Genomic DNA, 72,089 nt, shown 5'->3' on the forward strand with positions numbered 1-72,089 from the left:
TAAATCCTAGCTAAGGATGAGTTAGGTGTATTTCCAGTTATCTTGGGAAAGCTATTGGAATGATCTTTCCAACGCTGCCGAGTTTGCTCGATTTCGAGTTCGTATGAGTGAGTTATGCCCTTTGGAAGTTGGGTTGTTGGCATAAGGCAGTTTAGTCCGAATTTGTAAGGGCATTTTGGTGTTTTCCCTAATCATTTCTTTTGGCTATATTAAGGTTCTAGATGGATTTTAATTCAGTTTTTCCCTTTTAAAAGTGAGAGTTAGGGTTGTTAGTGAAGAGAGAAAGAATTGGAGAAAGAGAAGAAACAGAAGAAAGAGCAAAGTTCATCAAGAACGTCGTGGTTTTTGCCGGGGATGATCCCTAATAAGGTATGTGAGATCATAGTGTTGGGTTGGTTCATTCCCCCACACGCCATACTTGTTTTAATTCTGAGAAAAGATTGGTTGTGGTTGTTGAATTCTTGTAGTTGTGTTGTTGAAATTTCTTGTTGGTTTGGTACGTTTTTCCGGGTGTGATTTCAAGTTGACGCTATTGTATATCAAGGGTTTTAATTATTCTAAGTGTTTTGGGGAAAGAACCTTTGTTGTTGAGAGGATTTAGAGTTGGAGAAACTATGGAAGAAAGTCGGTTTTTCGGGGAAAAAGGGTGGGGCGTCGTGCCTACCAGTGCACCCCAAAAGGGGTTCTGAAGTGCCCCCCTTGGGGCGGCGCGCCGTGCAGAGCGCCCCAGCAGCCCCTCTGAAACTTGAGGGCTGGCGCCCCACGCCTCTCAGACCGCCAAGGACTCCAGTTCTCCTCATGCCTTCCCCACTTTTTCATACATGTTCCTTGGTAATGTACCTATGTTTTCTAGTTGTTTTCAACACCCTTAGGTACATCTAAACATCATGAATTCATTCATAAACATGAGATAATTACCCTTGAATTTGTAATCCAATTCGAAGAAAGTTAGGATCAAAGTAAAGTGAAGTTAGAGTCAAGTCCAGAAGTTAAGAAGCAAGTCAAAACAAGTCTTTAAATTTTTTCAAGAGTCTTTATTGAACGTTTTAACTTCGTTTTAAGGCTCAAGTTTCAAGTTAAGCCAAGAGTATAGACTTGGGTAAATTTCTCAAAAGATATTAGAGGACTAACTATTCCCAAAAAAGTTTATAATGTTTTTACATTTGAGTAAGAAAGGAACTATGTGTTTCCAAGAGAGCTTGTGGGCTAAGCTTTGAGCAATTATCTCAATCTAAAGAAAGATGTGTTTAAAACACTTATGAGCTAAAGTATATTTTTGGGAGTAGTATTGAGCACCGAATTGGGGACACGAGTTCATATTAACTCAACTCTCCATAAGAACCATGTAGCCAAACATAGGATTTAATGGGCCATACTTTTTAGATGATCATGTAAGTTAACCTAGTGGATCCACTAAGTTAAGTAAGGTCCTATATCACGGCAAGGTATAGGATGGTCCTTGCGCAACGTGAGGTAAAACGTTGTATCATCACTAGGGCTTATAGTGGTGGTTGTCGGTTAAAGAATCTCCCACTAAATTTATATTACTCTTATATAAGTAAAGTTGAGTTTGTTATTGTTGTATCCTTAACGTACTCAGTTGTTTACACTATTTTATAACCTTTATATATATTGCATGTGTCTTATTGCTTTATATTAAGTTCGGTTATTCATGAGTCGAACAGTGCCAAGGTAAGAGTTCCTTTGTACTCCTTTCAAGCTTAACTTGTTGTTAGCTTTCCAGCCCACATACTCGTAGATTCAATGTACTCATGCTTGTTGGCCTGTATCTGATGGTGCTGCAGACGCAGGTACCCAGGATCAGCATCCAGCACGCCGTTGATCCAGCTGAGCACTCCAGAGTCATTTGTGAGCCTCATTGCCTTCTGGAGGACTGTGTTATTTTGTGTTCCTAGTTTTGCTTTATTAGGATGTTGCGGGATCTGTCCCAACATCCATCTCAGTGTTATAGAGGCTTTATAGACAGTTAGTCAGTTAGTACTGAGTCTCTCATCTATATATATATATAAATATTCTATTTTGAGACACGAGTTACCTTTTTGGCCAGTTTTCATCAATTAGGTGGTTTTATGACCTTTTATTACATGGAGTTATAACTCTGTTGAGTTAAGTTTTTCGCTGAGTTAAGTAAGCCAAGCCAAGGGTTCGGTTGGGGCCAGCAATGGTCTTCGAGTGTCGGTCCCGCCCACAATGTAGGCTTGGGGCGTGACAAACTTGGTATCAGAGCACAGATTTCAAGAGTTCTAGGGATTCTATCAGGTCGTGTCTATAGAGTCCTAGTTATCGGTGTGAAGTGCACCATATCTATAATTGGGAGGCTACAACACTTAGGAAGATTTCTCATTTTATTCACACTCATCTCATTCGTTAGAGTTTATCTCTAAAAAGTTTCTTTCTAATTCGTGCTTGCGCATGTTTTCAGATAATCATGCCTCCATGAAGAGTTGGCAGATGGTGTCCTGTTAGGCGTTATATTGAGGAACAAGAGTTACCTTATTCACCGGGAGTTCAACATCAAGGGGAAGTTACTAATGTTTAGATCAGAGAGGCAATTAGGATACTCAGTCAAGCTGTAACTAATCAGATTGGTCAGTAAAGTGGAGCTCGACATGAAGAAGCTGACACGTCAATGATCCGTGAGTTCTTTGGGATGAATGCTCCAGGTTTCATGGGTTCGAACACTACTGAGGATCCAGAGAACTTCATTGAGGAGCTGAAGAAGATTTTTGATGTGATGCATGTGGCAGATATTGAGCGTCTCGAACTAGCTACATATCAATCGAATGATGTTGCTAGAACTTTGTTCGACCTGTGGAAAGTGGGAAGAGCTGATAATACACCACTTGCGAGTTGGACCTATTTTGAAGAAGCTTTCTTGGGGCATTTCTGTCCTCGAGAATTGAAAGAGGCCAAGGTACATGAGTTCCTCACACTAAAGAAGGTTTCTTTGAGTGTTCATGAGTATGGGTTGAAGTTCACCCAACTATCCCGTTATGCTGCAGAGATAGTTGTGGACATGAGGAGTAGAATGAGCTTGTTTGTTCCTGGGTTGTCTCGTCTATCAAGTAAGGAAGGTAGGGCTGCAATGCTTATCGGGGACATGGACATATCAATGTTCATGGTTTATGTGCAGCAGTTTGAGAAAGAGAAGCTAAGGGATAAGGAAGAGTTCAGAAATAAGAGAGCTAAGACCGGTAATGAGTCCAGGCAGCAGAAAGGTAATGTGAACCGTTCGTCCTTTCAACAAAGGTAAAAGGGACCTGCTCCATCATCTGCTAGGGAACCTGCACCCAGATACAGAGGTGAACATAATGGCCAAAATTCAAAGGACTTCAAGACTAGACCAGCACAATCCTCAGGTAGTGTGGCACAAGGAGGTAGTTTGATTCCTGCATGTGCTAGGTATGGTAGAACCCACCCAAGGAAATGTCGTGATGGTCAGGCAAGTTGTTTTAAGTGTGGAAAAAAGGGTCACTTCATGAAGGAGTGCCCTAAGAGCAGGCAATGTAGTGGAAATCTGGGCAACAGGCCCAATCTTCATCATTTGCTCCCCTATACATGATGGCACCTAGAGGAGCTACCTCTAGTACATGCGGAGTAGCAAACCGCCTCTATGCAATCCCCAGTCGCAATGAGCAAGAGAATTCTCCAAATGTTGTCACTGGTATGATCAAAGTCTTTGCTTTTGATGTGTATGCTTTGCGAGACCCAGGAGCAAGTTTATCTTTTGTAACTCTTTATGTTGCAATAAGTTTGATGTTCTTCTTGAAAGAATTTGTGAACCCTTTTGTTTTTCTACACCTGTTGGGGAGTCTATCGTGATTGTCCCGTTTCCATCAATCACAACAGCACCATGGCTGATTTGGTTGTGTTAGACATGGTAGATTTTGATACGCTCAAATTACACCTCCTTTCAGAAGCATAAGCGATCGTTATCAAGTAAAGAACCCAACTTGTAGGTTGGGATTGATCCAACGAGGAAAATGGTTTAGACTTTACTTTTAACCAACAATTATATTCAATTAGTCAAATTATTTGCAAAAACAGGTAATAAAAAGGGGGGTTGTTCTTGTGTGAAACAAATAGTAAGAACTTAATAAGTAATCAATAATCAAACTCGACTTTGGTTGTTATCAAGATAAGAGAAATAACTAGGGTATACGTGTTCCCCACAATCTCATAACGCAGTAATCCTAGTAATAGTAATCTTTTTTTAGTGTATTACATGCAACGTGATAAGTTAGGTATCTCTAAATCCTTGGTCCGGCATCTAGAGAATTTCACCTCGCACCTTGGTCCGGCTAAGTGTGTATAATTTACTAACCCTTGCCTTTACCTCATATAAGACATCATAATCGATGTTTGGCTTAGTTATTACTTCGCACCAATCGACACTAGCCTATTAGATAGTATCACACTAAATCTATGTTGATAATTCTTTTCTTGTTAATTACCTGCTTGGTCCGGCAAATAGTAATAAGGAGAGTTCTAACGTTGGCCACCGTTAAAAAGACTTCTAAACAAAAAAATTATCAATGTATGCAAAATACTAGTCTAGAATTGCTTATTTACTATTCATACTTTGTTCATCGATCATGGTTCCCACAACCCTAGTTGTGGATTTAGTTACTCATATTGGCAAAGAACACAATTCATAATTGTAGATGAAGAAATCATGAACTTACGTAAAGAGAATAATAAACCCAGAAATTTAACTTGAATTGCAAAGCCAAAATCTTCAAAACGAACTTGGTAAATCAATAATTGCTAGAGTTGCAAATTAATCTCCAAAGTTGAAAAGCAAAAATAGAATAATAGTGTCTAACCCCCAAAAACGAGGTTTACATGTCCTATTTATAGAAAACAAATCCTAAATAAAAAAGGAAACAAATTGAGGAAAGTTTTGTTCAGGTACGCGTTTTCAATCCACGAGACTGACTTCCAAAAATTAGCTTCTCTGAAGCAAACGACGGACCAGCGGTACGGACCGTAGATCGACCTACGGTCCGTCAATCCCCTTCGTAGCTTCATACATAGAATCTTCAAAAATCAGGTACTGGAACCCTCGCAGTCTCACTCTACGGATCAACAGTACGGTCCGTAGATCAATCTACGGACCGTCAATGGGCACCGTGGTTCCATACTCGGTCAGATTTCCCTGATTTGTCCTCAATACCATGCCTGCTGATCTACGGTCATAACCTACGGACCGTGAATGGACCTACGGTCTGTAGATCAACTCTGTGAATGCCTTTTTTCTGCATTTCCTTCAGCTATCCCTAACTTCCGCTCCTGAACTCCTTTCCTGCAAAACATGATAAAAACACATAAAAACCAATATAAAAAGGCCCTAGACACACACAACTTGTAAGTGAAATGTATTAGAAATACCGAAAACTCACGGTATATCAGATTTCAATGTTATTTTAGGTATAGACTAGCTTCATGCCTATTATGCATCATTAGATTGTAGAACTCGAGTGGTCAAGTTTCAGTTTCTGAATGAGCCAGTGATAGAGTGGAGTAGTAGTTCAGCGGTGCCTAAGGGTCGTTTCATTTTGTTCCTTAAGGCTAGAATATTAGTTTTGAAGGGTTGTATCTATCACTTAGTCCGAGTTAATGACTATAGTGTTCAGATACCTCATATTCAATCACTTTCTATAGTAAGAGAGTTTGCAGAAGTTTTTCCTGATGACCTACCCGGAATTCCTCTTGAGAGAGAAATAGATTTCGGCATCGACCTCATTCCAGATACTCGTCCTATCTTTATTCCACCATATAGAATGGCACCAACAGAGTTGAAAGAGTTGAAAGTGCAGTTGAAAAATCTCCTAGATAAGGGTTTCATTTGACCAAGTGTCTCACCTTGGGCAGCTCCGGTCTTGTTTTTGAGAAAGAAAGATGGTTCCCTTAGGATATGTATAGATTACTGCCAGTTGAACAAGGTTACTATGAAGAATAATTGCCCTCTTCCGAGGATTGATGCTCTTTTCGATAAGCTTCAGGGTGCCACCTGTTTTTCGAAAATTGACCTCAGATCGGGCTATCATCAATTAAGAGTAAGGGAATGTGATATTCCAAAGACAACTTTCAGAACCACATACAGTCATTATGAGTTTTTGGTCATGTCCTTTGGTTTGACAAATGCACCTGCAACATTCATGGACCTTATGAATAGAGTCTTCAAACCTTATTTAGATATGTTTGTTATTGTCTTCATTGATGACATACTAATCTATTCATGGAATGAAGAAGATCGTGCTAGTCATATCAGAATAGTTCTTCAAACTTTTAAAGACAAGGAGTTGTATGCCAAGTTCTCTAAGTGTGAGTTTTGGCTTGACTCTGTGGCATTCCTAGGCCACATTGTATCTGATGATGGAATTAAGTTGATACTCAGAAAATTAAGGCTGTACAGAATTGGCCTAGACCCACATCTCCAACTGATATTAGGAGTTTATTTCGTTTAGCTGGCTATTATAGAAGGTTTGTAGAGGAATTCTCGTCTATTGCATCTCCTTTGACCGAGTTGACTCAGAAGAAAGTGAAATTTCAATGGTCTGAAGCTTGTGAGAAAAGCTTCCAGGAATTGAAAACGAGGTTGATTTCTGCTCCAGTTTTGACCTTACCAGAACGTACTCAAGGTTTTGTGGTGTATTGTCATGCATCTAGAGTTGGTTTGGGTTGTGTCTTAATGCAGAATGGAAAGGTTATAGCTTATACCTCCAGACAGTTGAAGGTTCATGAGAAGGACAACCCAACCCATGACTTAGAGTTGGCTGTTGTAGTATTCTCTTTGAAGTTATGGCGTCATTACTTGTGTGGTGTGCATGCTGATATATTCATTGATCACAAGAGTCTTCAATATGCACTTACTCAAAAAGAGCTTAATCTCAGACAGTGGAGGTGGTTAGAATTACTCAAGGATTATGACCTGAGTATTCTTTACTACCCAGGCAAGGCTAATGTTTCTGTTGATTGTTTAAGCATGTTGTCTATGGGTAGCACCACCCATATTGAAGAAGGGAAGAGAGAGTTAGCAAAAGATTGCACGCTTGGGAGTCATACAAATGGATTCCACAGAATAAGGAATAGCAGTGACAAACGGGGCCAAGTCATCATTAGTGTCAGAAGTGAAAGATAAACAAGACCAAAATCCCATTTTGCTTGAGTTGAAGGAAAATGTTCAAAAGCAAAAAGTATTAGCTTTTGAACAAGGGGGAGATGGTGTATTGAGATTTCAAGGTAGATTGTGTGTACCTATGGTGGATGGACTCCAAGAGAAGATTATGGAAGAAGCTCATAGCTCCAGATATTCCATTCATCCGGGTTCAACAAAGATGTATCGTGACTTGAGAGAAGTTTATTGGTGGAATAGCATGAAGAAAGGCATTGCTGAATTTGATGCTAAATGTCCAAATTGCCAGCAAGTGAAAGTTGAACACCAAAGGCCCGGTGGTTTGGCACAGAATATAGAACTTCTGGAATGGAAGTGGGAGATGATCAATATAGATTTCATCACAGGGTTGCCAAGGTCTCACAGACAACATGATTCTATTTTGGTAATTGTCTATAAAATGACAAAATCAGCCTATTTTCTACCGGTAAAGGCTACCCATTCAGCAAAAGATTATGCCAAGTTATATATTCGAGATGTGGTAAGACTTCATAGAGTCCCAGTCCCTATTATTTCAGATAGAGGTGCACAGTTTACTGCACAGTTCTTGAAATCTTTTCAAAAAGGCTTGGGTTCAAAGGTGAACTTAAGTACTGCATTTCATCCTCAGACTGATGGGCAACCAGAGCGCACTATTCAGACTTTATAAGATATGCTGAGGGCTTGTGTGATCGATTTCAAAGGGAGTTGGGATGATCACCTACCTCTCATTGAGTTTTCCTACAACAACAGTTATCACTCTAGCATCCAGATAGCTCCATTGAAGCTCTTTATGGGAGAAGATGTAGATCTCCTATTGGATGGTTTGAAGTTGGTGAAGCAGGGTTGATAGGACCAGATTTAGTTCACTAAGCTATGGAGAAGGTGAAAGTGATTTAAGAGCGGTTGAAAACGGTACAGAGTCGTCAACAATCCTACACTAATGTTAGGAGAAGGGCATTAGAGTTTGAAGTAGATAATTGGGTATATTTGAAAGTTTCACCCATGAAGGGGGTTATGAGGTTTGGTAAGAAGGGGAAACTTAGTCCCTGGTATATTGGACCTTACCGCATAGCCAAGAGGATTGACAATGTTGCTTATGAGTTGGAGCTACCATAGGAATTAGCAGCGGTTCATCCGGTATTTCACATCTCCATGTTGAAGAAGTGCATAGGCTATCCTTCATTGATCCTACCAACTGAAAGTATTAGGATCAATGATAGCTTATCTTAAGGGGAGATTCCTGTTCAGATTTTAGATCGCCAAATTTGCAAATTGAGAACAAAAGAGGTTGCCTCTGTCAAGGTCCTTTGGAGGAACCAATTTGTTGAGGAAGGTACTTGGGAAGCTGAAGCGGACATGAAAAAAATATATCCAAATCTCTTTGAATCTAGAGGAAATGCAGATCAAGGTACAATCTTCCTTCTTAGTGCTCTTTAAATTATAGTGAACATGTTATTGTTGTTATTTGCATGGTTGCTTGTTGGGTATTTGAGTTTGATGTTACACCCTTTGCCTAGTAAGAGTAACCTTATTCGAGGATGAATGTTCCCAAGAGGGAGATATTTTAACACCATGCAATTTGAAATAGCTATGAAGAAGCTTGTAATTGGAAATAGTCATTTTTGGAAAGAATTCAGAATCTGGAAATTTAGTGATGGAAAACAATGACTTTTTGGTCAACTTCACACGGTCATAACTCCTAGATCAAGATGAGTTAGGTGTATTTCCAGTTATGTTTGGAAAGCCGTTGGAATGATCTTTCCAACGCCGCCGAGTTTGCTCGATTTCGAGTTCGTATGAGCGAGTTATGCTCTTTGGTAGTTGGGTTGTTGGCATAGGGCAGTTTAGTCCGAATTTGTAAGGGTATTTTGGCCTTTTCCCTAACCATTTCTTTTAGCTATATAAAGGGTCTAGAATGATTTTAATTCAGATTTTCCCTTTTAAAAGTGAGAGTTAGGGTTGTTAGTGAAGAGAGAAACAAGAGGAGAAAGAGAAGAAAGAGCAAAGTTCGTCAAGATCGTCGTGGTTTTCTTCGGAGGTGATCCCTAATAAGGTATGCGAGATCATAGTGTTGGGTTGGTTCATTCCCCCACACGCCATACTTGTTTTAATTTCGAGAAAAGATTGGTTGTGGTTGTTGAATTCTTGTGGTTGTGTTGTTGAAGTTTCTTATTGGTTAGGTACGTGTTTCCGGGAGGGATTTCGAGTTAAAGCTATTGTATATTAAGGGTTTTAATGATTCTAAGTGTTTGGGGAAAGAACTTTTGTTGTTGAGACGGTTTAGAGTTGGAGAAACTAAGGAAGAAAGTCGGTTTTTCGGGGAAAAAGGGTGGGGCGTCGCGCCAGCCAGTGCGCCCAAACAGGGGTTCTGAAGTCCCCCCATGGGGTGGCGTGCCCTACAGAGCGCCCTAGCAGCCCCTCTGAAACTTGAGGGCTGGTGCCCCACGCCTCTCAGACCGCCAAGGACGCCAGTTCTCTTCATGCCTTCCCCACTTTTTCATACATGTTCCTTGGTAATGTACCTATGTTTTCTAGTTATTTTCATCACCCTAAGGTACATCTAAACATCACGAACTCATTCATAAACATGAGATCATTACCCTTGAATCTATAATCTAATTCGAGGAAAGTTAGAATCAAAGTCAAGTGAAGTTAGAGTCAAGTCTAGAAGTTAAGAAGCAAGTATAAACAAGTCTGTAAAGTTTTTCACGAATCTTTATTGAACGTTTTAACCTCATTTTAAGGCTCAAGTTTCAAGTTAAGCCAAGAGTGTAGAGTTGTGTACATTTCTCACAAGTTATTAAAGGACTAAGTATTCCCAAAGAAGTTTATAATGTTTTTAATTTGAGTTAGAAAGGAACTATGTTTTTCCAAGAGTGCCTTTGGGCTAAGATTTAAGCAATTATCTCAAACTAAAGAAAAATGTGTTTAACACACTTATGAGCTAAAGTATATTTTTGGTAGTAGTATTGAGCACCGAATTGGGGAAACAAGTTCATATTAACTAAACTCTCCATAAGAACCATGTAGCCAAACATGGGATATAACGGGCCATACTTTTTAGATGATCATGTAGGTTAAGCTAGTGGATCCACTAAGTTAAGTAAGGTCCTATATCACGGCAAGGTATAGGATGGTCCATGGACAACGTGAGGTAAAACGTTGTGTCATCACTACGGCTCATAGTGGTGGTTGTCGGTTAAAGAATCTCCCGCTAAAGTTATATTACTTTTATATAAGTAAAGTTGAATTTGTTATTGTTTTATCCTTACCGAACTAAGTTGTTTACACTGTTTTACAAGTTTTATATATATTGCATGTATCATATTTATTTATATTGAGTTCGGTTATTCATGAGTCGAACAAAGCCAAGGTAAGAGTTCCTTTGTACTCCTTTCAAGCTTAAGTTGTTGTTTAGCTTTCCAGCCCGCATACTCGGACATTCAATGTACTGATGCCAATTGACCTGCATCTTATGGTGATGCAGATGCAGGTACCCTGGATCAGCATCCAGCACGTCGTTGATCCAGCTGAGCACTCCAGAGTCAATGGTGTGCCTCATTGCCTTCCGGAGGACTCTATTATTTTGTGTTCCTAGTTTTGCTTTATTAGGATGTTCCGAGGTCTGTCCCAACATCCATCTCAGTGTTATAGAGGTTTCATAGACAGTCAGTCACTTAGTATTGAGTCTCTCATCTATGTATATATATAAATATTCTATTTTGAGACACAAGTTGGCTTTTTGGCCAGTTTTCATCAGTTAGGTTGTTTTACCTTTCATTGCATGGAGTTACTCTGTTTAGTTAAGTTTTCAGCTGAATTAAGTAAACCAGGCCAAGGGTTCGCTTGGGGCCAAAAATGGTCTTCGAGTGCCTGTCCTGCCCAAGGTGTAGGGCTCGGGGCGTGACACTTCTCATGATTGTAACCAACAAATGTACTTACCCTTTTGAAATTATGAATACATGATTTAAAATTAATAATTTTTCACATATGTATTTTTTTCTACGTCAAATCGGACTTGACTTTAATATCATGTTGAATTAAGAGCTCACCTTAGTTCACACCTTAAAAGATGGTTAAAAAGGTGAAGAATTAGCCAAATTTTATTAGAAATCCATAGTTCTCATCTTTCGGCGATGCGAAATTCATTCCATTCATGCATATATATTACATGAACCTCTTCATCTATAAAGAGGTTTATTATTTGTTATATATTATTTTAATTTGTATCAAATTTTTTTAAGACTTATGATAATGAGCAGATATGTGCTATAAGGCAAGAAATTGGTGCCAAGTTCCTAGACAACATGTAGCCCTATATCCAGATTTTCACAACGATGTTTGTCGTTACTATAAAGGCGGTGTCAGTGGGGAATGCTTTGTCTATCAGTGCTATTACACCATTCCTTCTTAAGACATGTATGAGGCTTACACGACGGGCAATTAAATCAGTTGGTAGAGTGTACCCTATCAAATGGTTGTCATGTTAATTAGAAGGACAAAATAGTTGTTAGCTTTATTTTATTTCTATCTACAATCCATGTATGTTCTTTAATTTGATAAGTCAAACCGGTAATACATAAAACAACAAAACCGATCGATGGTGTGAAACCTTTTATCGAAATTGTATAGGTAGCTCGACCCAAAATAAATAATAATATTAGACCTTGTTAAGAGTAGTTTTATATTGTTTTATTCCAATAATTGATATCACGACTAACGATTTGACAAAGTGACTACGAAAATTGTGGAGTGACAATGTGGGGCCATCTTAGTACCTTTTCTCATTACAGATCGACTTATTGTCAGCTTTGAAGACGCATAAACAAAAAACTAGTCTGCAGGGTGCTTTGGTAATCATAAATACTCATATGATTTAGATGACACACAATTTATTAATCTGTATAAAAGTCTATAAAGTGATGAGTCATGTATATGTAGAACTTAATTAGTTTGAAAGGGAGATGGTTAGGTAGGAGCATATTATTAATTCTATATTGGCAAAAATATATAAAAAAAAACACATATATAAAATGTAAAAATATTTTCAATAATCTAAGGCCTATTTAAGAAAAATTGTTTGAACTCAACTAAAGCAATTAATACCATATTATATTAAAAGTATTTTCAATTTACTAATCCCACATAAAGTGCCTGCCAAACAAGTAAACCTGTTTATATTTTTTCAAATAATTAACTTTCAAATATATACTCAAATAATAAAATAGAAAAATGTTCACCGTGTAATTCCCTCCTCAATTTCCCCTTCACTTACGCCTATCTTAAAAAAAAGTTGAATCTGATAATACGATAGTGTGTACACAAATCTTGCATCTATCTTGTGAAGTCAATTATTAGAGAAAATGAAAAACATACACATGATTCAACACATCATATAGGTATAAGATTTCAAATGTAGAGAGAATAAATTTATTCTCTTGCATATATTAAAAATTTCTTTCTCCTGACAACAATCAACAAACAAAATAACAATTCTTATAGTCCTCCGATTGGGAAGAAAATAAATTCTCAAAGGTATCTACAATAAAAGGTGTTATAATAAGTCTCAAGTTCATTTTCTAGCTTAGTTTATCTCCCAAAATAAGAAGTACGTCTTGTTATCAGTAAATCCACCACTATAGTCTTGACGCGTAATATAGCATCTTGTATCATAACATTTATGTTTCTTAAATGATGTCCTAAATTCTCAAACTTCGTGAAAATCTCCCGCCTTCTATCGCCGTCATCATTTGACAACGTCATTTCCACGATAAATTAATTACTGGATAAGAAACAAAAAAATAAGTAAAAAGACTATTTTTTACTGTCAAATCTCTCTAAAACAACAATTAATTAGGACCACCAATTGTGATAATAATTGAAAATCTCTATACTTTCTACCTTTATATCGATACTTAATTCAAATATAATATGTTACTATCTAATATAAAGAAATATTCAAACTATAAGTATATATCTGAATCAATAGGCAAACACAACAAACACTAAGTAGTACATCTCTAGGGAGATACATTCAACAACTACTTTTGCGTGAGTAAATATTTGACTATGCTTACTCATATTATTGATCACTAATTTTCCAAAACATTTAGCCAATTGAACCTGAAAAGACAGTAAAATATTTCTCCATATTGAACACGACCTTATTTAGGAAGGAAACAACAGTGGTTTTACTGCATGTTATAAAGTATTTTTGTTACATGGGATAACTTCACTTACTTCAGAGACTTTCCTCACTCTAACATTATTTGTAGTAGCTCGTATATGTGATTTAATCTACGATATTATGTGATTATCTATTTTGAGATATTACTCTTATAGATCACTTGTGATTGTATGCTTGAGGTGAATTAGTCAAGTTTTGTGATTTTCTAGGTTTTTAAAAATTGGAAATATAAATCCTATTTAAAAAAAGATACATTCAAATTCTAAAAGATCTTTGCAAACACTATGGTCAAACACACCTCCAACTTTTAAATTTAAAATAGAGTGAATATTTTTTTTTATATATTTTCATGTCAAAATACCCACTTGATAGTATCCCACAAGTGAAATTGAGTACACAAATCTTTCACCTATTTTTGACGACCATAAATAAAGAAATTACAGAAATTAAACTTAAAAAGTGTTTAACATTAAATCAAATTTTATTCTCTTGTGCATATTATGTTCATTTCCTCCCAACAATCAACCAACATAGCAATTTTTATTATCTTCCTACAAGGAATACAATAAAAATTGAAGATACCGACTATAAAAGAAGTTGCCTTTAATGATACAACTTATTTTATCATAAGTATCTTTTATTTTATTTTCTTCCCTGTAGAAAGATTATAAGAACTTCTATAGGTAGTTGTTAGGGCTAGGGTCGGGGTTGGGTCACTAATTAGATTGGGACATGGATTCAGATTTAGGGTTATAGTATTTGCAAAATTTATGTCTAAATGTTTTTGGAATAATAATTGTCATAGAAAGGTCTTACTATATTAACTAAAGAAAGCTTGGTCAAGTGATTAGATAACAGGGAAAATGGCGCCATTGTTTGATGTTGACATTGACAAGAGCGAATGATCTGAGCGAAGTTGGAGAATGTGCGACACTATATAAGAAGAATTGAGGAACAAATGTGAGATTCTATATTATACATCCTTGCATCGTAATCCAGCATCTTGCTCTTGAGCATCAATTTCTCTCAGATTGTGTCTCACATTCATCAACTCCATAACAATGTCTCGCCTCCTATCCACTTCATCATCAGAAAATGGTAGCATTTTCATTTTTATTTATTACATGTACCAAGAAATATAGATTTTTCTTTATTTAATAGAGTTACATATCTCTATAACTACAATATTTACAACAACAATTCACAATAACAATCAATTTTTTTGGAGCTGATTTTTTATGTTTTCTATAATAGCCCCCAAAAAAGAGCAAACAAACAATGCGAATATAGAGAGATTTTACTGACCTATATAGAAACATTAATGCGAATAAATATAATAAGCAAATGGAAATAATTAAACTAATTACCTTAGTGGGGGTGATGCTAATCTATGTAAAGTGTGATAAAAACAAAATGGTAAGACCTTTAGTGGGGCGATGCTACTGTATGTTAAATGTGATGAAAATGAAATTTTACGAACTTGGGTATTTATAGAGGAATATGATCCTAATTTCATATGAGTTGTTAAAAAAATTGCCATAAAAAACATAGAAAGTTAAGATATGGAAGGAACTTAATTATTTATCCTTTTTTGCTTATAGAATTAAAAAGTTTACCATAAAAAAACTTGGAAATTTATGATATGGAAGGAACTTAATTATTTTTTTTTCTTATTGAAGTAGAAGGAAAAAGATTGTAAAGACAAAATATATGAAGTTGGACATTTAAGATATGGAAGATGTTGAAAATAATAATTCAATGTTGGAGTAGAAATCATAAGTTGTTTAGTATTTTTTATTTATGGTATTTACTTATTTATGTTTAATTAAGATTTGTTAGTTAGAGTGGTTGCTAGAACTAGTTTAATTTTGTTTTTACCTATATAAATAGAGGTGCTTCTAATTATTTTCAATATAATGAAAATATAGGTATACAAAAATATATATAACCTTTGAGTTTATAAATAAAATATTTTCCTTCAAATTGGTATCATAGCTTTTAAAATCCTGGTAGAAGATCAAGGAGTTTTCGCTGCTGGCGGGCAGCTATGACCCATATATGTTGCCCGTCTGGCCAATGATCATATTGAAAAAAGTTGGACGAATAATATATGCATGAAAAAATATGGAAGGAGGGAAAACATACAAAAATATTGCAAATTTAAAGAAGTGCAACCAAGCACAAGAGGAAGAAACTCTTCTCTAAATTAAAAGTTAGAGAAAGTAAAAAAAACAAAAAAAAGAAAAACAGAAAGAAAAGAATTTGATTGGAAGGGCATCGACGAGTGTCAGAGATAGAGTGTTCCAACACCAAAGATAAAATTAGAAAAAACACAAAAACAAAAGGAGTTAATGGGAAGGGCATCGATGAGAGTTGGAGAGAGAGTGCTCCTACACCAAACACAAAACAAAAAACAAAAAAAGGCCTTGGTGGGAAAGGCATCAACCTTGGAAGTTGGAGAGAAGTGCTCCAACACAACCAAGAGAAAAAACATCGAAAAAAAATAAAAAGAAAAGGCGTTGGTGGGAAGGGCATCAACCTTGGAAGTTGGAGAGAAGTGCTCCAACACAACCAAGAGAAAAAATATCTTGAATTGGAGAGAAAGTGCTCCAACACTTGGAAGTTGGAGAGAAGTACTCCAACACAATCGAGAAAAAAAAATCGTCTAAAACCCAAAAATTTTTTGAGCTAAGACTTGAACCATCCTTCGTAGTAGTAATTTTGTACCAAGGAATTGAAATTTTTATTAAGTGTTAAGGTCACTAGATATAACATCTTGAGTTCTAAAAAGAATTAAAGAGAATTCATTCAAGTAATTCCTTAATTCTTTTAAGTTTTGAGTCAACTTCAAATGACCATAAATTTTAGCACATGATCAGTAAGGATACCCATAGGATATCTAATGAAAGGTCTTGGAAACAACTTTTCAACGCCATCGAGTTTGCTAAGTTTCGAGTTCGGATGAGTGAGATATGCCGTTTTGAAGTTATGTTGTCCAGTTAAGGAAAGTTACCCGAAAATAGTGAGGGGTATTTTGGTCTTTTCCTTACCAAATTAGATTAAATTCATTTTTAGTGAGGGTTTTAAGAGTCTAATCCTATTGGGTTCAGTTTGATAATCCTAATATACTCCTAGGATTTTAGTTGAGAGTTCAAGAAGAGAAAAAAAGAGAAAAAAGGAGAGGATCACAGCGTTTGTAGAGGTTCTTGAGTTTTGTTGCGGATTTTTAGCATTGGTTAAATCCCTAAGAGGTATGTAAGTTTCCATACCATTAGGTTCATTCAACCACACGCCAAACATGATTTTCATACTTGAATTCGTCCATAAAGATTGAAAGATTTAAGTTCTTGATAAGTGTTTTCCAGGTTTCATTCAAAAACTTGTTTTGTTGGGTTTTTGATGATTTCTTGAGTTTAAAGTGAGTGTTTTGAGGGTTTTATTGAGTATATTAGTGTGTAGTTATGTTATGAAATTGAATCCAAGTGATTGGGGAAGAAACCGTTCGAATCTAGGTGAACTAGAGTGAGAAAACGAGTAAAGAAAGTCGTCAAGTTTTCTGGGCAGTGCCTGGGGCGACGCTTCACCAATACGTCAGGGTTGTCTGGTGCTCCACGCCAGTCAGTAAACCAACAATAATTCTCTGTAGTATAGGGGTTCGCACCCAACGCCACTCAGTACACCAGGGTCGCTTGCCCCTACCCGTTTTCCATCGTTTCGTCCGTTTGAGTTCTTTCGAAGGGTACCTTTCCTCCCCTTTGATCCTAAACACTCTAAGATACTTCTATACACCTAGAAATAATCCATAACATGAATAATAACATGGAATTCATAATTCAAATTCAAGGTAGAGTTAAAGTCAAGTCTTGAGAGTTCTGTCAAACATTTTGAGAAAGTCCCTTTGAGTCTTTTTTAGGAGTCTTCTACAGCTTCTAATACCTTGTTTCAAGACTCAAGTAGGTGATCATGAGAGTGAGTAGAATGTATTCACAAGTCTACTTTATCATCACGAGAACGTTCATAGCATGAAACATAACTCTTGAATTCATAATTCACATTCAAGAGAGAGTTAAGAGTCGAGTTCAAGTAAATCTTTGAGTTCAATCGTTGATCCTTTGAGATTAACTATCAATTTGAGCTAAGTTTTGAGAAAGTAAGTATGAGAATGAGAAAAGCAGTATACATGAATTCTATATTGTTATGTAGACTCTTGAGTTGAGTTGTTCATGTCCATAAATTCCACATGAACTCCGTAAGTTGAGTATCTTTGAAAGGAGTAGTATCATCAAGTTCCAAGTCTTGAGTATTGAGTTCCTAATTATTTTGGGATTATATTCCTAATAATGGGACTACTACATGTTACTCATGATGGTCTTTGAGTTGAGTGGTTAATCCCCATAATTCTTCATAATCCCTATGAGTCAAGTAATCTTGAGATGAGAGGTATCATTAAGTCCTTGAGTTGAATAATTCATGCCCATAATACCGCATGAACCCTTCGAGTCAAACATTCTTGAGATAAGTAGAATCATTGACTCCTTGAGTTCTGGAGTTTTCAGTTCCAAGTATTGAGTTCTATGCATGGTTATTGAAAACCTTGAATTAAGTCGTTCACGTTCATAATTCGTCATGAACCCTATTTTAAGAAGTTTTCTTTACAAATTGTTTTAAAACTTGTTTTAAAGACATGAGCACTGTGTTGAGAAAGAGTAGAGCTGAGTTCATTGTCTTTAAATGATAAATGGTAAGTAAGTATTCTCAAGAGGAAATGATTTTACATTTAAGATGAGAGGAAACTGATATTTCCAAAAGGGTTTTGAGTAGTTTGAGTACCATCTCTTTTAAGAGAATGATTTTGACTAATAATCTCAAACCACAGAAAGAGTTATGTTTTTAAACTTATGAGCTGAGTATATTTTTGGGAGTAGTATTGAGCTCCGATATGGGGACGATTTCAGATGACTCGAGCTCCATAAACTATGTAGCCAACGTGGGTAGAAAGGGTCATACTTTTTAGATGATTCCTTAATGTTTTTTAGCATAGACTAGTGGATCCACTTAGTTGAGAGGTTCTATACCCCGGAAAAGTATAGGACGGTTGTGGAAGCATGGGCGAGATGTTGTATCATTACATAGCTCATAGTAATTGTTGTCAGTTAGAAAATCTCCCACAGAGTTATATTGTATTTTACATACAAATTGAGTTATTATTGTATTCTTCAATACAATTGTGTTATTATCTACTATTTTACAAGTTTTCCATATATTGCATCATTTATTGTTGCTTTGTCCTTGAGTATCTGGAGTTGAGTATCTTAAGTTGAGTACCTTTGAGTAGAGTATCATGTCTTTGAGTTGAGTATCTTATTCTTGAGTTTAGTTGAGTTGAGGGAGTTGAGAAGAGAGAAGTAGGTTTCCTTTTTATCAAGTTCAAGCCTATGTTTATGCTTTTCAACTCCCCTTACATGCTTGTACATTCCACGTACTAAGTCATTTGGCCTGCATCGTTTAATGATGCAGATACATGTATTCAGGATTATTAACAGGCTCTTCGATTGTAGCACATGCAGTTCAAGTTAGCTATGGTGAGTATCCTCATTTCCGGAGGGTTCCACTTGTACTTTCGGTTATATTAGTTTTTAGGATGTCATGGGTCGTGTCCCGACTTCCATATTTATCAGTTAGAGGCTTTATACATAGACAATAGAGTTTGAGAAGTTTGTTTTATTTATCTTATTAAATGTTTTAAATACTTTCGTTGCCTATTTCTGGCTACTTGAATATTTTGTTACATTCAAAATTATTCATTTGAGTTAGAGCTTTGTATTTGAGTTTATTGATTTTATTCAGTTTTAAGCTTTGTATGCTTGAGTTAGTCTTTCTCTTGTAGTCAGCCAGGATGAGGGTTCTCTTGGGGACCATCGATGGTTCTTAAGTGCCAGCCACATCCAAGGTGTAAACTTGGGTCATGACAAACTTGGTATCAAAGCATAGAGTTCAAGTGTCCTAGGGTGTCTATGAAGCTATGTCAAGTAGGATCTTATTTATGGTTGTGAGGGCCCCACTTCTGTAGATGAGGGACTACAAACATTTTAGAAAAGTTTCCCTTCTTTCATACTCTAATCGTGCAACAAAGCTATATCATATAGATTTATTCATACACATGTGTTTCTCAGATTCATTCGACTACCCGTCTACTAGCGGTAGTTGAAAAGAAAAGTCAGTTCTTTATCAATAAGTTACTCTTAGAAAAATCTTGAGGAAGTCGTAAGACTTTAGAGGGGCTTGAGAGAAGCCCAAGAGTGAGTTAAGTGTTGAGTTTCAAAGGAATGCGCTCATGTTCATTCGAATCGTGAGTTCAAGCGAACAACAAGTTGTACTCTCTTCTGTAAGTCATGTTTCAGCTAAGATCCTTATGAGAAAGTATGTTTAGAGCTTGGGTAATATTTTTACCTGAAAAGGTAGAATAAGTTACGTGATCACGAGCAATAGTAGTTAAAATTCCCAAAGATAGAGGAAAGTATGCAGAGGTATAGAGATCTATCGAATGGAGGTAGTGATGGAGTAGATTAGGTTATTGTCACGACCCGAGAGCACCCCCTAGTCATAACCGGCGTACTCGACCTCTCGGAGGTCTAATACAAGCCTCTTAACATTCATTTATCGCATAGACACTAAAATCCATAAGAAATTTAAAAATTTCTTTACAATCGAAAGAACACCTTTTAATTAAATAACAAGCGGAAGACTTCTAGACTTTATACATGATGTCTCAAAACCATCTAATACATTTAGAGTACAACATTGGGACTAAGCCCATACAAAACCTAAACAAAACTACAAGACATAAAGGAACATATTGGTTGTTGTCCTCGAATCTATGAGGACTCACCAAGTCTTCATCTTCAAGCACCTTAGGAACCCATCCATCAACCATAGAACACCAACATCTCCAATCCCTACACTTTAGAAAGAAGAGGGGAAGAAATGGGGTTAGCACAATTAAGTACTAAGTATGGAAGCCATGCAAAAACAGGCTAAAAGGGATGTTTATTGGAGAAACGTGAGTTAATGCCATTTGGTAAAACTTCATGAAAACACAAGTATAAGAGGTACAATATCCGACCATAACCAGCATACGAGTCATTAACTACTTTAGCACATACTCAAAACATAACCCATTCCTTCACCTTAAATCATCTACCTCAAGTAACCTTTTGACAACACTTTGTGCAATGTATGGATAGCGTCCCATACCACCATCCACACTAAGGCATTATCCCAAGGCCACCAAACGTGAACTTACAACTTATCATGCTTCATAGCACAAGCCATCATGCACAACCAGTACTAATATTCAACACATAAACATATTCATCAAATAAGTCATTTCATCATCTTAGAACCTCTAACTAAAGTTACGTTAAGACACACCTAAATGAAACGTGAAGTGGCCGCCCATACAACCTCTTCATTCACACTTAAGTATTCCTCAAGGCTACCATAGATAAGGACCTTTCTATTTCGACATAATATCAATAAGTCAACATTCATAATAAAAGTCAAATATAGCATGCATCTTCACGTTCTAAGCATTTAGGAGCCAACATTCTTCACGAGAGACATTTAGGACATATTCATATATCACATATTAGCCATTAAGTCTTAGGGTACTCACTTTAGCATCTTCAAAGCCCACTCGTGCCATGTGTAGATAGCATCCCATACATCTACCTACACGTTGTTGAACCTATCAAATAACTAGAGTACACATCCCACATGATGGGAATAGGCATTAACCGACATAGACCATGCGAGCTAGACATGGAATCTGGTGTCATAAAACCCTATACCATGGAAGGTGTTCTACTTGCCAAGGGTAGAACTAGGACACATCCTATGTAGGCACATGGTTTAAGGGATATCCGAAGATGTTTACTGTACTGTCGCCTCATACTCGGGAAGAGCTACCATCTTAACCATATCCACTCGGTGCTTAAGCTTAGTTCTCATAGAGTGCTTTCATTCACATGTGTGTACTAGAGAGGGCACCATCATTAGGTCTACCGACCCATAGCACATATACCAAGAAGGGCACCACAAGGACCTATTGATCAAGGTTCATTAAGGATAGCTCATTGACTTTCCTACAGAAGGGCACCACCTTTGGGTCTACCAGTCTCTAAGTCTATAATTACACACAAGAAGAAGGCACCGACCATTAGGTCTACCACTTCAAGGTTTCAGATTCAGATAGGGTTCTAGACTCATCATGAAGGGGCACCATGCTTACGTGTACTGGTTCAAGACATAGCCTAGAATGCCTCTTTAGTCATTTATAGAAGGGAACCACCTTAATTAGGTCTACCGATCCTAGACATACATTCATTCACTTATTTAAGAAGAGGTTACCAATCTTGGTCTACCAATTCATGAACAATTAGACACTTGAGTCAAGATGCATTCACTACTCAAGAGAAGGATGCCTAAGCCTACCAAGTCAACAGATCACATTCTATAGCTTTCATATGTCAAGAAGAGGCATCTAAGTCTACCAATTCAAGACATGCATCACATTATAGAGATCATTCACATTCCATTATCATCACATATGAACAATAAGAGAGGACATACTTTCAATCACAACACCATAATAGTTTATACAAGATCACCTTGGGATCCTATGAACACCTTTATATTCACAATATGATTACCTTTTCTTCGTTAGATTCTCATTCAACTCCTTCACATCACATTCACAACACAATATCATGATAATACTCAATTATTCATATAATGCCTTCAAGGCCATGATCATAATACATTCAATAAGTAAACACCCCCACTACAAGTGGATCACACATCAATCTATCACAATTATGTGTCAATTCTACATTAACAACGAAGTTAGGTCCACTTACCCTTTTCCAAAGCCACAACCACCATTCCTCAATTCTCCAACAACTCGCAATAGATAAGCATATATAGTAATTGAAATCAACTATTTAACTCAATCTAAGCATAATTCCATCATCATTCAATCATAAACAATAAAACCACTTCATTACTCAACTTTAGGGTTTTTTGTGAAATAAAGGGTTCATAGAGTTTTTCACTTTGTAACATCAATTAAACATTAATAATATCAAATCTTATCATTTGAAATCCTTTCATGCAAGAACCCTTGAGTTTGAGTGAGAAAAAAGCTTTTCCATAAACTTTGATAACTTGAAACCATTTTGGAATTGGCTCTAGGGTTATAGCTTGCCCTAGATAAAGAACTCCCATACCTTTGCTAAGATCTCCAAAGAAATTTGATGAAGAGAGCCTTGAATCCAAAACCCTAGCTCCCACTCCTTCTTCTTCCTTGAGTTAGAGAGAAATATTTGAGAAGTGAGGTAAATTTTATTTGATTTAAGGTCTAAATAAACTTATATCAGTCATTTAATTAACTCCTAACCGACCCCCTAAGCCCTTAATTTATTCACTAATTAATTCCCAAGGCCCAACTTAAATTAAAATGACAAAAAACTGCCAGCATCTACGAACCCCAATCTACGGACCGTCGTTTCATCTACTGTCCGTAGTTTGTGTCCGTCGATTGGATTGGGACTGACAATGTTTTACTATTTCGGGGATAACTTTTTACTCCGAAATCAGAATTGGGTAAACTCGGTGGCATTGGAAACAGGACTCAGATATCTTTAATTGTTAGGTAATGGACCACTTAATTCGTTTTGAGCTATGAGATATGACCATTTGAAGTTGAACATCATTTACCTTGTCGATTTCTTGACAGCATTTCTGCCCTTAACTCACGCCCACCACCATGAGTCCACTTACTAACCGTCCTGGTGGTCCGTAGTTTGGGTCTTTGGCTTGCAATTTAAGGCCAAGCATTCCTAGGCTAAGTCCTAACCACACACCCAAGACCTACGAGAAGTGGACTGGTCTACGGGGAGTGATATGCCTCCGTGAACAAAGATATTTTTGACAGCTTTTGGGCAGTGTTGGGGTCCTCCTCAAAGACCCCTTGGGTGGTCTTTGGGGAGTCGTACCCGGACATTTAACCCCTAAACACCTCAACCATGTCTCAGGACAACTCTAAACACCATCAAAACTAAAGACGAACACAAACGAACACACATTAGGCTCTAGTTACTCTCATTTGTTTTTCGGGTTGTTACATTATCCCCACTTGGGAACATTTGTCCTCGAATGATACTTTAAACACACAAGGGGTGCGGGTAACGACTCAAGTAAACAGTCCATCAACATGCATGCAACATCCTAAACAAGGCACATAACTAGGAGGAACATCTACTCCACATCAATAAGGCTCAAACAACTTCATGCAATTCAAGAAAGTAGGAATACATCTACCAATTCCTTATGCATCAAACTTTACCGTTTCTCATTTCATTGGAGGAACTTCCTTCTTCAATTCACTTCATGATCATCCTGAAATTATTAAGCACATTATGCAATTTACTCATAAAAGCGCAATTATGCAACATTTTCAAGAGCACATTTAAGCATGCTCAATAAGTCAACTCATGCGACATTTAAGCATGTTCACCATTTCACCTCATGAAACAAATAGACAACTCATACTAAATGCACATTAGCATGACGAACACATAACATAAAGACTCATTTTTTTTCTCATTTAACAAGAATTCAAATAGAACATGCATAGCATAAGGAGAAACATATGGAAACTCATTTTTCACATAAGACTCCAAAACATAAAACAAAGCTACTAGGAACTCTTTCTTTTAGGCTTGAATAGGCACATAAAGAAAGAGGTAAGAATATCAACACTTCTCAACAACCTTATTCACATAAGAAGACGACACCCACCATTAGGTCTACCACTTCAAGGTTTCACATTCAGATAGGGTTCTAGACTCATCATGAAGGGGCACCATGCTTAGGTGTACTGGTTCAAGACATAGCCTAAAATGCCTCTTTAGTCATTTATAAAAAGGAACCAACTTAATTAGGTCTACCGATCCTAGACATTCATTCATTCACTTATTTAAGAAAAGATTACCAATTTGGATCTACTAATTCATGCATAATTAGACACTTAAGTCAATATGCATTCATTACTCAAGAGAAGGATGCCTATGCCTACCAAGTAAAGAGATCACATTCCATAGCTTTCATGTATCAAGAAGAGGCACCTAAGTCTACCAATTCAAGACATACATCACAATATAGAAATCCTTCACATTCCATCATCATCACATATGAACATTAAGAGAGGACATACTTTCAATCACAATACCATAACACTTTATACAAGATCACCTTGGGACCCCACGAACACCTTTATATTCACTATATGATTACATTTTCTTCATTCGATTCTCATTCAATTCCTTCACATCACATTCACAACACAATACCATGATAATACTCAATTATTCATATAATGCCTTAAAGGCCATGATCATAATACATTAAATAAGTAAACACCTCCACCACAAGTGGATCACACATCAATTTATCACAATTCTGTATCAATTCTACATTAACAATGAAGTTAGGTCCACTTACCCTTTTCCAAAGCCACAATCACCATTCCTCAATTCTCCAACAATTCGCAATAGATAAACATAGATAGTAATAGAAATCAACTATTCAACTCAATCTAAGCATAATTCCATCATCATTCAATTATAAACAATAAACCCACTTCATTAGTCAACTTTAGGGTTTTTTGAGAAATTAAGGGTTCATAGAGCTTTTCACTTTAAAATATCAATTAAACATTAATAATAACAAATCATATCATTTGAAATCGTTTCATGCAAGAACGCTTGAGTTTGAGTGAAAAAAAGGCTTTTTCATAAACTTTGACAACGCGAAACCATTTTGGAAATGGCTCTAGGGTGATAGCTTGCCCTAGATGAAGAACTCCCATACCTTTGCTAAGATCTCCCAAGAAATTTGATGAAGAAAGACTTGAATCCAAAACCCTAGCTCTCACTCCTTCTTATTCCTTGAGTTAGAGAGAAATATTTGAGAAGTGAGGGAAATTATTTTTGATTTAGGGTCTAAATAAACTTATATAAGTCATTTAATTAACTCCTAACCGACCCCCTAAGCCCTTAATTTATTCACTTATTACTTCCCATGGCCCTAAATTAAAAATAAAATGTCAAAAACTGGCAGCATCTATGGAACCCAATCTACGGACCGTTGTTTGATCTACTAACCATAGTTTGGGTCCGTCGATTGGACTGGGACTGATAGTGCTTCACTATATTGGCCATAATTGTTTACTCCGAGATCGGAATTGGGCAAACTCGATGCCGTTGGAAAGAGGACTCATATATCTTTAATTAGATAGGTAATGGACCACCTAATTCGTTTTGAGCTATGAGATATGACCATTTAAATTTGACCCTCACTTACCTTAGCCGACTTCTGAAGTTATAAGTTAGAACTATCATTAATTGTATAAAGAAATTATTTTGTTGACTTTATAATGTGGGATCCATATCCACCACGTTCACCTTTTTTAATTCTTCTTAATCCACTCTTTTTTATTTTTCCTTTTGTATAATACACAGTTCATTTGAATTAAAAAGAAAGTTATATAATTTTGACACATAATCTTGACTTTTCTTTTATTTCAATTAATCCTACTAGGCTTCTTAGTCTTGAGTATTTCACTAAAATAAATTCTTATATTTTTATTATTAATGTTGACAACATTTCAGCCCTTGACTCACACCCACCACTCACGGACCATCCTGGTGGTCCGTGGTTTGGGTCTGTGTCTTTCAATTGAAGGCTAAGCCTTCCTAGGCTAAGTCCTAACCCCATGCCCAAGACCTACAGGGCGTGGACTGGTCTACGGGGAGTGATATGCCTCCGTGAACAAAGATGTTTTTGACAGCTTTTGGGCAGTGTTTGGGTCCTTTTCAAGGACCCCTTGGGTGGTCCTTGGGGAGTCGTACCCAGACGTTTAACCCCTAAACACCTCAACCATGGCTCGGGACAACTCTAAACACCACCAAAACTGAAGACGAACACAAACGAAGACACATTAGGCTCTAGTTACTCTAGTTTATTTTTTAGGTCGTTACATTATCCTCCACTTCGGAACATTCGTCCTCAAATTACACTTTGAACACATAAGGGGGGGGGGGTAACGACTCAAGTAAACAGCCCATCAACATGCATGCAACATCATAAACAAGGCACATAACTAGGAGGAACATCTACTCCACATCAATAAGGCTCAAACAACTTCATGCAATTCAAGAAAGTAGGAATACATCTACCAACTCCTTATGCATCAAAATTTACCGTTTCCCATTTCATTAGAGGAACTTCTTTCTACAATTTACATCATGATCATCCCAAAATTATTAAGCACATTATGCAACTTACTCATAAAAGCGCAATTATGCAACATTTTCAAGAGCACATTTAAGCATGCTCAATAAGTCAACTCATGCAACATTTAAGTATGTTTACCATTTCACCTCATGAAATAAATAGATAACTCATACTAAATGCACATTAGCATAACGAACACATAACATAAATACTCATTTTTTTCTCATTTAACAAGAATTCAAATAGAACATGCATGTCATAAGGAGAAACATATGGACACTCATTTTTCACACAAGACTCCAAAGCATAAAACAAGCTACTAGGAACTCTTTGTTTTAGGCTTAAATAGGCACATAAAGAAAGAGGTAGGGATATCAACACTTCTCAACAACCTTACTACTCAACATACCATCTCCCACTTAAGGGTAAACCCAACTAAGGTCAACATGTGATGAATAGAAGCACAAAGTATTCATAAAGTGATAGATCTAAGCTAGGCTTATGATTTGTTTGAGAGGGCCATGATGTTCAAAGGTTATAGAACTGATCAAGTAATGAGGTATAGTATAGTAGGTGAGCAATCATATTGATATTCAGGTTTAGTAATGAACATTAATCTTGAATTTGAGATGAGTATCATGATCAAACCAGTGACAACATGAGGGTGATAATGTTAGTCTTAAGATTCGATCTAGTAGACTTGACATAGAGTAGGTGAGGAATGGAGATGTTTGCTGCAATGAATGTGAGTAGTACAAGTGAGAGACCTAATATTTTAGATAAGGCTAGTGAAGTGTGGCTAAATCACAAGAGTAAAAAAGAGCATTAAGAGGTTTACCGAGAGGGTATGTAATTAGAAATACGTCTTAGTACCTATTTAAGGAGAGTTCGGTAGCCATGAGATAAGCTTCTCCTGAGTGTTAGAGTAAAAGACGATGTAGACTAGTTAATAATAATGGGATATGTCCATAACTTTCAAGTGTCAGCTTTAGAGCTAAGGGGGAGATGACAAGATGAGAACTCAAGTCAAGTATTTGAGAATATGATAGTAATAAGTCCCCATAAAGTATAGGATATATCTTTTTAGAGTTCGTTTAGTAGTGAAGTGATATTAAGAAGAGAAGGTTAATGATCTTATTGTGATGATTATGATGTTATAATTCCATCAAAGGTTATAAAAGAGGAGGATGAGGTTTTACTATGAGAAATAGTTAAATGAGAGCCCATAGATGGATTTGAAGGAGTTGGTTACTAGCAAAATCTTGAGGAAGTCGTGAGATTGTAGAGGGGTTTAAGAGAAGCCTAGGAGTGACTTAAATGTTGAGTTTCAAAGGAATGCGCTCATGTTGATTTGAATCGTGCATTCAAGCTAAAAGCGAGTTGTACTCTCTTCTCTAAGTCCTGTTTTAGCTGTGATCCTTTTGAGAAAGTATGTTTAGAGCTTGGGTTATATTTTGCCCCGAAAAGGAAGAATAAGTTACGAGATCACGAGTATCAGTCGTAAAAGTTCCCAAAGTTTGAGGAAAGTGTGCAGAGGCTTAGAGATCTATGAAAAAAGAGGTAGTGTTAGATCAGAGTATGTTATTGAAATAGTGTACTCAGTCAGTTATAAGTGATGAGTTCCTTTATGAGTAGAAAAAGGAATAATAGTGTTGTAGTGAGTTCTTGATAGAAGGAAAAGGAATTGTTACTAGTCAAGATGAGTTAGAGTATATTTTAACAAGAATAGATTTTATGTCGATGTGTCATCGTGTGAGAGGAGACTATATATATGTGATGAATAGAAGCACAAAGTATTCATAAAGTGATAGATCTAACCTAGGCTTATGATTTGTTTGAGAGGGCCATGATCTTCAAAAGGTTATAGAACTTATCAACTAATGAGGTATAATATAGTAGGTGAGCAATCATATTGATATTCGGATTTAGTAATGAACATTAAGCTTGAATTTGAGAGGAGTGTCATAATCAAAGGAATGACAACATGAGGGTGATAATGTTAGTCTTGAGATTTGATCTAGTAGACTTGACATAGAGTAGGTGAGGAATTGAGATGTTTGCTGCAATGAAGGTGAGTAGTACAAGTGAGAGACCCAAACCTTTAGATAAGGGTAGTGAAGTGTGGCTAAATCAGAAGAGTAAAAAAGAGCATTAAGAGGTGTACTGAGAGGGTATGTAATTAAAAAAAAGGTCTTAGTAGCTGCTTATGGAAAGTTCGGTAATTATGAGATAAGCTTATCCGAAGTGTTATAGTAAAAGAGGATGTAGACCTGTTAAGAATAATGGGATATGTCCCAGAACGTTCAAGTGTCAGGTTTTGACCTAAGGGGGAGATGATGAAATGAGAAATCAAGTCAAGTGTTTGAGAATAAGATAGTAATGAGTCCTAAAGTGTATGGGAGATATCTTTTCAAAGGTCTTTTAGTAGTGAATTGATGTTTAAATGAGAAGGTTAATGATCTTATCGTGATGATGATGGTGTTATAATACCATCAAAGATTATAAAAGAGGAGGATGAGGTTTTACTATGAGAAATAGTTAAATTAGAGCCCTTAGTTGGATCTAAAGGAGTTGGTTAGTATGAGTACATGGAGTTGTTAGAGTACTAAGCTTGAATGTGGTGGTAAGGAGTAATAGTCTTGGGATGAGATTCCCTATAGAGAGGTATAGAACCCGAACTTAATGATTTGGTTTAAGCTTGAATATAGTAAAAGCATACCATTAGACATTAACCTTAGTAAGAGTAACCCCATTCCATACCAAGTCCAGTCATCATTCGAGGACGAATGATCCCAAGGAGGAGATATTGTAACACCCTAGAAATTTTTTGAGCTAAGACTTGAACCATCCTTCGAAGTGAGTAAGTTTTAACCAAGGAATTTCAATTTTTCTTAGTTGTTAAGGTCACTAGATATTGCACCTTGAGTTCCAAAAAGAACTAAAGAGAATTCATTAAAGTCATTCCTTAGTTCTTTTATGCTTTGGGTCAACTTCAAATGACCATAAATTTTAGCAAAGGATGAGTTAGGAGACCCATAGGATATCTAATGAAAGGTCTTGGAATATTCTTTCCAATACCATCATGTTTGATAAGTTTCAAGTTCGGATGAGTGAGATATGACCTTTTGAAGTAAATCTATCAAGTTAGGAAAGTTATCCAAAAATAGTGAGGGGTATTTTGGTTTTTTCCTTACCAAATCAGATTTAATTCATTTTTCGTAAGGTTTTAAGGGCCTAATCCTATTAAGTTCAGTTTTATAATCCTAATATACGCCTAGGGTTTTAGTTGAGAAATCAAGAAGAGAAAAGAAGAGAAAAGAAGAGAAAAGAGGAGAAAAGAGGAGAGGATCAAAGCTTTTGTCGAGGTTCTTGAGTTTTGTTGTGGATTTTCGCCATGGGCTTAATTCCTAAGAGGTATGTAAGTTTACATAGTGTTGGGTTCATTCAACCACACACTAAACATGATTTTTTATTTTCGAATTTGTCCATAAAGATTGAAAGATTTAAGTTCTTGATAAGTGTTCTTGAGGTTATATTCTGAAACATGTTTTTTTTGGGTTTCAATGATTTCTTGAGATGAAAGTGAGTGTTTTGAAGGTTGTATTTAGTATATTAGATTACTTATGTTAACAAATCGAATCCAATTTATTGCGGAAGAAACCGTTAGAATATAGGCGAACTAGAGTGAGAAAACAAGCAAAGAAATTCGTCAGGGTTTTTGGGCGGTGCCTGGGGCGACGCGCCAACAATACATTAGGGGTTGCTGGCGCGCGACGCCAGTCAGTAAACCTAGAATAATTCTCTGTAGTTTAGGGGCTGGCGCCTCACGCCACTCAGTACGCCATGGTCGCCTGCCCCCACCCGTTCTCCATTGGTTCGTCTATTTGAGTTCTTTTGAAAGGTACCTTTACTCCCCTATTATTGTAAATACTCTAAGCTACTTTTAAAATTCTAGAAATCATCCATAACATGAATCATAACCTTGAATTTATAATTCAAATTCAAGGTAGAGTTAAAAGTCAAGTCTTGAGAGTTGTTTCGAACATTTTAAGAAAGTCACTTTGAGTCTTTTTGAAGAGTCTTCTACAACTTCTAATAACATGTTTCAAGACACAAGTATGTGAGAATGAGAGTGAGGAGAATGTATGCATGAGTCTAGTTCATCATCACGAGAACCTTCATATCATGAAACATAACTCTTGAATTCATAATTCACATTCAAGGGAGATTTAAGAGTAGAGTTCAAGTAAATCTTTAAGTTCAATTATGGATCCTTTGAGATCAACTATCGACTTGAGTTACGTTTTGGGGAAGTAAGTATGATAATGAGAAGAGTCATATACATGAATTCCATATTGTTATGTAGATCCTTGAGTCGAGTCGTTCATGGCCATAAATTCTGCATGAACTCCATAAGTTGGGTATATTTGTGAGGAGTAGTATCTTCAAGTTCTAAGTCTTGAGTATTGAGTTCCTAATCATTTTGGGATTTTATTCCTAAACATGGAGCTATTACATGTTACCGATGAATGTCCTTGAGTTGAGTAGTTCATGCTTATAATTTTGCATGAACCCTATGAGTTGAGCTGTCTTGAGATCAGAGGTATCATTGAGTCCTTGAGGCGAGTAGTTCATGGCCATAATTCCGCATGAACCTCTGAGTCGAGCATTTTTTAGATGAGTAGTATCATTTACTCTTTCATTTCTGCATTTGTTGAGTTTCAAGTATTGAGTTCTATGCATGGTTATTGGAAACCTTAAATTAAGTCGTTCACGTTCATATTCCCGTATGAACCCTATTATAAGAAAAAAAATTACAAATAATTATTGAGTTCCAAGTATTGAGTACTATGCATGGTTATTGAAACTTGTTTTAAAGACTTGAGCACTTAGTCGAGGAAGAGTATAGTTGAGTTCATTCTATTTAAATGATATATGATTCCCAAGAGTAAATGATTTTACATTAAAGATGAGAGGAAACTAAGATTTCCAAAAGAGTTTTGAGTAATTTGAGTACCATCTCTTTTAAGAGAAAGATTTTGAGTAATAATCTCAAATCACAAAAAGAGTTATCTTTTAAAGCATATGATCTGAGTATATTTTTGGGAGTAGTATTGAGCATCGATATGGGGATGATTTCAAATAATTCAAGTCTCCATAAATTATGTAGTGAACGTGTGTAGTAAGGGTAATACTTTTTAGATGATTCCTTAATGCCTTTTAGCATAGACTAGTGAATCCACTTAGTTGAAAGGTTCTATACCCCGACAAAGTATAGGGCGATTCTGGTAGCATGGATGACACGTTGTATCATCATATAGCTCATAGTGATTGTTATCGGTTAGAGAATCTCCCAAAGAGTTATATTGTATTTTGTATACAAATTGACTTATTGTTGTATTATTCAATACAATTAAGTTATTAACTACTATATTAAAAGTTTTCCATATATTGAATCTTTTATTATTGCTTTGTCCTTGAGTATCTTAAGTTGAATACCTTTGAGTATCATATCTTTGAGTTGAGTATCTTATTTTTTAGTTTAGTTGAGTTGAGTGAGTTGAGTAGAGAGAAGTATGTTTCCTTTTTATCAAGTTCAAGCCTATGTTTATGCTTTAGAATTCCCTTTACATGCTAGTATATTCCACGTACTGAGCCATTTGGCATGCATCATTTCATGATGCAGATACATGTATTGAGGGTAATCAATAAGCACTTCGTTGATACCATATGCAGTTTGAGTTAACTATGGTGACTGTCCTTGCTTCCGAATGGTTCCACTTTTACTTTCAGTTATATTAGTTGTTAGGATGTCATGGGTCTTGTCCCAACTTCCATCTTTGTTAGTTAGAGGCTTCATAGATAGACAATAGAGTTTGAGAAGTCTGTTCTATTTATCTTATTAAATGTTTTAAAGAGTTGAGTTGCCTATTTCTGGCTAGTTGAATTTTCGGTTACATTCAGAATTAATCATTTGAGTTAGAGCTTTGTATTTGAGTTTGTTGATTTTATTTAGTTTTAATCTTTTTATGCTTGAGTTAGTCTTCCACTTGTAGTCAGCCAGGATGAGGGTTCGCTTGGGGACAAACAATGGTTCTTGAGTGCCGGCCATGTCCAGGGTATAGATTCGGGTCGTGACATAACGTGAGTTGGAGAGAAAGTTCTCCAACACTTGGAAGTTGGAGAGAAAGTGCTCCAACACAACCCAGAAAAAAATAAATGAGAATTAAAGAGAAGTACTCCAACAATTGAAGATCGAAGAGAAATACTCCAACAATTGAAAGATCGAAGAGATAAACTCCAACAATTGAAGATTGAAGAGAAGTACTCCAATACAACAACAATAACAAGAAGAAAAAGGCAAGAGTATACAACTTTGAATTACGGGAGAATGTTGGAAATAATAATTCACAGTTGGATTAGGAATCCTAAGTTGTTTAGGATATGTTATTTATGTCATTTACTTATTTATGTTTAATTAGGATTTGTTAGTTAGAGTGGTTCCTACTCCTAGTTTAATTTGGTTTTTACCTTTATAAATAGAGATGTTACTAGTTATTTTCAATACACAGAAAAAATAGGTATAAAAAAATATATATAACCTTTGAGTTTATAAATAAAATATTTTCCTTCAGAAGGTACTTAATTATTTATCCTTTTTTTCTTATAGAAGTAGAAGGAACGAGATGGTGAAGCTAAATTATATGAAGAAAACTTAAGACTGTGTTAGGTATGAAGGAAAATATTTTTCCACATTACTTATTTTTTATGTTTGGTAAGTAAGGAGAAAATATTATCCCAATATTATTTAGATTACTATAACCCTAGATCAGTATTCATGTCCCAACCCAATGAAGTACCCAACCCCTGTCCCTAAATATGACTTAAGAACTAACCATAACCTTGAGACCAAACAGTTGCCCATTATTTGGGCGAGTCTCTAAGTTGGGTCAAATCTTAGGTCGGGGGTTGGGGATTGGATCATTGTTCAGGGTTGAATTATGGGTTAAGTTCAGATCTCATGTTAGGGAAGGTCTCAGATCGGGCGTTAGATCCCAAACTAGGATTATGCTGGGTAGAATCTCGAGTCAGGTCCTAAGTTGTCGGACATGTTTCTAATCGGGCAATCTCGAATTGAGTTCAAAATTGGTCGAGGGCAGGATATGGATCCCATTATGAGGTGGTAGGTTGAGGGGATTGAGGTTAGGGTGTTTAGGTTGATTTGATGGTCGGGGTATTGAAGTTGAAACAACATTTAAGAAGTCAATATTTTCCTTATAATTGGAGGAAAATAAATTAATTTGTAAAATATTTAAGCCAATTGAACATAAGAAAATCCGGAAAAAAATCCTCCATACCTAACACATCCTTCATCAGGAAGCAAAATCAGTGGTGCTAGTGCATATCATAAAATAGTTTTTTTAAGGGATCATTTCATCCACAAATCCTAGATTTTATTCTATAACACTAACACTCTATGCGGTTTGTGATATTAAGCTTACCTTCCTTTTATTCTTTTTGTAACAATTCTTTTAGGATAATTATATTATAAAATCAACATAAAATTAGTTAGTACAAAAGTAAATAAGAAACATAAACAAAGCAAACAAAGATAGTCAAGAATAAAATGCTTAGAGATTTTCTCATTTTCTCAGGAGTATTTCAATTGTTAAGTTTACTAAATATGAGCTTTTATGCCTCTGTTTATAGTGTTCATAAAGTCATACAAAAAGTTGTCATGATATAGCATTAACAATAAGATCATCAATAAGGTTAAAGGATGCGAGAGTTACATCAATAATGGTGTGTGGAGTAGTGAAGGATTAACTATACATCATGAAGAAGATTAATAGTTGTCCATATTAATTCCTATAAAAATGGTTAGACTTTACGTATTGCTCCCCCAACTCCCTACAAAGATTTTTGTAAATGTTTCGCATAGAAATCTTGATAAAGTCACATCACAAAAATATTCATGGCCTAACACACATTAACATATTGATAAAAAAACCACCTAATTCTAGTAAATTAACCCTTAAATGCCCAAAAATGACTCTATAAATGGTGAAACTGCTCCCCCAACTTCCTACTAAGGGTTCTGTAAAGGTTTCATCAAGAAATCACCCAAAAGTGAAATCACCAAACTATTCATTGGCTACATACTCAAAACTGAAAAAATTGTCTTTTTTCTTTAAATTGCCCTTAAATGTCCAAAAATAACTCTAAAAATGGTGGACCCTACGTGTCTTAAGAAGCAATGGTGCAATAGCACTGAGAGCCAAAGCATTCTCCACTGACACTGTCTTCATAGTAACGACAAACATCGTTGCAAAAATCTAGACTTAGGAATACATGCTGGCTAGGAACTTGGTTGGTGCACATCTCTACTCATTATCATAAGTTTTAAAAAAAAATTTACACAAATTAAAATAATATATAACAAATAATTAACCTATTTTTAGATGAAGAGGTTCATGTAATATAATAAATGAATCGCTGAAAGACGGGAACTATGGATTTCTAATAAGATTTGGATAATTCTTGTCTTTTTAAACCATCTTTTAAGGTGTAAACTAAGGTCACATCTTAATTCAACATGATACTAAAGTCAAGTCCAATTTGATACTTAGGTCAGATCTTAATTTAACAACTGAAATGAATAAGACTAATGAACTACTAATGTCAAATTGTAGGGATGTTGGGTCAAGACCCCGATCATCCTAATAACTGAAATAAACAAAGCAATAAAAAGAGATCATTTTGTAAGGAATGAGGCTCACCAAATGTCTCGTAGTGCTCAACTCGATCAACGAAGCACTGGATGGTGATCCTGGTTACCCGTATCTGCATCATAAAAAACGCAGGACAAATGGAATTAGTACATTGAATGTACGAGCATGCGAGGGGAAAACTAAACATGACATAAGCTTGAAAGAAACACTTACCTTAGCGTTACTTAACTCATGGATATTCAACTCAATGCAGCAATAAACAATAGTAAAGATGCAGTTCATATAAACCATTTAAACAGTAAGTAGCAACTCAATGTATTGGACAAATACAATAACAACTCAATTTATATATAATAAAGTAATATAACAATGTCGAAGTTTCTCTAACCGACAATCATCACTATAAGTTATGTGATGATACAATGTCTCGTCCATGCTGCCAGAACTGTCCTATAACTTGTCGGAATATAGAACGCCTCAACAAAGTGGATCCACTAGTCTATGCTAAAAACCATTAAGGAATCATCTAAAAAGTATGACCCTTTCTACACACGTTGGCTAAATGATTTAATGGAGACTTGAGTTATTATAAATTTGTCCCCATATTGGTGCTCAATACTACTCCTAAAATACTTAGCTCATATGTTCAAAAACATAACTTTCTCTGTGGTTTGAGGTTATTACACAAAAACTAGCTCAAAAACTCTCTTGGAAATTGGTGTTTCCATTCTTTTTTAAATGTGAAAACATTTACTCTTTTGGAATACTTAGTTCCTATATAATCTTTTAAGAAAATGAAATTCACTTTTACTCTTACTCAACTCAATGCTCAAGCCTTAAATCAAGTTTTAAAACATTTGAAAAAGACTTTTGAAAACAACTCTAAGAATTCTCTAGACTTGACTCTTAACTTCCCTTTTGAATTTGAATTAATGTATTCAAGGTTATGATTCATGTTTATGGATGATTTCTAGATGTTTAGAAGTCATTTAGTGTATTTAGAATCGATACGAAGTATTAGTAAACCTTAGAAGGACTCAAACGAGCTAAACGATGAAAAACAAGTGGGGGCGATGACTCTGGCACACTACTGGTGCACCGCGCCAGCTCCCAAAGTACTGGAACCCATTTCTAGCGCACTGCTGGCATATCAGTAACACGTCGCGTCAGCTTTCCCCGAGGTAAGCCCGACGAATTTTTCCTCTCATTTTCTGATCTTAATTCAATTAAATTTGATTCTTTTTCTCAATATCTCTTTCGATTCAGATACCCAAAACATGTACACAAGAATCTAACTCAAAACAACTCATAAAATCGATAAAACCCTCTGAAGAAACTCATAAATCCCATATAAGTTCACGAATGAAAGCAATTCAAGAATACAACTTAAGAACATCTAATACTCAATCTTTTAGGACGAAAATTATAATAAAATAAACATGTTTGGCGTGTGGGTGAACGAACCCAATGCTATGTGAACTCACATTACTCGTAGGATCAAATCTTTGGCAAAATCCGCAATTAATTCCTCAAGAAATCGACGAATCATGACCTTTCTCTTCTTTTCTCTTCTTGAGTTCTTTTCTGTAAAACCCTAGAGTGAAATCTTAAAGTGTGTAAAATGATCCAATTTAGTTTAGACCCCTAATTATTTACTAAAAACCAAATAAATTAATTGGCTAAGGAAAGGACCATAATACCCCTCTAAAATCTGGGTGGCTTTTCTTATTCGGACAACCCGACTTCAAAGGTGAATATTTCTCTCATACGAACTGGAAAACTAGCAAACTCTGTGGCGTTGGTAAAATAGTTTAACAAACTTTCATTTGATATCTTGTAGCTCACCTAGCTCATTATGTTCTGAGAGTTATAGTCGTTTGAACTCTACCGAAAACTCATACTTAACATAACTTGCCAAATTTTAGATTTTCATTATTTCCAAAAAATGGTTTTTCTAATTCTAGCTCTTCCTAAAATAGCGGGATTTTACAATAACTTCTCCTTGGGAACATTCATCCTCGAATGAGATCACTTTAAGTAGACTATGGGTGTAACATCTACATTTAGCTCAAACACCCAACAAGCAACTCTAACACATTCAATATATCAATTAAAGAGTACTAAGAAGAGAATTAGGACCTTTATCTGGAATGTCTCCGGAATCAAAGAGATGTGGATATCTCTTCTTCATGTCCATTGTAGCCTCCCATGTTGCCTCCTCAACAAACTAATTTCTCTTTAAGACCTTGATGATGGTACCTCCTTGGTTTTCAATTAGCGAACTTAGCAGTCTAGAATCTGAACAGGAAACCCCTCATAAGACAAGCTATCCTTAATGACAATATCTTCAGTAGGGATAGTCAGTGAAGGATCGCCCAACACTTTTTCAGCATAGAAATGTGAAACACTGGATGAACTGATGCTAACTCTTGTGGTAGCTTCAACTCATAAGCTACATTACCAATACTTTTGGATATTCTATAAGGACTAATATACCAGGAATTAAACTTCCCCTTCTTACCAAATATCATAACACCCTTCATGAATGAAACCTTTAAGTATACCCAATCATCTACTTCAAACTCTAAGTCCCTTCTCCTAATATCAATGTAGGACTTTTGACGACTCTGCACTGTTTTTTAACCTCTATGGAATAATCTCCACTTTCTCCATAGTTTGATGAACTAAGTTTGGTCCTATCAACCCAGCCTCACGAACTACAAACAATCGAATAGGAGATCTGCATTTCCTCCCATAAAGAGGCTCATACTAAGCCATTTGGATGCTAGAGTGGTAACTATTGTTGTAAGAAACTCGATGAGAGGTAGGTGATCATCCCAATTACATTTGAAATCTATCACACAAACCCTCAACATATCTTCTAAAGTTTGAATAGTATGCTCTACTAGACCATCAGCCTGAGGATTTAAAGCAGTACTAAAATTGACTTCCGAACCCAAACCTTTATTGTAATACTTTCAAAATGGTGCAGTAAATTGTGCACCTCTGTCGAAAATAATGGAGACCGAAACTCCATGAAGTCTAACTTCCTTTTGAAGATATAACTTGGCATAATCCTCTGCTGAAAGGGTAGTCTTTACTGGCAAAGAGTGGGTTGATTTAGTCATTTGATCTACAATCACCCGAATGGAATCATATTGCCTGCGAGACTGTGACAAGCCAATAATGATATCCATATTGATCATCTCCCACTTCCATTCCAAAATATCTATATTTTCAGCCATACCACCAAGCCTTTAGTGCTCCACGTGAATTTGTTGAAAATTCGGGCATTTAGCAATGAACTCAACAATACCTTTCTTCTTACTATTCCACTAATAAACCTCTCTCAAGTCACGATACATCTTTGTGGGACCTGGATGGATGGAATATCTGGAGCTATGAGCTTCCTCCATGTCATCTCTTGGAGTTCATCCACCCTTGATATACTTAACCTACCTTGATACCTCAATAACCCATCTCACCCTAGTTCAAAAACCATTAATTTTTGCTTATGAACATTTACCTTCTATTTAAGCAAAATATGATCTTGGACTTGCTTCTCTTTCACCTCAGACACATTCATCACAATCACTCCTCCTTCATTAGAATCCATCAATCGAACACCTAATCGTGCAAGTCTTTGCACGTCTTTTGCTAACTCTCCCTTTTCTTCCTTAACATGGGCAGTACTACCCATAGAAAGCCTACTCAAAGCATCAACAAAAAGATTAGTCTTAACTGGGTGATTATAATACTTGTGTCATAATCCTTGAGTAACTCTAACCACCTTCTTTGTCTGAGATTAAGCTCTTTCTAACTAACCACATACTCTAGGCTCTAATTATCAGTAAACACATCTACATGAACACCAAAAATGTAATAACACCATATTTTCTAAGAAAATACTATGATAGCCTACTCTAGATCATGGGTTGGGTAATTCTTCTCGTGAACCTTAAGTTGTGTAGAGGAATAAGCTATAACCTTGCCATTCCACATCAGCACACAACCAAATAAATATTGGACGCATCACAATATACAAAAAAAAACCTTGCGTACCCTATCATAAGGTCAATACTATGGCACTAGTCAACTACTTTTTCAATTCCTGAAAGTTTTTCTCACAAGCTTTAGACCATTGAATCTTAACTGTTTTCTGTGTCAACTTGGTCAAAGGAGAGGAAATAGATGAGAACCCCTCGACGAACTTTCTATAATATCGAGCCAACCCCACGACACTCCTAATATCAGTTGGAGATGTGAGTCTAGGCCAATTCTACACTGCCTCTATTTTCTGAGTATCACCTCTCATTCCATCAACGGAAATAATATGGGCTAAGAGTGCCACAGACTCAAGCCAAAATTCACACTTAGAAAATTTAGCATATAACTCCTTATCCTCTAGAATTTGGAGAACTATTCTGAGATGACTAGCATGATCTTCCTCACTCCTCTAATAGATTAGGATGTCATCAATAAATATGATAGTAGACATATCTAAATAAGTATTGAATACTCTATTCATAAGGTCCATGAATGTTGCAGGAGAATTACTCAAGCCAAAGGAAATAACTAGGAACTAAAAGTGCCCATAGCGGGTTCAGAAAGTTGTCTTAGGAATATCACTTACTCTTACTCTCAACTGATGATATAAAGATCTGAGGTCTATCTTGGAAATACAAGTGGCACCCTCAAGTTGATCGAAGAGGTCATAAATTCTCAGAAGAGGATACTTATTCTTGATAGTAACCTTGTTCAACTATGAGTTTATGGTATTTTTGATGCATTTGACTTAGAAGTTATATGTGTCTAGGGCTATATTGTATTAGAAATAATATGTTTTGTATCATGTTTCCAGGAAATAATCTTGGAATGTAGTTGATGGAGATGATAACTGATATTTTGTAGAAGGAGCCGCCCACAGAGTGATCCACAGACTGTCGTTGGGCAGTCGTAGATAGAGCATCAGGGAATTCTGACCAAGTGTGGAACTACGAAGAAACTGACGGACCGTAGGTCGACCCAAGTGCCATCCTGCACATCCGTTGATGGGATCAGAGTGTTAAAGTTCCACTACCTAATGGAAAATCCTAAGTATGGAGCCATGGAAGGGGACCAAAGGACCGTAGGTCTACCCACGGTCTATAGGTCGAGTTGTCACTTGAAGTCGTGTTCTAGACAACTTATTTCCTTATTTTGTTTCCTTTTTAATGAGGACATATTTTCTATAAATAGGAGTTATAAACCTCGTTTTTGGGGGTTAGACAACATTGTTTACTTTTAGTTGTTGGTGTTTTGTGGAATTAACTTGTAAACTTTAGCAATTTGATTTTTGGATTTCGTTTTATAAGATTTTCACTTTGAAATTCAATTGGAGATTACGAGTTTCATCTACTCTAATCGTAAGTTCACGAATTATTTTTATCAAAATATGAATTGTGTTCTTTCAAGTATGGGTAGCTAAAGACACAACTAGGGTTATGGAAACCATGAGCAATTAACAACGTATGAATAATAATTATGTAATTCTTAAATAGTGTTTATGCATGTATTGGTAATTCGTTCACTTAGAAGTCTTTTTAACAGTTGCAAACGTCTGAACTTGCCTCATTCCTACATGCCGGACCAAGGAGGTAATGAATGAGAAAGAATTAAGAACAAAGATTTAGTGGATGCTATGTAATAGTCTAATGTCAATTGATGCGAGGGTGAAAACTAAGTCATACATTGATGTGATGTCTAATCTGAGGGAAAGGTAAGGGTAAGTAAAGTATACACTCGTAGCTGGACCAAGGTGCTTAGTGAAATTCCCTATTTGGAGGACCAATCACTTAGGGATACCTAACTTTCCAACTTTGCATGTAAAACACTAGGAAAAGATTACCATTATTAGGATTACTGCGTTAAAAGCTTATGGGAATACATACACCCTAGTTTCTCCCTTATATTGATAACTTAAAGTTTGAAACTTGCTTACTTGTTACTTAATCAACAACTTGTTACTTTCTTACAAAAACCACCCCTTTAATTACTTGTCTTAGAAATAGTTTGACTAAACTAATATAATACTGAGTTAAGTTTAAGTCTGAACCATATTCTTCGTGGGATCGACCCCAACCTAAAAGTTGGGTTCTTTACTTGATAACAATTGCTTATACTTTTTTAGAAAGGTGTAATTTGAGAGTATCAAATTTTGGTGCCTCTACTGGGGAATAAGGCTTTTAGATTAAGTTTAACTACATTATTGATCTTTAGTCAATTATTTCTTGATTTTACATTTTCTTTTGTTTTTGTTTTCTACGGGTTTCTACTCTAGTATAGGCCAAGTACATGGAATTGAGGTGAACCATTGACCCCATATGATCCTCAACTAACCAAGACTTTGAGGAAAATGGGAAATCAAGGGGTCCATAAAAATCCAATCATAGAGGAGCATGAGGATGGAGTTGGTAATGAGAATGCTCAGGTTCGTAGTGGTAATCTACTCGGATATGATTTGAAGGTACAAAATCCGCCAGAACCAAGGTTGCATGATAACTACAGGGTCGACTTCAATACAGTTGAATCAAAAGGACTTATTGTTCTCCATCCTTTACCTCCAAGGCATACATTTGTGGTGACCAACAGTCTGATGCAAATGCTTATAGCAAGGGCTTTTTTTTCTAGTCTAGCTTCAAAAGATCTGCATGGTCACATGGCTAAATTGAGAATTGTCTGAAAGAGTTATGTGGTACAACCGGAGTTGGATATGAATGCCATAGATTTGAGAGTCTTCCCTCTATCATCGACCGGTGATGTTGCAGTGTGATTTTATAAGCTTCAATATAACTCGATATATAGATAGGACCAATTGCATAAGGTGTTCATGGCAAAGTATATCCCATTGTCTAAGAAGCTGAATCACAAGGACATACTAAACAACTTTGTAGCACTACCTGGAGAGTCTGTAAGCAGTTCATGGGATAGGTTCACTACAATCATAAGAAGTATTCCAAATCACCGCATCAATGATGAGTTACTGAAGGAGTACTTCTACATACGTCAAGATGATAATGGAAAGGTTGTGCTGGATACTATTGCCGGAGGATCATATGGTTAGTTCGAATTTGAGGAGATCGTTGAGAAACTGGAGAAGACTTCCCGGAATAATAAGGCATGGAGCACTTGAATGTCGGACATTGGTAAAAGGACATTCACAGTTCAAGCGCACCTAGTCAATCTAATGATGGCATTCGCAAGGAGATGGCCTAAATGAGGTCAGAACATGGGTTGGTATTGTATCAGGTAAGCTGCCATCCATAAAATGTGAATGTGGTAAATTATCTAACTAGAACTCCACCACCATCAGTTGAGGAATTCTACTATGAGAAGGATGCGTATGTGATGAATAATTAGACGGGGGGTTTCTGAGCCAATACCCAAGGTTCCAACTCAGATAATTGGGTCCAATTCAAGAAAACCAAGGTTGGAACAGTGGAAACTACAATCAAGAGGAAAACTATGTCCGGGATGGGAACTAGAATCGTGATAACAACTATTATCGAAATAACTATGGCAACAAAACTGAGAGAGTTCGGCCTTGTGTTCCACCTACAATTTAGGAATCTGGAAATAGAGACATTGGGGAGTAGTATGTCATGCATTGAGGTTATTATGCAGAAGATGATGAAGATGTTTGATGCGAATGATGAGAATGTGAAAAAGATGTGAAATAACTTGTATGGAATCGGTCAAAAAGTTGATGCCAATGCAGTATCGATCAAGCAACTTGAGCAACAGTTTAGTCAGTTGTTCACCATTGTGAACCCACGTCAGCATGTCGTACATCCTAACAACACCATTTAGAATCTGAAGAATGATGTGCATTGTATGGCAGTCACTACTCGAGGAGGTAAAAAGACCATTGATCCCCTATGCCGTTTGAGGTTGAAATTGTGGTAGAAAGAGATAAAGATGAGATTGAGTTTATTGGAGAGTCTAAAAATGCTACAGATAAGGAAGCGGAGGTGACCCAAAAAGTCGTTCCCGTGTCTAGACTTCCACCGCCATTCCCACAGAGATTGGTGAAGAAGATCGAAGAAGGAAAATACCACAAGTTCTTTACTATGTTGAAACACTTTCCATCAATATTCCGTTGACTGAAGCTTTCGATAAAATGTCTGGGTATGCGAAGTTTATGAAGGATTTGGTGACCTAAAAGAGGGCTGTGAGTTTTGAAGATTATGTGAGGTTACAACATTGTAGTGATATTGTTACGCGGTCATTAGTGCAAAAGAAAGAGGATCCTAGGGCTTTCACTATTCCTTTTACCATTGGGATGTTGCATTTTGTGAAGGCATTGTGTGATTTGGGTGCATGCATTAATATGATGTCAATGTCTATCTACAAGAAGTTGGGTTCAGGGGTTCCAAAACCGACTGCGAGGCAACTACTTATGGCTGATAGAACTATGAAGAAGCCCATTGGTATTCTCCAAGATGTCCCTGTGAAAGTGGAGTCAATCATTTTTCTGGTGAATTTTATGATACTTGATTGTGAGGTTAATTTTGAGGTTCCCATCATCTTAGGGATACCATTCCTTGTTACTGGGCGTGCCTTGGTCGATATGGAGTGAGGGCAGATGAAGTTTCAACTGAATAATGAAGAGGTAACTTTCAATATATATGTAGGTCTATGAAGCAAGAAAGAAATCTCAAGTCAGTATCAGTGGTCATTCATATTGTGGAGTGAGGTTCTGAAGTATCTACTGAATAAAGGTTGGGTGTTGATGCAAAAGCAGCGGTAATAATGAATTTTGAGGGTGATGGTATTGAAGACTATGATGAATTAGTAGCCGCACTTGATAGGTTCGAATTACATTCGAAACCAAAGAAATTGGAGCTAGATATAAAGAATCACGACTCTTCACCCGCAAAACTGTCTGTGGAAAAAGCTCCAAAGTTGGAGCTCAAGGCTCTGCCATCGCATTTGAAGTATGTATTCTTTGGGAAATATTGCACTTTACCAGTAATCATTGCAGCAGATTTGAGTGAGGTACAAGTAGAGGCATTGGTTTCTGTGTTGAAAAGGTTCAAGCGGGCTAGTAGATGGACTATTGCAGAGATTGTTGAGATTCTTCCTGGCATTTGTTCTCATAACCAACTCATGCCGAACAACAAGCCAAGTATTGAACACCAAAGGAGACTAAATCCACATATGAAAGAGGATGTGAAAAAGGAAATCATCAAATGGTTAGGTGTTGGAGTCATATACCCCATTGCAGATCGTAATTGGGTCTGTCTTGTTCATTGTGTTCCTAAGAAATGTAGGACTAATGTGGTTCCTAATCCGAAAAATGAGCTTGTTCTGATGAGGCCAGTTACCAGATGGATAGTATGCATGGACTACTGCAAGTTGAATGCTTGCACATAACAGGATCACTTCCCGATGTCGTTCATGGATCAAATGCTAGATTATCTTATTGGCAAGGGTTCGTATTGCTTTCTTGATTGGAATTCGGGCCACAATCAGATCTCCATAGCTCTGGAAGACCAAGAGAAGACAACCTTCACTTGTCCTTATAGGACTTTCGCCTTCAAAAGAATGCCATTTGAGTTGTGTAATGCTCTAGCGACCTTCAAGCATTGCATGATGTCAATATTTTCAGATATGGTGGAGGACTATTAGGTATCTATATATGATTTCTTTTTGGTAGGTGACTTGTTTGATGGTTGTTTGATGCATCTGGCAGAGGTACTGAAACGGTGTGAAGAGTGCAATCTTGTGGTCAAATTAGGAAAACTGCCATCTCATGGTAAAAAAAGGGATAGTTATGGGTCATCGGATTTATGAGAAGGGTATTGAGGTTGATAGAGCTAAAGTTGAGGTAATAGAAAAGCTTCCACCACCTATCTTTAATAATGGTGTTACAAGTTTTCTTGGGAATTCAGGTTTTTAGTGGAGGTTTATCAAATATTTCTATAAAATTGCACACCCATTGTGCAAACTACACGAAAAGGAGTGTAGGATTGATTTTGATGACGCTTGTTTGAGAGAATTTGGAGAGTTAAAAACACGGTTAGTATCAACCCCTATCATTATTTCACCGGATTGGGGGCACCCATTTGAAGTGATGTGTGATGCTAGTAGGGTGGCACTTGGTGTGGTATTGGGACAAAGGCGAGAGAAGATTCTTCATCCGATTTTCTATTCTAGTAAAGCTTTGAATGTGGCTAAAAACAACTATACAGTGACTGAATAATAAATCCTTGTTGTGGTTTTTGAATTCAAGAAATTTTGATCCCACTTGCTTGGTACTAAGGTCACAGTGCATACTGACCATTCTCCAATGAGGTATATGATGTCTCAAAAGGATGCAAAACCAAGGTTGATCAGATGGGTATTGTTGCTGCAAGAGTTCAATTTTGAGACGAAAGATAGAAAGGGGACAGAAAATCAGGTTTTCGACCATTTGTCTAGATTAGAGAAAGAAGCTATGCTCAAGTTAGGAGATGGGGCTGAAATTAATGATACATTCCCAGACGCACAAGTATTGGCTGCTTCTTTAGATCTTATCCCTTGGTCGCAGATTTTGCTAACTACTTGGCAAGCGATTTGGTTCCATCAGATTTGTCATTTCACCAAAGGAAAAAATTTATGCATGATGTGAAGAAGTTCTTTTGTGATGAGCCTTACTTGTTTCGTATTTGTGCTGATGGTATTATTCATCGCTGTGCGACCGAGGTTGAGATGATAAGTCTACTAGAGGCGTGTCATTCATTGCCTATTGGTGGGCATCATAGTTGTATTGGGACTGCGCATAAAATCTTACAGTGTGGGTATTATTGGCATACCATCCACAAAGATGCTCATTATTTCGCCAAGTCTTGTGACCGTTGTTAAAGAGAAGGAGGAATTTGAAACAAACAAGAGCTACCTATGAATTTGATAATGGTGATTGAGTTATTTCATGTTTGGGGCCTTGTCTTCATGGGTCTATTTGTGAGTTCACATAGGATGAAGTATATTCTTGTTGTGGTTGACTATGTATCAAAATTGGTTGAAACAATTGCGCTTCCAAACAATGAGGGTAAGAGTGTCACCGCATTCCTGAAAAAGAGTATCTTCTCCAGATTTGGTACACCTAGGGCTATTATCAGCAATGGAGGTTCACACTTTTGTAATAAGTTGTTCAAGACATTGCTAGAAAAATATGGAGTTCATCACAATGTAGCTACTCCTCACCATCCGTAGTCTAGTGGGCAAGTTGAAGTGTCAAACAGAGAAATAAAGCAAATCCTTGCAAAGACTGTGAACGCCAACATAATGGATTGGTTAAGAAAGCTTGATGATGCTCTATGGGCCTATCGCACCGCATTCAAGACTCCCATAGGTATGTCTCCCTACCAACTTGTATATGGGAAGTCATACCATTAGCCAGTAGAGCTAGAGCATAACGCCATGTGGGCACTAAACAAGTTGAATTTTGATTGGGGCACTGTATCGAGTCAAAGATTAAATTATCTTAATGAATTTCTCCTATAAGAGTATGAAAGTTCAGCCTTGTACAAGTAGAAGATGAAGAAGTATCATGATCAAAAGATTGGAAAACGTGAATTTGTCGTGGTTGATCTGGTGCTTTTATTCAACTCAAGGTTGCGCTTGTTTCTTGGTAAGCTCAATTCCAAGTAGACTGGGCCATTCAAAGTAACTCAAGTATTTTCACATTGATCGGTCGAGCTCGAGAACAAGGAGTGAACAAGGTTCAAAGTGAACGGGCAGAGGATTAAGGTCTACATGGGGAAATAAGAGAGTGTGCAAGAAGTGATTGAGGCCTATTATCTTGATGAAGTCTGAGTAATCAAAGGATCTACATCGTGTTGTGACGTTAAATCAAGCATTGCTTGGGAGTCAACCCAAGATGTACAATCTAGCCAACTATAAGTTTTTTCTTTTCGATAGAGGAGTTTTCTTCTTTTATTTCGATTGTTATAGCTATTTTGATAGGTGTTTTATTTTAATATTAGTGTTGTCTAGATATAAATTATGGTTTGTGTCTAAAAACTGTCCAAAAAATGTAAAAAGAAAGTCCTAATGGTTGCTACGTGTGCAGGGACGAAAGGCAAAAATCTACAGAAAATAGTTGTGCAGTGGTCTATGGGCCCCATCAACGGTCCGTTGGTCCATCCATGAACCGTGAATGGCGTCCGTAGATCCGAGGTAAGTGTTCTAATTTTTTCTAAGTGTTAGAGTGACCTATGGATCAGACCTATGGTCCGTAGGTCGACCCACGGACCGTCAACGGGGTCTCGAGGGTCAAATCTAGGTTTCTGCCTGACCCAACCCGAACCCCTTAAAAATAAAAAAACCTTTAATTTTCAACTTCCCCCACTTCCATATTTCCCTCCCAACCATTTCTAACCTTCCACATACTCACTTTTTCCCTTTAATAACCGACAAAATCATCCCTCTATGATCTCCAAATCAATTTCGATATGCCATATCTCCCTTTTTTTCTTCCGAAATCATTTTCCTTCTCCATTTTAATTCCCCAACGATTCCACAGTCCGGGTTCGGTGTCGAAAGGCTAGCAATGGGTGACAGATTGCATTGCCACACACACTCATCATTGCTGATTACTTGTTAGGTAAACAAAATTCTCCCAAACTTTGAATCACTTCATTATTTCAATTGAAATAAATTCAATGAACTTGACCTTGGGTTGATAGTCTCATGTTTGAATTTTGAATTATAAGTTAGAAATGCCCTTTGTATGATGGTATGTGTGTGTGTAGTTCACTAAAACCATCTAATTAAAGTTAAAAGGTCTAATTGGAAGTTTTTACTTAGGGTTCGTAGTATCTATCTGTTAAAAAGTTGAATTATGTGTAATCGGAACCCTAAGCATGATAAACTACCATATGTTGTGTTGAAATACATGATTAGATCTAGGTTGAATGAATGATTGTTAATACTATGGGTTGTCTAAGAGTTCACATGTGATGCCTGGCCCAGAACTAACCCATGACTCCAACACACGGACCGTAGGCCAACCTACAGACAGTAGGCTGGGGTCCGTGGGTCAGTTGCACAAAACAATTTGTATAAATATAGAACCACAATGTGAACTACGGTCCGTTGTTCCATCGACAGACTGGTCTGCACATCCGTGGTTCCTACATCAGAGACCCAATTTTCAGTACTCTGACCTACGGAGGGGACCCACGGACCGCCGCTCCATCAACGGACCGTAGGTACCACCATGGGTGCCCACTGTGGGTCGACAGTTCAACTACTGTCCAACTTTTTTTGTTAGTTTTTGTTTCGTTGCAATTCTTGTTCCAAATTTCTTCCATGTCTTTTATTGCCTTACTTTGGTACTAACTAAGCTTCCACATGTACCATGGCTCCTAAGCAAGCTCCCACCTACACTGTAAAGGGCAAGTCCAAATCTGTAGATCCTTCTCGACATATGATCGATGCAGATACTAACGAGGAGTACATCCCTCCAACCGCTAGGACCTCCCATACTGCTCTACACAATACTCAGAACCGAACCCAGCAGGTGAGCTCTGACGAGGTCACTTCCCCCTAGTCTGAGTACGGGGCCACACCGATTGGATCACAGGTTGGTTCAGACCTGCAGTCCAGCTCCAGCTCTAGCGGCAACACTGCCTTTTCCTACGAGGATGATAGCACAGGAGATATTACAGCGCCCCCAATTTTGAGCCTGCACCGTTTGTTACAGAGACAAACATATTGTATGTGGAGGGATAATATAAGATATACACCGATGTTCGCATGCTGAATGAGCACGAAAAGATGGCCAGACTAGTCAATAAGGAGCGTCGGGTTCTCACAGGTAGCCTCCACATTGCACCACTCATTGAGGGGCTCTTCAGACGGAACATATGTGAGTGGATGGTACGAATCCCAAGGACTTACAAAAAGGAGATAGTTAGGGAGTTTTACGCCTCCTATGCTCCCACGATAAGCAATTCAATCTACAAACAGGCCAAGCCCGCGACTCGGCCTCCACCTGAGGCCACCATAGTGCAAGTTTTCACAATTGACATTTCTGAGGCCACGATCTGTTGATTCATCTATGGCCCAGCCAACACTTTGTCAATTAATATGGTTAAGTATGACTACATGATGGGAATCATAAAGAGTGGGGCATTTCAGCGGAATGTCGATCAGAAGGAGTCTCTTTTGAGGTGGTTAGCCTGTCACATTTTTGGTGATTAGGAGCGTGATGAGTGGGTTCATACTCCTAGCCTGGGTATCATGAATGCTACAGTGAGCTTCACTACATAGTTCATCTGGTTGTTAGTTTGAAATAAACTGTCCCCGACTCAGGCAAACAATGTGGTCACATGGGACCGAGCCGTGATGATTGCATCCCTTCTAGAAGCTTTTATGGTTGACTTTTCCTGCATCCTAATTGTGGAGATCCGCGAAAGGGCCTTCAAGGCCACCACCACCTTACCCTTCCCGTGCCTCATTTTCTAGCTCTATAGGGATGCTTATATCTCCATTTGGCATTGTGACCAACTGCTTACTACTACCAAGACTCTGTACATTGGCCTAGTTCGGGATGATGTCAACTTAGTTGCCCCATGGAAAGAGCCACAAGTTATTGTACCACCCTTGGGGGATGACCTAGTTGTAGATATAAAGAATATTCATGCCGATGACACTACATTCTGGCCCCTTCAACAGAGGCTCCAACTCCACCATCTCCAGTCACTGGCCAGGCCTTAAGCACCTCCCGAGCCACTCCCTTTCCTCTGGCTTGAGTTCTGAAGCTAGAGACAAAGATGGCCAAACTGCTGCAACATATTAGGTTGTGGATGCAACGTTCTATTGAGCAGTCTGAGGCCACGATAGAGCAACTGCTGTACCAGAAGACTCTTGTCATTCATAAGCGCGTGGATGCATTCGAGTTACTAGTCTTGGAGAGGCCGGCCTCAACTATTTATTTTGCTACCTTCTAGACAGAATTGGCCAGCCTTTATGTTGATACTGATACCCTCTTAGCTTTTCCCGAGTCTGCACTAGAGTCTTCCCCTACAGAGGAGGCTAATATAGTGGTGATGTCTACCCTATTTGGTGATTCCATGCCACCACTAGACTCTTCCCATGCTACTGGGAAGCGCCACCACTCTGCTCATACTTCTAATGATGTTGAGGCTCAAAGATTGAGGAAGAAGTAGCATCAATTGTTGGAGGTAGCCACGAGGGCATCGTTGCTGGATGATGAGATAAGACAGCAGTGGGCCAGAGAGGTAGGTGTTGGCCCATCTGGCAGTGTGAGCACTACTAAGGGTGTTGGGATAGTTGATGGGAGCGCTACTGATGGCGTTTCTAGTATTGATCCACCGGGCTCCGGGAAACCGGACCCACCCTCTTCATGAGAGGCTTCGGTGCATATACGCCAAAGGTTTGCTTCACCCTATGTTTTACTTTTGTTTTTGTGCATTGGGGAAAATTGTACCTTATTTTGTTGAGGGTGGATTGTGAGTGATAGGGTGAAGTCTGAGTAACCCAACTCATAATCCTCTCTTGAGGTTTTCTTGCCTGTGTTCTGTTCCCCCAAGAGACTGTTTTAATTTCTATTGAACCGGCATGTTTTGGAATGTATGTGTAGAAGTATGTAGAAAAATGAACAGCATGATGGCATACAAAGCATGAAAAAAAAACATTCCCGTCTAAAAAGGAACCGATTTGACCTCATGACTTGAGCTAAAACTTGAACCGGGTAATCGAATAATCTGATAATGAAACAATGTGCCAAGTATGAGTGAGAACATCTTGAATGTTCCTTCATTGTGTGCCAATCTAGAACTTTCCCCGCTGGTCCTGCTAAGACAATCTAGGCTAGAAGTTGGGAAATGATCATAAGCCCTTGTTCAAATAAGTCCACTCAAGCCTAAAATGATCCAACCAAATGAATTAAATGTTCCCCTTGATCCAAATATTTGAGCCTAATATAGACCACTTCTTCCAATTCACCTTCCCTAAGATAATTATTTTGGCCCCAGTCCCTTCTTGGACATGTGCACATTGACTTAGGCCAAAAGTCTAAGTTGAGGGTGGCTAATTCAAAAGTTACCTTGATCTTGGATGTGGTCCGACATCGGATATTATGCACCTCAACTCATGCTTAACACATAAGTTGAGGTTTTCTGTGAAAAATGATATCAAAAGAATAAAGGGTATGAAAAGAATTTTGTGTTGAAGAGAGAAACATAAAAAAAATGTGACTTTGTGCAAAAGAAGCAAAAAAGATTAAAAACCAAAGTGCTGAAAGAAATAAAGAAAAATAAAGTGAAAGAAAAAGAAGAAAGTGAAAAAGATGAGTTATAAAGTCAAAAGTCACATATTTGTTTAAAAGAATCAAGGGAAAGAAAATACAATGAAAGGATGTGAAAAATAGGTGGAGAAAAGAGGTAAAAAACCAATGTTATGCCAAGGAGGGCAGAAAGTCACTAAAAAGTACCCAAATGTACCATACCTTACCCTGACCCTACGTTACAAGCTAAGGAAGTCCTATAGTGATCCTAGCAACTAGTTTGGAGAGTCTAAACAGTGAAAATAAGGGCAAGCCTATGGTATTGAGCACTAACTGTACTTGATGTCACTTTTGAGCGTGAGTATTGAACGAATCCTATAATTTGAAAGGAATGTCTATTGTGTGTGAAAAAGGATTTCTTTTGAAGTGATGTCACTAGTTACATTGTTGGAAAATTGATACCTTAGTGAATGTGAATGGTATATGTTGTGAAGTCTGTTGGGAATACTTATTTCTAATATAATCTTTTATGAAAATGATCTTCACTCTTACTCTTACTCAAATCAATGCTCAAGTCTTAAATAAAGTTTAAAAACATTTGTAAAAGACTTTCGACAACGACTCTAAGAATTCTTTAGACTTGGCTCTTAACATTTCTTGAATCTTAATTTATGTATTCAAGATTATGATTCATGTTTGCGGATGATTTCTTGATGCTTAGAAGTCATTTAGAGTAGTTAGAATCGATAGGAGGGTTCATACACTTTAGAAGGACTGAGAGGGGATAAACAACAATAAATGGGTGGGGGCAGACGACTCTGCTGCACTGCTGGCGTTCTGTGCCAGCCCTCAAAGTACTGGAACCTATTTTTTCCCGCAGGTAAACCCGACAATTTTTTCCTCTCGTTTTCTAACCTTAACTAGATTAATTCAATTATTTTTATCAACATCTCTTTTGATTTAGATACCCAAAACATGTACAAAAGAATCTAACTCAGAACAACTCCTAAAATCGATAAAACCATTTCAAGAAACTCATCAATCCAATATAAGTTCAAGAATGAAAGCAATTCAAGAACACAACTCGAGAACATCAAATCCACAATCTTTTAAGACAAAAATTACAATGAAATAAACATATTTGGCGCATTAGTGAACGCACCCAATGCTATGTGAACTAACATACCTCGTAGGATCGAATCCTTGGCATAATCTGCAATCATGTCCTCAAGAAATTGACGAATCTTGACCTTTTTCTTCTTTTCTCCTCTTGAGTTCTTTTCTGTAAAACCCTAGCGTGAAATCTTTGAGTGCATAAAATGAACCAATTTAGTTTAGACCCCTAATTAATTACTAACAACGAAATAACTTAATTGGATAAGGAAAAGACCATAATAACCCTCTAAAATCTGGGTGGCTTTCATTATTAGGACAGCCTGACTTCAAACGAGCATATCTCCCTCACATGAACTCGAAAATTAGTAAAATGTGTGGCATTCGAATGACAATTCAATGAACTTTCATTTGATATCTTGTAGCTCACCTAACTCATCATGTGCTGAGAGTTATGGTCGTTTGAAGTTGACCTAAAACTCATACTTAACATAACTTGCCAAGTTTGAGGTTTTCATTATTTCCAAAAATGGTTCTTTATAATTCTAGCTCTTACAAAAATAGCGCAATGTTACAGACACAACCCAGCAACAAACAGACTCATCTTTCTCCTCTTATCAGCAACCATCTTTGGGGCATAACAGAATAGTTAGGGGAACTTAAGTCTATACTCATGTACACTCATAGATTTCTACTTAAGGGTGAGGAATTCTCTTACCTTTGCCTCTCTTAGCTCATGGGGAAAGAAACGCCCAATGAAGCCACTCTTGAACACAACCGAGCTCATAATCGGTACACCCTCATCTCTACCCTTCTTCCATTGGTGAAACAAGATTGTAATAACACCCTTCAGTTAGTATGCAACTAGTTCCACTTGCTCAGTATCAACAACATGCATAACCTCAAAAACATTATGCAACTCTTCCCCAAAGTTTTCCAGATCCTCAGTGACACTTGAATCAGTGAAGCTTGGAGGATTCATCATTAAGAACTCACCGATCCTGGAAGTATTAGCCACTTCCTGTCGATTCTCTCTTTGCTTTCCAGCTTTGTTGTTCACCAATTGACTCAACATCCATGTAGCTTCCCAGAACTCAGCATTCGTGACCTCCCCTGGCGTTGCACTTCTAGTACATTGGGTACCCCTTGATCCTTAACATTCCTCCTAAAAGGATGACCTACTAACAGCTCTTCGTGGAGGCATAATCTAAAAGATACGCGCAAGCACATGTTAGAAAGAGACTTTTATAGAGACAAACTATATCACACGAACAGAGTATGAAAGAAGTGACATAGTTCTTAAAAGTTGCAGCCTCCTATTTATAGTTGTGGCGCACTTCATACCGATAAATAGGACTCTATAGACATAGCTTCATAGACACCCTAGGAATCTTGAACTCTATGCTCTAATACCAAGTTTGTCACACCCCGAGCCTACACCATGAATGCGACTGGCACACGAGAACCAATACTATCCCAAGCGAACCCTTGGCCTGGCTTAACTCTTAGTAGAATTCCTTACTCAACAAAAAATGTATTGAAATACAATCTTAATAGAAATTTCTCAATAGATAAACTTAGAATGTTTTAGAAATAAACACTAATCTAGCCAAAATGGCAACTCAAGTCTCAGACATCAATAAATGAAATGAACAAGACTGATGAACCATGTCTATCTATCTATGAAACCTCTAAATAATATGAGGGATATTAGGACAACACCCCCGATCATCCTAAAAAAATTGAATAACAAAATATAATAAAGGGACCCTCCGGAAGTAAAAAGGCTCACCAAATGACTCTAGAACTCGATTGAATCAACAAAGAGCTAGATACTGATCTTGGTTACCTGTATGTGCATCATAAAAGATGCAGGCCAAATGGCATCTGGATATGGAATGTACGAGAATGTAAGATGATATATAAAACAAGACATAATCTCGAACTATAATCAAAGAAACAACTTACCTTATTTCAACTCAACTCATTTCGATATAAAGCAGTGATAAAGATGCAATATAAAGAAAAACTTTTAAAAGAGTAGACAGAAACTCAATGCATTTCAAAATACAATGTAACTCAGTTGTATATTTAAATATACAAAATAAGTCTATGGGAGATTCTCTAACCGACAACCATCACAATGAGCTATGTGATGATACAACGTCTAGCCCACGCTGCCAGAATTGTCCTATACTTTGCTGGGGTAAAGAACCTACGACTAAGTGGATCTACTAGTCTATGCTAAAAAACACTGAGAAATCATCTAAAAAGTATGACCCTTTCTACTCACGTTGGCTACATGGTTTAAGGGGGTTGTGAGTTGTATGAACTCTCCCCCATATCGGTGCTCAATACTACTCCTAAAATATACTAGCTAATATGTTTTTAAAAACATAACTCTTTCTGTGGTTTGGGATTATTACTCAAAACATTTTCTGGTGGGAATACTTAGTTCTCATATATAATTTTAAAGAAAATGAACTGAACTTTACTCTTTCTAAAACTTGAATGCTCAAGTCTTAAACAAATTGAAAATAATTGTAAAAGACTTCGTAAAGTGTCTTGAAGGACACTCAAACCTTGATTATTAACTCTACCTTGAATTTGAATTATTAATTCAAGGTTATGATTTGTGATAAGAAGGATATTATGATAATTAAATGAATTTTAGATAGTTAATAATGAGAAATTGTTGAAAAACACAGTCTGGGGAGAAGTCTGCGACACAGATATGAATTATAATATTTGGTCGCGAAATAAGTTTTGAACCAATGGAGTTTGTGTTCTCTCCGCGACACAAAGAGGGAAATTTCACTTTGGGGAACAGGTCCACGACGTGGAGAGGGAAATTTCACTTTGGGGAATAGGTCCGCGTCGGGACCTTATTTTTTGCCCGATCTTACCTTACTCATTTTTCGACCCTAATTTGCCTAGAATCGAATGGTTTCTTTCTCAATCACTTAGATTAGAATACTCAACTTATGTACACAATAATCTACTCCATACCACCCTCAATTCACTAAAGTTTATCTCATGAATTCATGAAATCCATCCTAATTCAAGAACGGAAACAACACTTTCAAGAACTCAAATTCTTCAACTTCAAGAACGAAACTTCATTGAAAGTAACATGATTAACATGTCGGTGAATGAAACCAACACTATGAGAAACTCACATACCTCTTAGAAATCAAACCCTTGGCAAAACAACCTTCGATTTCGCAAGAAACTTGATGAACGCCTTGACTTTTCTCCTCTTGAATTTTTTCTAAAACCCTAGCATAAATTTGGATTAGGTAAGCTGAACCAAATCAGATTAGACCCCTAATTGATTATTAAAAAAAAGAGTTAAATCTGATAGGGTAAGGAAAGACCAAAATACCCCTCTTAAATCCAGGTAACTTTTCTTAAACAGATAGCCCGACTTCAAACAGTCACATCTCCCTCATACGAGCTCTAAAATTAGCAAACTCGGTGACGTTGGAAGGAGGATTCCAAGAAATTTCACTTTTTATCTTATGGACCACTTAAATCATCTTGTACAGAAAGTTATGTTCATTTTTGGTTGAACTAAAACTCATACTTAACATAACTTGCCAAAATTTCCAATGTTTACTCTTTCCAAAATAGTTCGTTCTAATCCTAGTTCCTTCAAATACCGAGGTGTTAAAACCATTTTTAGAGTCATTTTTAAGCATTAAAGGTCCAATTCACAGGAGTTAGATGATTTTTTCAGTTTTTCTTTTTTTGTTAGCTCGTGAATATTTTGGTGATATGGCTTTAGGACGATTTTTGTGTGACATATTTAGGGAACCCTCCATAGGGAATTTGTAGAGCAGTATGTACAGTCTAATCACCATTTTTAGAGTTATTTTTGGACATTTATGGGCAATTTAAAGGATAAAGACATCTTTTAAGTTTTTTTGTATGTAGCCAATGAATAGTTTGGTGATATGGCTTCTCGGTGATTTCTTTATGAAACCTTTACAGAACCCTTAGGTGTTGGTGGAGTAGTCTCGCCATTTATAGAGTCGTTTGGGTATTTATGCGTCAATTTACTAGAATTAGGTGATTTTTAAATAATTTTTCACGTGTGTTAGCCCATGAATATTTTGGTGATGTGACTTTAGGAAGATTTCTATGTGAACCATTTACAAAACTCTCCGTATGTAGTTGAGGGAGCAATACATAAAGTCTCACCATTTTTATAGGCATTAATAAGGATGGCTATTGATCTCCTTCATGATGTATAGTGAATCATTCACTACTCCACACACCATTATTGACATAACTCTCGCATGCTTTAACCTTATTGATGATCTTATTGTTAATGCTATACCATGACAAATTTTTGTATTCCTTTATGAACACTATAAACAGAGGCATAAAAGCTCATATTCAGTAAACATAACAATTGAAATACTGCTAAAAAAATGAGAAAATATTTAAGCATTTTATTCTTCACTCTCTTTGTTTGCTTTGTTTATGTTTCTTATTTACTTTTGTACTAACTATTTTAGGTTGATTTTATAATATAATTATGTTAAAAGAATTGTAAAAAAATGATTTAAAGGAAGGTAAGCTTAATATCACAAACCGCATATAATATTAGTGTTATATTATCAAATCTAGGGTTTGTGGATGAAATTATCCCTTATAAATAAAGTATTTTATGATATGCACTAGCACAACTGATTTTTCTTCCTGATTAAGGATGTGTTAAGTATGAAGGATATTTTTTCAGATTTTCTTATGTTCAATTGGCTTAAATATTTTGAAAAATATTTTCAAATTAATTTATTTTCCTCCAATTTTAAGGAAAATATTGACTTCTTAAATATCGTTTCAACTTCACCACCCCCACCACCTAATGGACCTAAACACCCTAACCCCTATCCCCTTAACCTACCACCTCGTAAAGCGGTCCATATCCAGCCCTTGACCAATTTTGAACTCAATCTGATATTGTCTAATTCGAGACTTGTCCGACAATTTAGGACCTGACTCGAGATTCCACAAAGCATAGTCCTAACTCGGAATCTAAAGCCCGATCTGAGACCTTACCCGACATGGGACTTGAACTTGACCCATAATTCAACCCTGAACCATGATCCAATCCTCAACCCAGGACCTGGGATTCAATCCCAACTTAGAGACTTGACCAAATAATTGTCAACTATTGGGTCTCTAGGTTAGGGTTAGTTCTTAAGTCATTTGTAGGGATAGGGGTTGGGTACTTATTAGGTTGGGCCCCAACCATTAGGAAATGGATACATATATAGGGTTATAGTATTTGCATAGTTTATATCTAAATAATTTTGGAATAATATTTTCTCCTTACTTAGCAAACATAAAAAAAATAAGTAATGTAGAAACATATTTTCCTTTGTAAGTCTTCTTCATATAATTTATCTTCACCATCTCGTTTCTTCTACTTCTATATGCAAAAAAGAGAAAAATATTCAAGTACCTTCCATACTTAAATGTCAAACTTCATATAATTTGTCTTTACAAACTTGTTCCTTCTACTTCAATAAGCAAAAAAAGATAAATAATTAAGTTCCTTCCATATATAAAATTTCCAAGTTTTTTTATGACGAACTTTTTAATTCTATAAGCAAAAAAGGATAAATAATTAAGTTCCTTCAATATCTTAACTTTCCATGTTTTTTATGGCAATTATATAACATATCATATGAAATTAGGATCACAATCCTCTATAAATACCCAAGTTCTTAACACTTCATTTTCATCACATTTCACATAGAGTAGCATCACCTCACTCAAGGTCGTAACGTTTTGTTTTCATCACATTTTACATAGAGTAACATCACCCCCTCTGAGGTAATTAGTTTAATTATTTCCTTTATATTTATTCACATTAATGTTTCTATATAGGTCAGTAAAATCTCTCTATATTTACATTGTTTGTGTGCGCTTTTTTGGGGGCTATTATAGAAAACATAAAAAAATCTGCTCCAGAAATATTTGATTGTTATTGTGAATTGTTGTTATAAAAAAGACTATTATAGAGATATCTAACTATATTAAATAAAGAAATATCTATTTTCTTGGTCCAATTATTAAATAACAACGAAAATAGTACCATTTTTTTATGATGATGTTGATAGGAGGCGAGAGATTTGTATGGAGTTAAAGAATGTGATACACTATCTGAGAGAAATTATTGCTCAAGTGCAAGATGCTTGATTACGAGGCAATGATGTATAATATATCATCTCGCATTTGTGCTTCAATTCCTCTTTAGCTCTTGTCAATGTCATCATCAAACAACGACGCCATTTTTCCTGTTATCTAATCCCTTGACCAAGATTGCTTTAATTAATATAGTAAGACGTCAATATAACACTTATTATTCCAAAAACATTTAGACATAAATTCTGCAAATACTATAACCCCCCAAATCTAAATCCATGTCCCAATCTAATGAAGGACCCAAACCTGACCTTAGCCCTAACAATGACCTATAGCAATTCTTATAATCTTCTTATAGGAAAGAAAATAAAATCGAAGATACTTATGATAAAAGAAGTTGTATAATGAAAGACAACTTCTTTTATCTTAGGTATTTTTGATTTTTATTTTCATCCCTGTATGAAGATAATAAAAATTACTGTGTCGGTTGACTGTTGGGAGTAAATAATCATAATATACACAAGAGAAAACAATTTAATTTTGTGTTAAAGTCATTTTAAGTTTAATTTATGTAATTTCTTTATTTATGGTCTTCACAAATAGGTGTATGATCTGTGTGTACATCTCAATTTCACTTGTGTGATAATATCACGTGGGTATTTGTACATGAAATATATGTAAAATAAATATCAACTTTATTTTAAATTTCAAAGTTGGAGTTGGAGTTGTGTTTGACCATACATTTTGCAAAGAAATTTTAGAAGTTGAATGTATTTTTTCTAAATATGATTTATATCTCCAATTTTTATAAACCTAAAGAATCACCAAACTTGACTACATTACCTCAAGCATACAATCAAATTTCATTGATAAGAGTAATATCTAAAAATAGATAATCACATAATGTCGTAAATTAAATTACATAGATGAGCTACTACAAATAACGATAGTGTGAGGAAAGTCTTTGCGTTATCCCATATAACAAAAATATTTTATAACATACAGTAACACCGGTGCTTTTTCCTTCCTAAGTAATGATGTTTTCGATATGGAGAAATATTTTTCAGTATTTTCATGTTCAGTTGGCTAAATATTTTGGAAAATTAGTGACCAAGAATTGTTATTGTAAAGAGTCTTGACTAAAAAAATTAATCTTTTTCTTATTTTTTATTTATTATATAGTAATTAATTTATCGTGGAAATGACGTTGTCTTCTAATGATGGACGCAATAGGAGGTGTGAGATCTGCACAGAGTTCGAAAATTTGAGAAACCAATTGAGAGACAACGATGCTTTGATACAAGATGCTAGATTACGGGGAGGACGGGATTGTTTGTTTTACTACTATTAAAAAGACGCAATGCTTATTTGAGGAGAAGCTGAGCTGGAAAATGAATCGGAGACTTATTATAACACCTTTTATCATACATACCTTTGATAATTTATTTTCTTCCATAGGAGAATAATATAAAAAAATTATGTTGTTGTTTGGTTGTTGGCGGGAAAAAATTATAATATATCCAAGAGAATAAATTTTATTTTCTCTAGATTTGAAATCTTGTACTTATATTATTTGTTAAAGCATATATATGTTTTTCTTTTTCTTTAATAATTATCTTTACAAGGTAAATGTAAGATTTGTCTACACTCTATCGTACTTCCAAATTTCACTTTTTTTTAATGTTGGGGGTAAGAGAAGGGGAAATTTCACTTTTTTAAAGGTTGCTATTTGAATAGAGATTTGTAACTTAATTTTTTGAGAAATATAAACAAGCTTACTTGTTTTGAAGGAACTTAATGTGGGGTTAGTAAATTGAAGATACTTTTAATATAAAATGAGATTAATTGCTTTAGTTGAGTTCGCACAATTTCTCTTAAAGAGGCCTTATATTATTGAAAACAATTTTAGATCTTATATGTATTTTTTTTTTCTGTTTACTTTTACCAATATTGATTGAATAAGCTCATACCTAACCATATCCCTTTCGAACTAATTGAGTTTTCCACATACATGACTCAACACTTTATAAACCTATATAGATATTACTAAATTGTGTGTCATTCAAATCATATGAGTATTTAAGATTATCAAAAGAATGCACACTACAAACTTCTTCATTTTATGCATCTCCAAAACTATTGTTTAAGATGATAAACCTATCTGTAGATTAGAAACGGCACTAAGATGTGCCATACACTGCCACTTCACATTCTTCGTATTCACCTTGTCAAACTATTAGTCGTGATATCAATTATTTGGCTAAAACAATATAAAAATATATACTCTACAAGGAATATTATTACTATTTATGTTGGATCAAGCTACCCACACAATATTTGTACAAATTCTCACACAATCTGTCACGCCCAGAGCCTACACCTAGGACGTGATCAGCACTCCAGAACCATTGTTGGCCCCAAGCGAACCCTTGTCCTAGCTTAACTCTTACTGGAAGACTTACTCAACATTAAAAGAACTAAATAGATCAAGTCCTGCAATAAACTCACAATGTTGTAAAGGAGCATTCAATTGGCCAAAGAGGCAACTCAAGTCTTTAAACATTTATAATTGAAAATGGAAAAGAATCATGAACTTCTGTCTATCTATCTATGAAGCCTCTACTAACTATGATGGACGGCAGGATGAGACCCATGACATCCTAATTACAAAATGAAATAACCGAAAGTAAATTGAGAATCCTCTCGAAGCAAGAAGGCTCACGAAAAAACTCTGGAACACAACTTGATCAACAAAGCGCTGGCTGCTGATCCTAGTTACATGTATCTGCATCCTAAATTGATTTAGGTTGATGCTTATTGTGACCAATGACACTATCCTACGATATGAGTATCTACGATTTTCAGTAATATAGTAACCCAACCGAGAGTTGGGGTCGTGTCCCAAGGAAGTGGTTTTGAGAATCAATAACCAATCAGAATTTCATTCAAGTTAGTCGTGGTTAAAGACATTTGCGATAAACGACATTGTAAATGTAAAAGGAGGTGACACAAAAGTGTGAAATATCAAAAGGGGGTTTTGTAACAAGTACTTAAACAACAAAATAAACAAGAAAATCAAGTATAGAGAAAGGTTCTTGGGATGTGACCGAAATACAAATAGAGATAAATTATTGGGTTCATGCTTTCTATCGGAGATTTGCACAATAATAGTTACTAGGCTAAGCTTTAAATGGAAATGAGATCCCTCTCGGGCAACCTACCCCTTTTCAAATGCGTTCCTCTTGGACACCCATTTGCTGCATGAAGACCAGCCTATGCCTTACCCCACTCACTCTCTCGAGCTGATTGTTAGGATATGGGGCTGAACCTCATGTCGACCCACTCCTTAGGCCATCAGTCTAGTGGTTTTGGTTTCACGACCTCCCTTTCGGGCAAGCCGAAAACACATCGGTGGCTTTGTATTTGCAACTACAAACCCTTTAGATTAAACCACAAACACTAGGTTAAATCACCATTGAAATACATCTAACCTACAGCAAGCAAGACCCAACAAGAATATCAACCCATATTTGCTAAATCACACCCCAAGAATGAGGGTGTTTAGCCACACATCAAGAAATAAAAAATTATACCCAACATGATAATGAAATTAACTAGGTATAAGAAATTAAACCTTTCAACTTGGGGAAGAAGAACTCCTTTCTTTAAGTCTCCACTAAACCCTCTCCAAACTTGAGAGAAAAATATTAGCTAGAATATGTTTTAAAGTGAAAAATAATAATAATATGTTCCACTCCTGTCCAATCTTCCCAAAATCTAATTCTAAATAGTATTTATAGTTTTCACAGATTGTACTTCTAAGGATTGTTCGGCGACATTAGTCTAGATCGCCAATGAACTCGGCGATCCGCATTTTGGTCATCTCATCGCCTTCAGGGTCTTTCCTTTAGCATCCTCGAATTTTGGATCATTGGGCGGTACAGTACAGCTTCGCGAAAGTGATCGGCGAACCGCCGACCGCTCCTTTACTCGCCTTTTGATTCACTTCCTTCAAGGCTTCGCGTACTGGAACGAAGGGCGGCTCATGTCATTTCAGTGACTCGCCAAGTTAAACTCGGTGATCAACAAGATTCTATTTCTTGTTCTTTTTAACCCTATTTGCTCCATTTGGCGCCTAAGTGTCCATGCTTCCACTAAAACTTCAAATATCTGAAACTTCAGCATTTTAATCAGGTATTGAGGTAAAACAAGCATTCAAGGACACTATTTCCAATGAGTCCAATTTGTGGACTCATCATATGTCAAATGGCGTCAGTACATTGAATGTACGAGCATATGAGAAGAAATCTAAGCTTGAACTGAAACTAAAGGAACAACCTACCTCGACTCGACTCAACTCAACCTCAACACAATTCAACATAGAGTAATAACAGTAATGCAATATAAAGAAAAGCTTTTGAAACAATTGATAACGACTAAATGTATTAGAAAATACAATATAAACTCTATTTGTATGCAAAAATAAAAACTAAACTTTGTTTTGGATATTTTCTAACCGACAACCATCAATATGAGCTATGTGCAGATACAACGTCTATACAACGTCTAGCACTCGCTGCCAGAACACTCCTATACTTTGCCCACAGAACTCCTCAACCAAGTGGATCCACTAGTCTATGCTAAAAAGCCATAAAGAAAATAATCTAAAAAGTATAACCAATTTCTACCCACGTTGGCTACATAGTTTATGGAGGTTGTGAGTTATTAGAACTCTCCCCCATATCGGTGCTCAATACTACTCCCAAAATATACTTAGCTCATTATGTTTTAATGAAAACATTTCCTCTTCCTCAACTTTGAGATTATTACTCAAAAAGTTTTCTCTAAAAAGAGATAGTACTTTAAATTGCTTAAGAACTCCTTTGGAAATCGGTGTTTCCACTTTTCTTAAATGGAAAAACATTTTCTCTACACTTCCCCAACTTATTGATCAAGTCATTTAAAACAAGTTTTAAAACAATTTGTAAAAGACTTTTTAAAATGACTCGAAGAACTCTCAACATTTTGCTCTTAGCTCTATCTTGAATTTGTATTATGAATTCAAGGTGATGGTCCATGCTATTAATGATTTCTATATGTTAATAAGTAGTTAGAATCAAAGGGGTGTAAAGGTACCGTTTCAACGAACTCAAACGGGCTAAACATCAGAAAAGGGGTGGGGGCAGGAGACCCTTGCGCACTGAGTGGCGTGGGGTGACAAACCCTAAACTATAAAGCACTATGCTAGGAGAACTTCTGGCATGGTGCACCAGCCACCCCTAGCGCATTGGTGGCGCGTCACCCAAGGCACCACCCCGAAAACCTGACAAATTTTCCTCTTCGATTTCTGTCCCTAATTCACCTAGAGTTGAATGGTTTCTTCCCCAATTACTTTGAATTGAATACTCCACAAAAGAACACAAGAATCTACTCAACAACAACTCTTAAACTCGATAAGATTATCTCAAGAACTCATCAAATCGATCCTTATTCAAGAACGAACAAAATACTTTAAGAACAATAATCAAGAACCCAATTCCTTCAAATTTGAGAATGAAATTTCTTTAAAAAAAACAAGATTGAAGTGTGGGTGAACAAATCGAACACCATGAGAACTCACATACCTCTTAGGGATCAAACCCTTGGCGAAATCCGCAACAAAACTCAAGAATCTTGACGAGCACCTTCTAATTTTCTGCTTTTCTCCTATTCTCGAACTCCTCTCAAAACCCTAAGCGTAGTTTAAATTTATGAAAACTGACCCAAGTCAGATTGACCCCAAAACATTACTAAAAGTCGAATTAATCTGATTGGATAAGGAAAAGACCAAAATATCCCTCATATTTTTGTGTAACTTTCCTTAACTGGACAGCCCAACTTCAAATGGGCATATCAACCACGTACAAACTCAAAAACTAGCAAATTCAGTGGCGTTGGAAAGAGGATTCCAAGACCTTTCATTTGATATCTTATGGGCCACCTAACTCATCCTGTAATGAAAGTTATGGTCGTTTGAACGTGAACCAAAACTTTTAACTTATCCCTAACTTACAAGATTTCTAATTTTGCTATTCCAATTTATTTCTTTCTATTTTTAGCTCCTTCAAATACCGAGGTGTTACAATATCTCTCCCTTGGGAACATTCATCCTCGAATGAGATTATTCTAAGTAGACTAATGGTGGTAAAATAAACACCCAACCCAAACACTCAAATGCTAAGTAACACAACATTTCTACTAAAATAAATGCCAAGAAAAAGATTAGTACCTTAATTTGGAATTTCTCCAAACTCAAAGAGATTTGGGTATCTCTTCTTCATCTCCTCCTCAGCCTCCTTCCTCAACAAACTGATTCTTCCATAAGACCTTGGTTGATGCTACCTCAATGGTTCTCAAATTGCAAACCTGACAATCAAGAATTTGAACGGGAATCTCCTCATAAGACAAGCTATCCTTAATACCAATGCTTTCAGTCGGTATAATATGTGAAGCATCACCCATAAACTTCTTCAATATTGAAATGTGGAATAACAGATGGACTACTGCTAATTCTTATGGTAGCTCCAATTCATAGGCTACATTGTAAATCCTCTTGGATATCCTGTGAGGGTCAATATACCGAGGCCTAAGCTTCCCCTTCTTAGCAAACCTCGTAACACCCTTCTTGGGTGAAACCTTCAAGTAAACCCAATCATCTACCTCAAACTCTAAGTCTCTTCTTCTAACATTAGTGTAGGATTTTTGACGACTCTGGCTGTTTTCAACCTTCCTTGAATAGTCTTCACTTTCTCCATAGCTTGATGAACCAAGTATGGTCCTATCAAACCAGCCTCACCAACTTCAAACCATCCAATAGGAGATCTGCATCTTCTCCCATAAAGAGCCTTATAGGAAGCCATTTGGATGCTAGAGTGATCATCCCAATTACCCTTCAAATCGATCACACACACCGTAAACATATCCTCTAAAGTCTGAATTGTATGATCTACTTGACCACCTGTCTGTGGATGAAAACTAGTACCAAGGATCATCTTCAAACCCAAACCCTTCTGCAAAGACTTCCAAAATTATGTGGTGAATTGAGCACCTCTACATGAAATAATTGAGACTGGAACTCCACGAAGTCTGAATATCTCTTAAATATATAACTTAGCATAATCTTCTGATGAAAATATAGTCTTTACCGGTAAGAAATGGGATGATTTAGTCATTCGATCTACAATCACCCAAATCGAATCATGCTGCCTGCGAGACCGTGGTAGACCTGTAATAAAATCTATATTGATCATCTCCCACTTCCATTCTAGGAGATCTATATCAAGAGCCATACCACCGGGCCTCTGGTGCTCTACCTTGACTTGTTGGCAATTCGGACACTTAGCAACGAACTCTGCATTGGCCTTATTCATACTACTCCACCAATAGACTTCTCTCAAGTCACGATGCATCATTGTGGAACTCAGATGGATAGAGTATCTGGAGCTATGAGCTTTCTCTATGATCCTCTCTTGAAGTTTATCCACCTTTGGTACACACAATCTACCTTGATTCCTCAAAACACCATCTCCCCCTTGTTCAAAATCCATCACTTTTTTATTATGAACATTTGTGTTCAATTCAAGCAAAATAGGGTCTTGATCTTGTTTCTCTTTTACTTCAGACACTAAGGATGATTCAACCCCATTCATCACCACCACTCCTTCTTCATTGGAATCCATTAACCGGACTCCCAATCGTGCATGTTTGTGCACATCTTTTGCTAACTATTTTTTGTCCTCCTTAATATGTGAGGTACTACCCATAGACAACCTTCTCAAGGCATCATCAACAACATTAGCCTTATCTGGGTGATAGAGAATACTCATGTCAAAATCCTTGAGTAACTCCAACCACCTCCTTTGTCTAATATTAAGCTCTTCCTAATTGAATACATACTGAAGACTCTTATGATCGGTGAACACATCTACATGAACACCATAAAGATATTGACGCCATATTTTCAATGCAAACACTACAACGGCCAACTCTAGATCATGAGTTGGGTAATTCCTCTCGTGAATCTTAAGTGGTTTGGAGGCATAAACTATCACTTTTCCTATCTTCCTTAACACACAACCTTGTCTAACTCTGGTGCATCACAATACACAACAAAACATTTTGTACCCTCCGATAAGATAAACAGTGGGGCAGTAGTCAACCTAGTTTTTAATTCTTGAAAGCTTTTAGCACAATCTTCAGACCATTGAAACTTAATTATTTTCTAAGTCATCTTGGTCAACGAGGATGGAATAGATGAGAACCCCTCGACAAATCTTCTATAATAACTAGGCAATTCCAAGAAACTCCTAATATCAGTTGGAGATGTGGGTCTAGGCCAGTTCTGCACTACCTCAAACATTTGAGTGTCAAATCAAATTCCATCACCACAAACAATGTGTGCTAAGAATGTCACAGACTCAAGCCAAAATTCACACTTGGAAAATTTAGCAAACAACTCTCTATCATTGAGAGTTTCAAGATCTTCTCTTAGAAGACTAGCATGATCCTCATCATTCCTCGAATAGATTAGAATTTCATTAATGAATACGATAACAAACATATCTAGATAAGGCTTAAACACTGTGTTCATAAGATCCATGAATGCTACAGGAGGATTAGTCAAACCAAATGACATAAATACAAACTGATAATGACCATAGCGGGTCCTGAAAGCTATCTTAGAGATGTGACTTTCTCTTACTATCAACTGATGATAGCCTGATCTAAGGTCTATTTTAGAAAAACATGTATCACCTTGAATGTCACGCCTTGAGGCTACCCCATGGACGTGGACACGTGACATAGGATCACAAGTGACCCCAAGCTAACTTTGTTGGCATAACATAAGCATACTATGATAACAAAACTGATGCGGAAGCTTAAAAGCCATGGAAATGAAATTGATGTGGAATACCTATTCTTTATCTGAATATATGAAAACTGTGAGTATGAGTACAAAATAGAAATCAAACTCTAAGACTAAAGTTGAAACTAATTATGTTTGAAAATAGCCTCTAACTAACAAGAAATGCTGGGACATGCCCCCAACTAGATCTAGCAAAACTGAAACTACAAACTAAAAGCGATAAAGATAAACATGTCACTAGTCCTTGAAGAATGAGGACTCACCACTAATGCTGCTATAATGAGTTACAAAAGACAAAGTAGCCCCTGTTGTCTTTCCACTGAGTGAACCATATGTGAGCCACGTCCCTAAGCTGGTAGGATGCCAACTCAACCCTACTATTACAAGTCACTTGTATCACTCCAAAGATTTTCTTAACCTTATCGATGAAGTTCTGTGGGTCCTCACCAACTTGGGACCCTAAAACCTCATCCTAACAAAATCTCAAACTCTAGCTGCCACTGATCCACCATTTCTATTGGTAGGAACTGCAAAGTACTGATTGCTCTGGTTGGTCATACACTAAGCCAAAAGTTGAATCGCATTCTGAAACTTTGCTTTTGAAACATCACGGTCCGGGACTAGATAAACTGCGTTAGCATTGCGTGCATTAGCATTCCTTGAATAAGCTCTACGAGGAGGCATGATCTTAAGTGCATAACTATGGATTAGAACGAGGAATTAGATCATACCTTACGCACGATAAGAGTAACAAGAAATTGATGTTTTCCTAAGATACTTCATAGCCTCTCTCTCATTAGATGTGGTGCACTTCACACCCATGAAAAAGACTCTACTTAGTGCGGCTTTAAGACATCCTAGGACACTTAAACCTAATTCTCTAATACCAAATTTGTCACGCCCCGAGGCTACCCCCTGGACACGAACACGAAACCTAGGATCACAAGTAACCCCAAGCTAACCCTGCTGGCATAACAAAAGCATACTATGATAACAAAACTGACGCGGAAGCTTAAATGCCATGGAAACGAAAGTGATGAAAAATACCCATTTTATATCTGAATATATGAAAACTGCGAGTTTGAGTACAAAATAGAAATCAAACTCTAAGAGTAAAACTGAAACTAAATATGTCTGAAAATAGACTCTAACTGACTAGAAATGCTGGGACATGCCCCCAACTATATCTAGCAAAACTAAAAGTAAAAACTAAAAGCGATAAAGATAAACATGTCACTAGTCCTCGAAGAATGAGCACTCACCACTAATGTTGTTGAACTGAAGATTGGGAATCGATCAAAGCGTGATTTGGATGCTGAGAACCTGGACCTACATCACGAGAAGATGTAGCGTAGAGTATGCATCATTAATTGAAAGATACTAAGCATGTAAGATAGAATAAAGTTAAAATAACATATAACTAAACAAAGTAATAAAGCAATGATATAATCTGAACATGATATTGATGCTGATTATTGAGCTAACTGAATGTAATGACCAATTTATAACATGTTGAAACTGAATACTGAATGTACTGATAAATGGTCAATCCAATAGAATGTGAGGGAATTGTGGGAGATACTAATAACCGATAATAAAACCACATGAGCTAAATGTGGACTCCGATTTATATGCCCCATCGAGAGGACCCAATATACCCGGCCAAAGGTATAGAGGCATGCTGGCGTGATCACTAAAATGATATCCACGGAGGGGACTTATAACCTACGTGGCTCGTAGTTTTGGGACTATTCGAGTACGGTGAACCCTAGTCCAACTCGATATTATGATACTCCCAATAGATAAAGTGGTTAACACATTATGCCTGAATTTGTTTATTATACTGGATAGCTCAAACTGACATGTAAACTGAGAATGCGCAATAATAAATTGATAATGATATATTTCATAACTAAGGCATGCATATCTAAAATAACTAAAATATCTGACCTAGCATGTACAATTCAAGAACTAAAGAAATACATAGCTAGGGTTCTAAAATTCATGCAAGAAACGACTTAATAACATGATAATCCGATTTGGAACATGTAAATAACTAATTTATGATAATTTGTTGATGTTCTAGAAACCCTAGGTCTAGTCATGATAAGGGAATCAAGAATCTGACTGAATTCTAGGGACCTAATGGGAAAAAAGGAACCCACTAGTGAAATCCCACATACCTGGTGACGAATTCCTCGGAGAATGCTCTCAATTTTGGGGTTGCAACTGAAGGAAACTTGTTACGTCTTGAACTAGGGTTCTTGACCTCTTTTCTCCTCTCAAGCTCTAATTTTCTGAGTTTTGATTAATGATTTTTACTAAGGTAAGTTCTAGTTATGTTTCTAGGCTTAAATTGACCAAAGGCACGTAGTTTAGGGTTAAATCTACGTACTTTAGGAGTCCACTGCATAGGGAAAAGATCAAAATGACACTGATTTAAATTCTATCAAGACCAACCGACGGACCTAGTCCATGGACCGTGGTCAACCCTACAGTCCGTCATGGTCAGCCATTGTTCGGCTCAAATGATGGGTTGTGCAGACCATGTTTCATAGACTTGGTCCACGGATGTAGTTCAACCTACGGTCTGTATATTCTGGCCGTAGGTTGGGGTTTTCTCGGGTGTTTTTCTTTGGACCACGTACCACGGACCTACCTACGATCGAGATTTTTTGGGTTTCTTTTCTATGAACCACGTTCCATGGACCTGGTCTACGGACCATGGTCCCACCTTCGGTTGATGTTTTCTAGTTTTTTTTTCTGTTGTTGACGTTCCACGGACCGTGGTCCAACCTACGATCCGTAGGTGGCACCTGCACATCTGGAAATCTGCATTCTGGTCTATCTAGGATACATGGTGTTACATTATCTCCCCCTTGGGAACATTCATCCTCGAATGAAGACTAAACTAGCTGGAATGGAGGGAAAGAGCTGCAAACCCTACCACTAAACACTGAAAATTGATTTCTGACTGAACTGAGTTTCAAAACATGCAAATACGCTGAAAATACAAGTACAAACTTAAGGAACATGCTACTAAGACTGAATCTACACATGAATGACTAAAAAATTGAAAAGGAACTACTACATTAAGTTGGAGTGAAATTGGAAGGAAAGAGGTGAGGGTACTTGGACTTCATGGTTTCTTGTGCTTCCCAAGTAGCTCCCTCTACGGACGGACTCCTGAACAAAACCTTTACTAAAGCGACTTCTTTGTTTGTCAACCTTCTAACCTGACGATCAAGAATCTCAACTGCTACATCCTCATAAGAAAAACTGTCTTTCACAACCGTACTCACTAATAGCACTATTGATGTTGGATCACCCACACTTCTTCAATAGTGAGATGTGAAAGACTAGATGCACTACTGCTGGCAACTCTTACTCAAAAGCCATTTTACCAATCCTTTTTAGAATATTGTAAGGGCCTACATATCTGGGATTGAGCTTCCCTTTCTTGCTAAATCTTATCACCCCTTCATAGGTGAGAGTTTCAGGAAAACCCAATCATCAACTTGGAACTCTAATTCCCTTCTCCTTACATCTGCATAAGACTTCTGGCGACTCTAGCTGTCTTAACTCTATCTCGAATGAGTTGCACTTTCTCCATGTCATCATGGACTGAATCTGGTCCTATCAAGGCTGCTTCACCTACCTAAAACCAACCAACAGGAGATCTACATCTACGCCCATACAATGCCTCATAAGGGGCCATCTAAATGTTGGAATGGTAACTATTATTGTAGGAGAACTCTATAAGAGGAAGGTGATCATCCCAACTACACTTAAAATCGATCACACAAGCTCTCAACACGTCCTCTAAGGTCTGAATGGTACGCTCTGTGTGCCCATCCATCTACGGATCAAATGTTGTGCTAAGGTTAATTTGAGTACCAAGACCCTTGAAATGACTTCCATAAATGAGAGGTAAACTTAGGACCACTATCTGAGATGATAGACAAAGTAACCCTATGCAACTTGACTATATCATTGATGTAAAGCTTGGCGTAGTCCTATGCCGAATTTGTAGTCTTGACTGCCAAAAAGCGTGAAGACTTAGTAACTCTGTCAACTATCACCCAAATGGAGTCATGCTGCCTGCGAGTAAAAGGTAAACCTGTGATGAAGTCCATGTGGTTCACTACCCACTTCCAAGTAGGAATGTCAATTTCTTGAGT

Source organism: Solanum stenotomum, chromosome 2, assembly GCF_019186545.1.
Source record: "Solanum stenotomum isolate F172 chromosome 2, ASM1918654v1, whole genome shotgun sequence".
Taxonomy (NCBI): Eukaryota; Viridiplantae; Streptophyta; class Magnoliopsida; order Solanales; family Solanaceae; genus Solanum; species Solanum stenotomum.